Source organism: Tiliqua scincoides, chromosome 2, assembly GCF_035046505.1.
Source record: "Tiliqua scincoides isolate rTilSci1 chromosome 2, rTilSci1.hap2, whole genome shotgun sequence".
Classification (NCBI taxonomy): domain Eukaryota; kingdom Metazoa; phylum Chordata; class Lepidosauria; order Squamata; family Scincidae; genus Tiliqua; species Tiliqua scincoides.
Genome location: NC_089822.1, coordinates 133386894 through 133458982, shown reverse-complemented (window position 1 = coordinate 133458982; position 72089 = coordinate 133386894). Strand labels below are relative to the sequence as shown.

General features: G+C 47.1%; 2 protein-coding genes across 2 annotated transcripts in view; one reads left to right on the top strand and one right to left on the bottom strand.

Moving 5' to 3' along the window:
• Positions 1 to 24575: 24575 nt before the first annotated feature.
• Positions 24576 to 50019, bottom strand: WNT1 (Wnt family member 1). Its single transcript, XM_066614303.1, has 4 exons — positions 49919 to 50019; positions 43698 to 43951; positions 37918 to 38183; positions 24576 to 25064 (listed from the first exon to the last, which is right to left on the bottom strand). Exons 1-4 carry the CDS (start codon positions 50017 to 50019, stop codon positions 24576 to 24578), a joined length of 1110 nt encoding a protein of 369 aa, XP_066470400.1.
• A 15144-nt stretch (positions 50020 to 65163) lies between these two features.
• The window catches only part of WNT10B (Wnt family member 10B), a 13983-nt gene continuing 7057 nt past the window's right edge, over positions 65164 to 72089 (top strand). Inside the window, exons 1-2 of the mRNA XM_066616595.1 lie at positions 65164 to 65228; positions 68674 to 68936. Of these exons, the coding sequence (XP_066472692.1) occupies positions 65164 to 65228; positions 68674 to 68936 (328 nt within the window). The remainder of the gene's footprint in view (positions 65229 to 68673; positions 68937 to 72089) is intronic.

Sequence of the window (72089 nt, the reverse complement as noted above, 5' to 3'; positions counted from 1 at the left end):
TTGGAGTGATTACTTGTTGTAATCTACTTGTAATATGAATGTGATTTTATGCAACCTTGTGGGGGCAGGGGGAATACATCTTTTGTCATTTAAAAAAAATCTGGAGGATAGATGGCAGAGTGTAGAAGAAGACTTTGTGGGCAGCCCGTGGGATAGAGTAGTGGTCTTCAATGTGTCTTCAATGTGTTGTGGTTGTCATGACTCCAATCAATCAATCAATCAATCAATCAATCAATCAATCAAACAAACAAACAAACAAACAAACAAACAAACAAACAATGAGACAGGGGACCCACCGTTGATCCCGTCCCCTCCCAGGACACTGCCCACTCCTGCCCTTGTGGCCACCCACTTCCTGCCCCCCCGTAACTCTCTCCCAGCAGTGTTCACTCTAACCAAATATTCTTACTAGAGAGAGCAGAAAAAGTTACCATGAAGCCTGGCACTAGTGAGAACTATTTTAGCACATTTGCTAAGAACCTGAGCAAGAGTGGGACACCATCTCCTGGTACCTGAAGGGATACACCAGATGCCTCCTCTTCTACCTGGTGGTGCTCTATCCAGTGACCTTCCACTTTTTTCATTCCCATAAGTTGCTGGGACCCCACAACAGATGCTTCGTTGCCCTGTTGGGGTTACAACCCAAGGTTGATGAATACTGGGATAGAGCAATCTCCCTCAACTTTCTAGCACCACTGGGAGGGTCCTGTAGAGATAGCAAAGTGTACCCAGACCACCACCACTACTCAGAATAGAAACCGTTTCCAGAAATCTTTCCTGACAAGATACATACCCAGCACCATAAAAGGAGCATGAAATAATGGGAAACAGATGACATGGGAAAATTGTGGAAGAGAACTACGTAGGTAATAGGAGTGAATGAATGCATAGGTGGTCAGAAGGTCATGCATGATTTCAGTGTTCTTTTGCTGGCTTTAGCAATATTTAAGATGCATTTCGCAAGGAGGATGCAGATGGGTGTACAAGTGTATGTGATGTGAGTACTGTATATAGATAAGGCTTGGACATAAGTTTGTATATTTGCAAACATTTGGGTAGGTATACATAGGTCACAAGTGTAACAATAAGGATGTTGGATGGGTGAAATAATAGTTGGAGCCCAGCCCGATGACTCTTTGCTGTCTTTGAGCTCAATGAGACATTTGAAAGGTCAAATAAGATGTTCACAGGAATGTGTGTTGTTCAGGAGGCAAGATTCCAACTGGAGATACCTCTTTTTTTACAAAACCCCGCACATCCCTGCAAGACCACAGTGCATGGAGAGGGAGAGGTTCCCACTTTCCTTATATGATGCTCTCTTGCTAAAAACTGACCCCTCAATTACTATTTGCCCCCAAAGTGACTATTGCTGCAAATAGCTGCTTTGAAGACTAATATCAAACTGGTGAGGAGGTTGTCAGGAAAAGGTCTTTGGGATGAAAGGGTTAAGCCCTCCCACATCCCAGAGTCGCCCATGACTGTTTTTTTGTGTTTAAACAGAAAAAGCACCTTTTAGTATAAGCACACATCTTCAGACCAAGTTGCAACAAACGTCTAGCTTGGTCCCTGTTCTAAAGAAAGTGCACACATCATGTAACAGATGAGTATTGTGCTCATTTTCAAGGGGAAAGGGAAAGATGTGCAGCAAATTGCCACGTGATTGCTGTCCTGAAGACTGAGACATCATAATGAAGGTTGGTGTGCACGTCAGGAAACAATTACATTTTCCACAATCAGCCCCTGGCTGCAGCCACTTTCAAGAGGGCCGCAATCACACAAGGCCTGTCAAACATCCATTAAACCCACTAAAGCTCGAAGCTCTAGTGATTATAACATGTAGAAGTTCATGGGCCTGTGTATGTGTGTGTCAGCAGGGTGTGAGCATCCCTGACAGCGTGCAGGGGTGGGGAATGAGGGAGGTGGATTTGTGTGTGAGTGTAGGGCTGTCTACATGTGCATGATGAAAAAGCATGGTTGGGAATGTGTGTTTCCAGCATGCATGTTAACACAGAAGCGCATGTCAGTCCCCTTGGACTGAACATTGTGGCCTTCCCTCACACTCCCTGCCCACATGCCGCAAATGCCACAGGTCCTGGCACAGCACAGACCACCCAGTAATTGGAAGAGAGGTGGGTGGGCAGGTTGCCCAGAGCCTCCCCCACCTAGGAAGCTTTTCCGTCATCCTCGTGGCTTTGGCACTGGGCTCGGCCTCGACCTCCCTGCTCACTGCAAAGTTGCAAGGGGAGGAAATCTAATGGGAGAAAGGGGTGTAGCCAGTTGGGACAGCTGGGTCTAGCCAAGGGCTCCACCTCAGGACTCTCTGGGCAGGCAGCCCTGCTATCTGTGGCTGGGTCACTGGGATTACAGGAAGTCTCTCCACCAGACCTTCTCGGTCGCCATAGTAACTGAGACATGTGCTACCTGACAGTGCTTGTTCCCTGCTCTGCAGCAGGGGAGGCCTGACCAAAGGTGCTTCAGTGAGAATGGCTGCTTGAGCTTCTAGGCAAACAGTGGTTCCTCCTCACACCAATTCAAGAATCTCCCTCTGATGGCTTCATGTCGAAACGAGGCATGGCTCCTTCTGCGGTCAGCAACTGTGTGGCCAGGAGGAGTTCAACAAATGCAATTTTTCTGGGATGGAGATTAAAAGCATCACCAGCTGAATTTGAATTTCTGCTGAATTTCTGCCTGCTATAAAGTTGTTGACCAGTACTGAGTCTGGAGAGAGGGGGAGTTGCAACCATAACTGGCATTGTGGTGAGCAGTAGAAGAAGGTCCCATTATCCCATTGAGGCAGTGGAGGCCATATTAGCTGTAGGTAGCAGGGATACAGTCCTGGCTCCAGTGCTCTAGAGCAGTGGTTCTCACACATGGTTAGTGGTTAGCACTGGGACCCACTTTTTAGAATAAGAATCTGTCAGGACCCACCGGAAGTGATGTCATGACCGGAAGTGACATCATCAAGCAAGAAAATGTTTAACCATCTTATCTATACTTACTCAGGAGTAAGTCCAATTGACTATCGTTGTTAAAAGAATATACAGGTGCAGCCTATTTATCCACAGATTTTTTATCTGTGGATTTGTCTCAACGAGAATGGGGTGGGGGTACTGAAAGTCACACACACCTTTGCCTCCTTTGCCCTTTGATGGCCTCCATTTCCAGGCAGCCCAAAACACTGCAAAAAGGCTCTGCCTCACCCAGGCAGGGAATAGCCCTGGAGCCCTGGAAGAGTTTCCCCTTTCGAAGGAACAGTAACATTCCTGGAGCCCCTGAGCCAGCAAAGAGGCTGAAGAGGGGGGCGGAAAACCCTGTGTAACCAGAACACACGTGCAGCAAGGTGAGCGTGCTCTCTCTCTCTCACGCACTTACACACACACACACACACACACACACACACACACACACACACACACACATGCGTGTGCGTATGTGTGCGGGGTGGGTGTGGTAGCAACAGAGGGGATTGCTTTAAAAAACCCAGGGAGTGTTTGCCAAATCCCCCCCCCCCATTGAGATGGTGCAGGCAATCACCCACACAAGCAAGCCTTCCCACCAAGCAAAGTATGAAATATAGCTTACGATCCTCTCCACACTTTCCTGGGACTCTGGGACCCCATTCCTGGGACCCCACTGACTACAATGGGGCTTACTTCTTAGTAGAAACGTATAGGACTGGACTCTGAAAAGCTCAGCATCCCACCTGTGAAAGAAGGTAAGCAGAGAGCCAGTCTACAAGTCCCAGAATGCTCTGGGGCAGAGGAGCTTCCATGATGGTGGCCAGGGAGGGCTGCAGGAGCAGCAGCAGGGAAGAGAAGGAGGAGAACCTGCAGCGCTGTTGGGAGGCCGCTTGGGACACAGAGGACAAGGCTTCCCAAGCAAGCTCACCATTCCAACTGTGAAAGAAGCAGGACAGCTGGCAACAGGAGGGCTGAGTACGGAGGGGAGGGGATTGATAACAGCTGCCTTAGTTTCCTTCCATCCAGAAGTGTCAGGCTGCAGCCTCTTTGCGTAACTCTATGGCATTTAGCACAACGCGTTTTTTGTTATTCGTGCCGAGTCATGGAACGGAACTAACGCAGATAAATAGGCTCCACCTGTACATAGTAGCTTGTTAAAAGTACAGTAACATTTCCCCAAATGTAGTCACATACCATGGTAGCATCAAGTGCAATACATTAAAAAATAAAATATTGAAATGAATGGGGACCCACCTGAAATTGGCTCACGACCCACCTAGTGGGTCCCAACCCATAGTTTGAGAAACACTGCTCTAGCAGACCCATTGCAAAACCATAAAGTATAAGGCACACATTCGAAATAATTTAACAGCAACTCGTTACCCCGTAAAACAGACTAATCACTTCTTTGTTTATATATAGAAGCTAGAGAGAGATAAAAATAATTATTATTCTGGATTAATAAATCTAATATATGTGAGATGCTCTGTGTGGAAGATTTCAGATTGTCAGCCAGAGAATATAGCCCTAACCCGCAATGGAGTATTTCCACCCTCTGAATCATGGAGACATGCCCCAAATAGACCATAGGCAGAGACTTCCTTGATCAATATAACCCAGAACATACAGGCAATATGGCAATCCCTGGAGTAAAATCTCTATAACCTTTATCATATAAAATAGAAAAATTTTATGGAACAGGTTGCCAAGCTTCTCAGAATGAACCACAGACAGGAGTTAAAAATAAGTGGAGACAAAAACTGGAGCTAGAACTCAGATAAAATTCTATTGTGGAGTTAGACCTAGAGATATGTGCATGGGACTGAGTTAGCAGAGGAGAGCCCAGATGAAACTCTTTCCCAGATGAATCAACCGTGTCAGTTGATTTTATTTATATGATTTATAACTGTCCTTTGATACACACATTCAACACAGTTGAGAACAAATTTAAATGTTCTGGTGATTAAATACTTACCCTCCACTCAAGTGTCAGAGAAAACATGAACTTTTCTGAGTGAATATGGAATAAGTGCCAGACAGGTCTCTTCTGGCAGGGAATTCCAGGGATGGGGCTATCAGAAAATGTCAACTGTCTAAGTGGGGGTGAGGGGCAGGAGGGAAGCAAGAGACGGGATGGACAAAGTAGGGGCCCACCAGCTGATCTCAAAAGCCCACTAGAGAAGTCATCTTTTCATACATGCTGGACCCAGACCATTATAAGGCCTTATAGATCATAACTAGCACCTTCAATTGTCCCTGGGCACACACTGGCAACCCATGTAGACTGCCAAGAACAGGAATAATATGTCTGTTCCATTGGACCCTTGGAAGAAGGCAAACCGACACATGTTGTATCAGCTGAAGCTTTCGAATAGTCTTCCAGGGCAGCCTTATCTGAGTTCTTCTGTTGAGTGATGCACCCTGATCACATATCAAGGGCACAGTGGTCATGTCCTTCTCAGCAACATGAAGGCCAGATAACTTGCTTTCTTAGAGCTGACTGTGTCAAGACGTTGAACTGCATGATGAGTTCTTGTGCTTGTTCAGCAACCCCACTTATACTCAGTGCAAGTAAGTGAAGCAAGCATCGCTGCAACTGTGCCTTCCTCATCAGGTGAGAGGAATGCATGATAACATGCAGGTACTAGACTAGCTTATTCAGGTTTCCTTCACATTGCCTATGAATTGCAGCTGCCTTTGCGTATGCTGGCATTTGCCAAAGAAGCTTGACATCAGAGAGTAGAGTTCCAGGGTTTGATTCAGACTTGGGATCTCCTGCCATTTAACCCAACATTTGGGTGGATATTCCCATTAAGAACAGTTTGAGAAAGAACAGTGACTGAGAAAGTAGTGCTTTCTATCAGACCACAGTCCTGTGCCATCATTTCAGTAGCTTTGAGCCCGCTGCCTAACTGTGCTCCTGTTAGTTCGAATCCCTTCCTAAATAAAAGAAGAGAAGGAGATCTAGATATCCTATTTGAAGAAGAGACATTCAAGGCAAATGTCTTTGTGTCCTGCCCCTGGTGAAAATGTTTGCCCCTCATCTGGTGAGAAAGGCCTAGGTCCAGAACTGGACTCTAGGGCTGCTTGCTTTTGGGTTTAAGCGGGGTTGCTGACCAAGCACAAGAACTCATCTTGTCATGCAGTTCAACCTCTTGACACAATCAGCTTAACACAGTCAACCATAAGCGGTAAGAAACCAAGTTACCTGGCCTTCATTTTGCTGAGAAAAGCCGGGAAACATCCCCATGCCATTCCTGTGCATCATCCTTCCCCTCCCGTCCCCAACCCAAACTATGTACTTGAAAACCTGAATACATTTTGGCATTTTGATCACAGAATTTCCCCTGACTACAGCATTTGAAGCTCATTTTTATTTTGTATTTTTGGTACAGGGAACATCTTGCCCAAGATGAACAGCCACTTCTTTTGCTGCAATGAGTCCTTAGCATGAGTAAGGCATCATCTCTACCCAGCATTTGGGGATGAGGTTTTGCTATAGTACACAGTGAGCTGACATGGAGCAACTGTTGCAAGCAGGAAAGATTCTGCTTTGGACTTCCTTGCAGACCCTCGGCAGCCTTGCATGGATGTTCCCACATCACTCACATATGGGTCTTTTAATGGTGGTTCCCAGTCAAGAATTCATGAACTTTTCAACACTGAGAGCATAAGAGAATAGCAGGTGCTAGCATACTTTGAAGGAATGGTTATCTTAATCCCAGCATGCACCTAAATATCCATCCATTCCACAACTACAGTACCAATGTATATGTCAAGGAGAGTTAAATGAAGAATTAGCAGATTATCTATCCATCTACCCATCTACCCAATGATAATTACCACTGAATATTGGTTTCCTTTCTGGATGGACACACAGGTTTGTGGGAAGCTGCCCACTCTCCCATGATGCCATGGAATTTTTCTCCCTGTGCAGGGTTGGGGAGGCTGAGCTCTCCCCGCATGGCAGCTTTGGTGGAGTGAATGCCGCATTGTCACGCCGGGCTGGAGTCACAGATAATTACCTCAATTAGTTACAATGGAAGAGTAATAAATACAGGCTTAGTGTCTTCTACCCCACTGGGTCTTCTCAGATTAATCCAGCCTGGTCGAGCAGCACTGAAAGACATGATGGACAATTCATTAAACTCCCCAAATGCCACACAACCTACCCATGAAGGTTTGTGTTAGACCCCTGGGGCTCAGCGCTTTGTCCCTAATTGTCTCTCCCAGGCATGGGCCACCTAACAGCCAGTAGGTGACGGGCTGAAGCGCCCGGGGATTAGGGGGGATGCTTGCCACGTTGCCTTGGTGAGCTGGCCAGTTGGGAGAGGAATGCCCCCGGGGAGGGTGGGGGGAAGTGGAGGGGCGTTCCGACAAGGTGGGGTACTTGCCAAACACAAAACCAGAGGCGCAAGGAGTTAATTAGAAGCCAGGCAAGGGGCCGCAGGCGGCGACGGCGAAATCACTTCCGAGGATTAATACGGGACAGGCTCAGCTAAAGCTGACGATGAATAATCTAGGAAGAGGAGTCCAACTCTTTCCCACACATGCCCCCTCCCCAGCTTGTACTGGTGAGCCTGATCCTAAACCCTTGTCTCCTAATGGGCCAAAGAGATAAATGACTGCATTAGAAACTGATACCAGGAATGATGGCCTGGCTCCTTTGGCCTTTGGACATTGGTTTAGTATGCATTCTCTCTGATGAAGAGTTCTGTGAAACTTGAAAGCTTGCATACTCCTCAGCTAATCTGGCCCAATAAGATTACATCACCTTGTTTGCATCTTCAGTTATCTGGGTTGGGACGGGTATAACAAGCAGTGTCTACTGTCAACTGAACAATTGACACAGGTATATGTCAATATACAGATGCATGTATAGACTCAACATCTTCCCCATCCCCAGCAATATGTCTCAGTGACTCTCAAATCTCCACCATAGATGGGGCCCAACTCAACCCTATGGCACCAAAGTGGAAAGTGAGGAAAAAGCACCATCTTGTTCTCTGCTGGAGAGCAAATTGAAAGGCCAGTGACTTGACCAAACCATGGTAGACATACCCAGTAGTCTTGATTCCCATTTCTTTTCTCAACAGCAGACATGATTCTCTCATTCAGATGACAGATGCACTTCTTTTTCTAGGCCTTTGTCCAGGATTCATCTTGACAACAGCTTGTCACAGGGTTTTATTCAATAACACAGTACACAACTGCTTCTGGGGTGAGGCTGTGCTACTACTTACCAGGCACGTAACATGATGAAAAATGAAATCTCGAGTGATGACAAGGTACACTCGCTGATTAAGTCAGATTCATTGTGACTGATAGTCATCAGGCAGAGCTGCTATCAGGCTTTTCAGAGTGCATGGCACTTCATAACTGCCTTGGAAAATGAGGCATCAACATGTCCATTAACTCTCTACTCCACTCTACACCCTGAATCACCATTATACTTCACATTCTCACTATTACAAATTTGGCAACACAAAACCAGATTCCGCTAGCTGACAATTATAACGCATTAAAAGACTTCTATGGCTGTAGATCATTGAATGCAGTGAAGGGCAGCATTCCCATTCACTAAGTACACTGCCTTCACACATAGTGGCATCTGGGTGGGAGCCACTTTCCTATAGCATTATCCCATGTGATTCCAGTATGTGTGTAAATACCATACCTACATAGGTGGGACCAATCACACAGCTCTTCCCCATCCAGATCAGCATCTGACCACCGATGAGGATTCACAGACTTTAGCGGAGACAGTTCATACACTCAGCAGATTAGTCATCAAGTGTTGACTAATCAAGCGATATATACATACATTTGTGAATCAGCCCCATGGTCAGTTTAGTCAATCAAGAGAACCAAGTGGTCAAACTGGTTCTGTAATGGCCAAAATGTCTTCATCTGTCCTGCCATGACTGTGGTCATGCCACAACCCCTTTCTGTCTTTTTTCAATGCCATATCTGATACATACCTGATGCTGGTAAGATGACAGCAAGAGCAATATCCTGGGTCTGTTTATGACACCAGTGAGATGTCAAAGCTAGCACACTATGCTTCACTTATATTTATTACATTTATATCCTGCCTTCCTTCCATCATGAAACTCAAGGCAACGTAACTGGTATTCTAAACTGATCACCCATTCAGTCACTGACCCAGATCCAGGCCTGCTTTGTTTCAGCAAAGTGGCTATACTGCAAGACCTCAGGTCATGCCCTGGAAATCATAGAGTTAGGCTTTAACTACTGAGACAACCAACAAATGAGCTGGACCAAATGCTACATTGAATACCAGATATTCTTCACAGCTGCCACACGCTGCATGGACATTTGTATTGAGCTGTCCAGTACAATTCCAAGATTTTGTTCCTAGCTTGTCACAGACAGATCAGACCCCATCACTGCATATTGGGATTTTTTGCCCCAATGTGCATCATTTTACATATACTGACATTGAACCACATATGCCATTTAGTTGCCCATTCACCTAGTTTGGGGAGGTCCTTTTGGCGAATGGTACTTCATAATTGGCTCTGATTTTTGCCTCCCCACCTTGAATAGTTTTGTGCCATCTACAAACTTGGCCACCTCACCGTTTACTGATAGCTCCAGATTATTTATCAACAGCTTTAAAAGTGCTGGTTCAAAAACAGAACTTTGTGGGACTCTGCTTCTTGCTGTCCTCCACTGTGAAAACTGTCCATTTATTTCTACTCTCTGTTTCCTCTTTTATAACCAGTTACCACTCCATAAAGGACCTATCCTCTTGTTCCTTGACTGAAAAGTTTTATCAAAAGTCTTTGATGTGGGGCTTTGTCAAAAGCTTTTTGAAAGTCCAGGTATATAATGTCAGCTGAATGGTCTCTATCCATATGCCTGTTGACTCTTCAGAGATTTGTAAAAGGTTAATGAGGCAGGACTCACTTTTGCAGAAACCATGCTGATTGTCCTTCAGAAAGGCTCATTCTTCTATATGCTTGATAATTTTATATTTTATTATGCTTTCCACCACTTTTCCGGGAACAGGCATTAAGCTGTCTGGCCTGTATTTTCCTGGATCCACCCGGATCCCTTTTTAGATATCAGTGTTGCATTGCATATCTTCCAGTTCTCTGGCTGGAAGCTGATTGAAAGGACAAGTTGCATATTTTTGTTAGCAAGCTAGGAAGTTCCCATATGAGTTTCTGAAGAACTCTTGGGTGGATGCTATCTGGACTGGACCTGCTGATTTGTTAATACGCTCCAGAACTTCATTCCTTCTATTTGTTTCAATTGTTCTGACTGTTTCCCCTAAGAAGGTCAGTTCAAGCACAGGTCCCTGCCTTTTGTCTTCGGTAGTGAAATCTTAACCTTAATACCAGGTTAATATCCCTTTTGTGGCTGTGGAGCCTTCTGATATCACAAAGGAAGTGAAGGAAGCAACCTGGTGGCAATTACCAGCAATTACAGTTTGCCAGGTAAGGGTCCAATCCTATCAAATTTTCCAGCCCCTCTGCAGCCGCAATGCAGTCCCAAGGTAAGGGAACAAATGTTCCCATACCTTAAGGAGGCCTCTGTGACTGCTGCCCCACCACAAGATGCAGCGCACACCCCATTGGCACAGCTGCACCAGCACTGGAAAATTGGATAGGATTGGGCTCTAAGGCTTGTATATATAGTACATATATGCCCCAAAGGCAGGCAACTTTATTCACGAAGGGCATATATATCCATTACTTATAGGAATAATAATAGTAATATTTATATACAGTACCACTTTACAACAAAGGTTCACAAACATAAACATAGCAAAAGTTCCCTGTCCCTAAAAGGTTCGTAGTCTAAGAACAATGCAAAAGAGACACCAGCAAACAGTCTCTGGGAGGGATGATGCTGGGATGAAGTCAGTTGATCTTTGTCAGCTGAATATAAGAGGAGCACCACTTTAAAAAGTACCCCATAGCCCAGGTAGCAGAGGCCATGTACTCAGGTTGCTTCAGCTGATGCAGACTCCCCTGTTCACACAACTTATAGGGATTCTTCTGGTAGGCCAACATGGGCTGCTTCCACTTTCAGCCCAGAGGGGTCCTGGGCAAAAGGTACTGCTCGAAAAAGTGGCCTGCTAATAGAGATGAAGAAATGGAAAAGCCACCTACCAAATAACAAATAACACTTGAAATACCTGTATTATAATGTGCTGGGAGATGTTTGCAGTGCTGGTCATACAGCTCCAGTAATTATTGGCTCAGCTGCTTGTCAGCAATAGATATGCTGGGTATCAGGAGAGCCTCTGGTTGCAACTGGATGAGCTGCTCTATTCCTAAAAGTTGCTGCTTGCCATTGGCTGAGCTGCTCAGATCATGGAGAAGGCCAGGAAGAAGTGCCTGACAAGGCATAAACCAGACAAGGACCCAGAGAGTACAACAGGCCAAGGCAAATGAGGTAGACTAGGAAGGGAGGATTGGAATGTGGTGTGGTGCAGAAGAATGAGAAGGCCACAGGGAGAAGTCCAAGAGGGGAGGAAACTGGATGAGAACAGTGGTGTCGCTATGGGGGCGCAGGGGTGTGTGGGCCACACCGGGTGACGCGCATGGGGGGTGATGCGCACTGGGGGGGTGATGCACTAAAATCGCGGTGGTTAGGATTAACCCCATCATATTATATACCGTTGGATGTGGAATTTCGAGTGGAATGTAATGCAAATCCAGAGTGAAATATCTCCTTTCTATCAAAAGTTATGGCCAAAAACCTGGAGAACAAAAAATGCATGGATCCCTATGGAAAGTGAAAGTGAGCCGTATCGTGCGTTTACTCATGAGTAGGTGAACATGCCTTAGTCTGTCGGAAAGGGCAGGCTGAGAGGAATCCAAGACACCAGAATGGTCCTGATCCAATGAATGCAGCCCCCAAAAACACCTGAGAAGGAAGTCCCTCCCTCCACGCAGATGAGCCCTACGGAAAGAGAAACTAAGCCTCACGATCGTGTTTACTTGCGAGTAAGCAAACATGCCTTGGCTGGTGTGGAAGATCAGGTGAAGAAGAGTACAAGGCTACCAGAATGGTCCTGATCCTATGCACCTGCAGCTAAACAAGTGCTCCAGAAGGCAGCCTCCCCCCCCCCCCCCACTAAAAATGATCAAAACAGAGGCTTCAGCTGATAAGGTGAACCTTTTTGAAACTTGCAAAGCCCGGTGGATCCTGACAGTGATCTGGTTTAAATAGAAGTTCTTAAATTGAACTGGACACTGGGAAGGGTTGAAAACCTTACTGGTTTTGGAGGAGGGGTGTTATTGCAGGCAGGCTACTGAGGAAATTCACTTGGTGGAACAGGGCTGGCTTCTGCTTATTTAATTATTTGTTTTACTTTAATTATTTATACTTATTTATTTTAATTTGCCTGATGATGTCACTTCCACCATGACATCACTTCTGGTGGGTCTTGGGCAGATTGTCATTCTAAAAAGTGGGTCCCAGTGCTAAAAGTTTGAGAACTACTGCAATAAGGTGTTAGTAAGTTGACACCCTGGGGTGTGTGCGTGTGTGTGACACCACTAGTGACTAAAATCACAGTTTGGAGGAATAATACCATCATGTTATATATCAATCAATGCGTCATTTCATGCAGAATGTGTTCTATCTTTGTTCTATCAAAAGGTACAGCCAAAAAACCAGTGGGGGCAGAGTGATGGTACATCACCATACCCACCACCTGGAGTATTGCCACGCCCACTGCATGAGGGGTGACATGCTGGCATTCCGCACCGGGTGATGCGAACCCTAGTGACACCACTGGATGAGAAGGTGGGCCAAGAAGGAAGGCACACGTGGGCAGGTACTGCAGTGGTGAAGCAGGCTCAAGCTCATCTAGTGCTCTAAATTAGTATGCTATGACTATATTTTGGGCTGCAGGCTTCTGATAGATTATAGGCTGAAATATTGTTTCACATTCCCCACACTGACAAAGTCAGCTTTCTTATGAGGGAGTGTTGAGGCCTTTCGTCTTTTATACAGTAACTGCTTACAAATATACAGGATGAGCAGGGGAAAACAGGCAAGCACCCAGTGTACAGGAGAACCCCATATCCACACATTCAGTATCTGCTGTTTCAGTTATCCACGGTTTACCATGGTCCAAAAATATTAAATGGAAAATTTCAGAAATAAATGATTCATATGTTTCAAATTGGGCACCATTCTGAGTAAGATGATAAAACATTCCTGCTCCAGCACACTTGTGATTCATCTCTCTTTGTCCTCGTTACTCACATGGGCCCATGTTTTGCGTCCATTTAGCCTCCAGCGTTCTCGCATTCATTGCCACATTATTGCACTGTTGTGAAAATAACTTTATCATTGGTATGTATGTAACAACTGATATATAGGGTTTGCTACCACCTGAGGTTTCAGGCACCTGCAGTAGGTTTTGGAACGGATCACCGTGGATATGGGGGGACTACTGTATTTTTAGGCAACGCCTGTTTTCTCAATGTAACCCACCTGCATTATCAACTGCTCTCACCTTCCGGAAGGATGATTTTTGCCAGCAAGCTGCAAAACATTTTGTTTCCTTCACTGATTGCGTCCAAACTGGCAAAACTCCTTCCAGCCCTCTCCTGAGCGGGTAGAGTGTTTGCAGCAGTATGCAGTTAGTAGCTGCCAGCTGTCAGAAGCAATCAATGCTCATTTATGTACATATCTTTTAGAATCAGGGAAAAAAATATTTACCTATCAGCTTGGCACACCATACCAGCACTCCCATTCTAGATCAGGCATTTTCAACCACTGTGCCATGGAACACTGGTGTGCCGTCGATGGTCTGCAGGTGTGCCGCAAGAGTTTGGAGGAGGATCATTTGTTAGTAGGGCTACTGGGAGATGTGAGCCCCTGCTTTCAGCGTGGTGTGCCTTGTCAATTGTCAAAAAACTGATGGTGTGCCTTAAAAATCGTAGTGCTTTGTCAGTGTGCCATGAGATGAAAGGAGCTGAAAATCACTGCTCTAGATAATAAAGATTTCAATATACCAAGCATATATGCACCATGCATGTAAGCATGTGCTAATAAACAATATCTTACAAAAGTACCTCATACAAGACACAAATTGCATACCTCTAAATGACAATTTTAAAAGATAGCATCTGTCCATAATGAAAGAAGGACTATGTGCAAAATAATAATATGATGAAATAATAATATGCATCTTCTAAAGTAGAATCTGTGACACAAAATCCAACCACTTGTTTCTATTGTTTATTTACAGGTTGGACTCATGCCCACCTATAGCAGCAGTTCATCTTGAGTGGCAGTGTTATCTCATTCAACTCACAAACTATGCTCTTTACAGGCCTTATAATTATCAATACCCACAGCCAGCAAAAACTCAGGAACACTCGTTTACCATTGTGATAGCTTCTTATATAATGTTACCCTAAATTCCTTTAAACTTGTGCAAGTTGCTTCTCAAGTTCCCTCTTGATTTTCTCTTCTAGCTATTAAGACCAGCAGATTGGGCCTCCTGAAAGTTTCCATGTTTAATTTTTGAAGGAAATTGTGAGATTCTAGTTCTCATCATTTTAGGAGGCTACCAGTGTTCACAGCTATAGGTAAATCAGGCCTTCTCTGTACAGATTCATTTCTGTGCTCAAAGTTTGGAGAAAGATCCCCACATATTACAGCCAGAATGAATTGTGAAAATTAAAGTGTATGCATTTTGCATAATATATTCTGAGAACAATTTGGATTTCCACAATGTGGGTTGTGTGGTGTACCGTGTCTTGAGCCTCTAGCTTCTGCCGAGTTAAATGGCAGCATAGGGTTAAATTTGTGAACGCAATTTAACAGACTGAAAAATTGGGAACTTTTTTTCTCCTTCCGGAATCATCTTTCCCCCCCTCCCCTTAACCAATCTCCTTCTCAACCAGAAAAGTGCAGTTTGTGGCTAAAGTATCCAGATGTTGCTCAGCTTCCCAGATGTGATGGGTCTTTCCATTCCAGGCGGGGCCAAGCGTGCTTCTTATAATGAAGCAAAGGGGGTGGGGGGATGAGTAGGTCTATTTTTAAAAACCCTCTGGGCTTATTTATAATTTGCACCAACCGTGTCTGAGTCTCGCAGCAGGGCGACTGTGCAGAAGGAGGAAGGACCCATTTGCCAAAAGATCTGAGATATTTCAGCAACCCCGCTGGAAAAGCTGCGTAGCCGAGTGACTTAGGAGAAAGTCATTATCTATATTCTTAACTCCCCACCACAGGAAAAAAGGCTATTTATTTTCCTGTCCAGGATTTCGTGATAGCTCCTGGCAGACAAAGGTGATACACTGGTTATTTCGAGCGCTTGTGATGCCTCTCTATTTCCAGGTTCTATTTTCTTTGGCTTCTCCAGTCCTATTTTACCGCAGGAGTGACTCGTTTGCACCTTGGCATGGAGGGGCCAGGGAAACTCAGCTTTTCCATGGTGGTATTTCTGGAAGCACATGGCAAGCGTTTGATACCCAAACACCCTAGATAAGGCTCACTGGTATGCTGGGTTTGCAACCTCTGAGTCACTAGAAAGGCAGAGACTTACTACCTTTTCCACTTTCCGTATTCTAGCATCACTGTTATTATGTGAATTACAGTTACCCGGTTCCTCAGCTTCATCATTTTTTTTTTTTTTACCATATTTATCCTCACAAACACCCCTGAGCATCCAGGTAGTCAGCTTATTGTCTTCTCTGCCACAGACAGACATTGCATGTGAAGGGCTGAGTTCTAGAGAGATATAAAGGAAAAAAGGTTGGCAGCTGCTCAGAACAAAATAGCTTGGCCTGCTCCTATGCTGTTAGCAGCAGCATGATTTGCAGTGACATTTTTCATGGAGATAAGCATATCACCTGCTTGTGTCTGGAGGCTCAATTGCACAGGAGCAGAGGTCTGTAAAAAAGTTGGCAGGTATAACTGGGAAATACAAGATAAGTTGGAGCCTAGCCTGTAGCTAGATGCATGTTATTAATGGAATGTGATGCATAATTATCATGAATGTGGCAGGACCACAGCATAATCAGTGGGCAAGTTATTCAATGATTTTCTTATTCAGCAACTGCATGCCCTTGAACATTTTATCAATGAAAATGGGGACACTCTTGGGTAATCGCAACATCCCCATTCCTAAAGCAAAGATGACTGCTTAAACTCCCTTACTCCATCTCTCCACATTGTTGAAGGTTCTCTGCCTACTGTGCTCATTTACTTTGCAGTAATAATAATAATAATACAGGTATTTCTATACCGCCTTTCTTGGTCCTCAGATTTCTCCTTAGACTTTATTCAAGGTGGTTTACATAGGCAGGCAGTTTAAATCCCCGTAGGGATTTTTACAATTTGAAAGAAGGTTTCTATCTTTCAAGAAACCACAACATTCAGATGTTTCTTTTTTGATCTGGTCGCACATTCTGGCCTCCATCCTCCCACACTCAGAGCAGATGGAATAACTCGGCTCAGCTTGTCAGCTGCTTCAAGGTCGCACGGTGCCGGTGGCCTCGAACTGGCGACTTTCGGATGTTATCTTCAGGCAAATGGAGACTCAACCCTCTAGACCAGACCTCCTGCCCAGTAGCCTGCCTTGCACTGATGTGAGAGCAATGGGGTATTTGCACTCTTAGTTAAAGATATACAAGACAGAAAAGCAAACTACGTTATCAAAATGAACTTCACTGGCTGTAGCATGTGAAATGTCTGGTTGCATATTTTCACACACCCATTCAGTTCAAACCTGTAGTTACCAACTCAGAAAAGTGAGAGATGATGTGTTCATTGAGGGTCAGTCCCAAGTAAGAGTGCAAAGGACTGCACCCAGTCCAATGCAGATTGATTCCAAAATGTACCAATGGATTCAAAAAGGCTTACTCCTAAATACCAGGGTATTTGAGGGACCGCCTCCTTCCCTACAATCCTGCCCATGCTCTTAGATCATCTGGGGGGGTCCCTTTTGACTGTGCCGCCACCAAGAGATGTGAGAGGGGCAGTGGCCAGGAAGAGGGCCTTCTTGGTGGTGGCCCCCGAACTTTGGAATACCCTCCCCTTAGAATTGAGAACTGCTCCCTTGTTGCTAATATTTCGGCGTGGACTGAAGACCTTTTTATTTCAAAAAGCTTTTAACTGTTGACAGGCTGGCTGGCTTTCCTTCTTCTTTTATATTAGTATCCAAGGGGTTTGTTTTAGATTTTTTAATTATTTGACAACTGTTTTTAATTATTTAATTATTGTTTTTAATTGTTAATTGTGTATTTTTAATTGTCGTAGGCCGCCTTGTGTGCCCATGGGGCAAAAAGGTGGGATATAAATCAATAATAATAATAATAATAATAATAATAATAATAATAATAATAATAATAATGTATGTGTGTAGAGCAGGGGTGTCCAAACATTTTGGCAGGAGGGCCACTTCATCTCTCTCACACTGTGTCGGGGGCCGGGAAAAAAAGAATTAATTTATATTTAAAATTTAAATAAATTTACATAAATGAACATGTTACAGATGGAACTTACATGAATGAATGAACGTCTTGCTGTAGCTCAAGGCCTATAAAAGGCCTTGCACAAAGCAAGGCCAGCCTTTCCTTTGCTGCCGCTGCTGCATCACAGACGTGCAACAACAAGTAGTAGAGGGAGCCTTCATCCCACAGCTCACGCGGGAGGTCAAACAGTCACTCTCACGCTACGAGCAGTTGCATCTGGCCAGTCCGGGCTCCAGCAAGTCTCCAGGGGGCCAGAGGCTCATTGCAGACTGGGGGCTCCCTGCGGGCTGGATTGGGAGTCCCTGAGGGCCTCAAGTGGCCCCCGGGCCGGGATTTGAGCACCCCTGGTGTAGAGGACTGCAGCCCTAATGCACAGAAGGCAGGATTGTACCTGCAGTTCAGTCAGAAATGTCTGGAGACTTGGTGTGTGTGTGTGTGTGTGTGTGTGTGTGTGTGAACTTGAAGAATGTCAACTCTAAAAACAGAAATTTAAAAAGCCATCTCATACCCCCCCCTCCAGCACCATGTTGCTGTGGGTCCTAGAGAAAAGACTATCCCTTGGCCCGCCCACCCCCATGGCTGCTACGACCTCTGGATATTAGGACAGAACCCTGATGCTGCCCTTGCCTTCCCCAAAGGCAAGATAGGAACAGAAATTTAGAGATAGGGACCAGAGGGACTGTTCTTGGTAAACAGGGAAAGTTGGAGTGTGGACAGCTAGATTATGAACAAATGAGTGGGTCCTGGGAAAATTTTGATTTATGTTTGAAATACTTGCACTGGGACTCATTGGCATCCTTCAGCCTCAGAAGACTATGGTATCGCGCTCAAAGGAGTCTGATGTTGAGCCATCAAAGACTACAGTGCCCTTCGTGTCCTCATGTAAAGACCTGATGTTGCTGAGGACCCTGGGTGGACATCCGATCTTGGGGGTATTGCACTGGGGCTATTGCCATACAAACCCATTAGGCTGGAATTGCCATCCATTCATTTTTACAGGTAAACAGATAATACATTTGATGTTGCAATTTTATTCTAGGGTTTTTGGGGTTGTCCTCTTATTTTTATTTTATTTTATTGGGTGGTTACTTCCATACTAGGAAGTATGCTGAGGCATTACTTTTCTTAAATCAGCTGAAAGAGGAATTAAAATGTTCATTTCCCACATTTTATGTAGCACTATATTTTCAAGCAGTGCCTGTCCCTTTGGCCAAGGTCCTCCTATAATGTTTACTTCAAAAGTAAGGTCTGTTTGGCAAAGGTCCCTGGCATCTTGAATCTGAGGCTTCCTCATTGCTACTCATCCTCTTGCCTCTACTGTTTGCTGTTCAGTGCAGTTGACACAGGGCCCATGAGAGAAAGGTGCTGGGAGTAAATTGCTGGGCCCCGGAGTCAAAAAGGGGGCCCAGAAGGCAAAGGAGGGGGCCAAAAATTTTCCTGGAATCTTATATGTTCCAATCTCATTAGGGCCCATAAGAGAAGAGGGGTCGGCGGTACATTGTGCCTGCACCCAGCGTGAAAAAGGAGGCCTGGGAGCCAAAGGAGGGGAGCCAGAAATTTCATGGGATCTCCGAAAATGTTTGCATGTACTGTATTATGTGAAGGCTAGCATTCACATTTTGTGTACACCTACATAGTTTTATATATTATAATTCGTAGAAATTATGATCCAATTATCTTATGAAACTATGATCTAATGGAGAAGGGAAGGGCCCACCCCCCCAAAAAAAATCTTTGTAGCCCAAAAGGGACCCAAGATAAATTTGTACCCCCTGACAAAACTCCTCTCAGAGGCCCTGGGTTCAGGCAATGCTGGTTAGTTGCCCCTTAATTTACCAGTTCCTGTTTCCTGCAAAGAGAATGACAGCTAGTGGTTTTCTGCTTTCTTTATGTTCTTATCATGAAAAAGAACTCCATAGCATTAAAACAAATTTAAAACATAGGAAATCAGTAATTCAAGCCTTCCTCTGCCAGTGGGAACAGGATTCTACCAAGGGGTAATCCATTGCTAACACTTCACTGTGCTGAATAAGAAGCAACTAGCAGGAGGAAGGTTTTAATTTAAAGGACAGTAGCCCTGAAAACCCTTGATCATGCATTGCCTGTTTGCTGAAAGGTTGGTGCTGCAACTGCATTTTAATAGAACCAAAACACCACAAATCAGGTCTGGAAAATAACAGGAGGGCTACACTGGAAACATTGGACTGCAATACTCTGCAACAACATTGTCATCAGAATTCTCCAGATGACAGTGAGTGAACAAAGGATGACAATTCCAGGCTGAATGGCTACTGTGGAAACAGTTTGTGGTGAGTTGTTGTTTGGTTTGGTTTTTGCACTTAAGGATGCAATGTTTAGAGGCGGGAGACTTTTCGTTGCACCATGACATCAAGGTTGAGGGGCCCCAATGAATTCAATCAAAACATGCTTGCAGATAATGTTACTATTTAAGGCAAAGAAGCAGGGACCAATGAAAATGTCGGCAACTTGAATTCGGAAACATAACATGAGCTGGAGCTGAGGCTGCATCTAATTTGCTCATTTCAGTGCATGTCATGAACATAATTTGGAATCTCTCACTTAAAATCTTTTCCTTCATTATGTGAGGATGGGCTACCATCACACCGTTGTTGTTGGATCAGGGCCCACGTAGCATTAAGGATAAAATCTGTAGGCTTTTAAAAGCAGTCTGGAGAGATCCTAGATCTTTGTATGTAGACATCTTTTTTTTTATTTAATTTTTTGATCTGGTAGTTCCAGCTCCAACTGAGCTTGCTTTATGGTCACACTAAATGAAATGCTGGAGATCTGTGCAGCAGTGTCACTAAGGCTTGTGTCACCTGGTACGGGAGGTCAGTGTGTCATCCTCCATGATGGACCTCCTCCCATGCAGTGGGTGGGGCAATGCCCTGGGTGGTCGGCGTGGTAATGTACCATCGCCCCCCCACTGGTTTTTTGGCCTATACTTTTTGATAGAACACGGATATTTAAACACAGTTTCATTGTATTCTGCATAGAATTACACATTGATAGATATATAATATGATGGTATTATTCCTACAAACCGCAATTTTAGCAATTTTGGTCACTAGTGGTGTCACCCTCTAGAGCAGTGGTTCCCAAACTTTAGGAAACGGTAGACCACTGGGGCAAAAATTAGAATTGTTGGGGACCACATGCAATCCCCCACCCCCGCACACAAAAAATACATTTAAATTTGTAATACAGGTGACCCTCATTATCCACAGGGGTTCCATTGCCAGAACCCCTGCAGATAAGGAAAACTATGGGTATTCAAAACCTGTGGTTCCCTCCACCCGAACCTGATTGGAGCTGAGCTCCAATTGGTCTGGAGGCTGTGGGTGGGCTTAGCTGTGCTAACATCACCACTCAGCCACCCCCAAACTCAAACCTTGACATTAACTTTGGCTCTTCCCTCTCCTTTTCTTCCCATAGTTGCTCTGCCCCCATCAGATTGATTCTCCCTTTCAGTATTGCAAGCATTCAGCTCTTCCTCTCTGATCCCTTGCCAAATGTTCTAATTTGCGCTCCGGTCATCTCCTGCTTTGGCTACTGCAGCCCTCTTCTCTCTAACCTTCTTTGTGCCCACATTGCATTCCTGTTTTAAGCTGCAACAGAAAATGAGGAAACAAAAACTGTGGCTATTGCAAAAACCAGAAGGGTGAATGAAAGTGCCTCAGAAGCCTTCCTTACCTACTGAAGCAGTGCCCCCCTCACCCAAAGCACTGGACTTTCAGCACCATGTGGGTGGACAGGTCCCTGCCTGGCTGGAACTTCCACCTGAGATGCTGCTAAGGTGCAAGGGTGTCTTATCCTTAAGCACATGTACAACAAACAAAGACTAGCACAGGAAGCAAATATGATGAAACAAAAAGCAACAAGACTCACTGAATGCTAGAGTCATCCAATGAACCAATCCCTAGTCATTTTAGAATCATGCCTTGTGGAATATCTTCAATATACTGTATTTCCCATAGGTGAGATATTCTCAGGAGAAATAACAACCAGCACGAAGAATTGGAAAAGGAGTTTATGGGTACATAGGAATATAAGAAGCTGACTTGCATGGAGGACAGGTGTGCCAATCGATTTTGAAATGTTTCATCTGTGGCTTGTACTGCCGTTGAAATCTTGCAGCAGGTTCTTGGGTTACAGGATCAAGTAGACATCTTCATAGTCGATCCTGGATTTCCATGATCTAATTTTGCATTAATGTAAAGATTTCAGTGTAGCCAAAAGTACCATTGTGTGTATTGCTACAAGTGTATTATTTTAAACCAGCGTTTCTCAAAGTGTGCTTATCAGAGACCTGGGGCTCCTAGAGACCCTTTCAGGGGCTCCATGAGCACACAATAAGTGGTTCGCACCTGCCCCTTGCCTGGTTCACTTGCCTGTCCCTCCCTCCTCCTCTGTTTGTGATTTTTGTACTTCATTCCTCTTCTGTCCTGGCTCTTTGCTGGTATTCAGTATTGGGCTCAGCACTGCACCACTCAACACAAATGCCAGCACTCTGGGGTCCCCAAAATTCCACATATGTGCTGGGAGGGCTCCCCACGACTCCTTTTAGGAATCAAGGTCTCCAAAAACTGAAAAGTTTCAGAACCACTTTTTTAAGCAATGCAACATAGCGCTGAGGACTGTTCTCTAACGCAGTTTTCCAGAGGTGTGAAGGCTTTGAGCAACATAAATGAAAAGGATGCTGATTGCCTTGACTGAATTATATACATGGAGCTACCACAGCAGTGGAGCGTACGTTTTGCATACAAGGAGTGCTAAGTTCAGCCCCTAGTACAGTATTGTCATTCACAGACATATTACACAGTGCAGAAGGAAACACTTTCCCCCCAATCCTATCTGGAGATGCCAGGGATTGAGCCAGGGATCCTCTGCAGGCAAACAGGTGTGCCATCACTGAAGTGTGGTCCTTTCCCCAAGCACAGAGCAGCTTCATATGTGATATTTAAATAAAACAGCAGATGCTCTGATTTCAGGCTAAACAGTGACATTTTTCAAGGTCTTTCACCTGCCTAGCAATGCAAGGACTTGCCTAACCATAAGTTATAGCTTTGCTAATAAGCGCAATTCAAGTTTCTATTTCCATACACATTGTGACTCATTAATCATGCATCACGCTCCCCTGAGGATTATGGCCCAAAGGATATGGGCCCCTAGTGTCTGGAAGTTAACAGTTAGATGAATTCAGGCTGGAAGTATGATGCAACTTTTTAAGAGGGCAGGCAACATTGGAACAGATTAGCAGGGGAAGTGGTAAATTATCCAACACTTGGAGGCGTTAAGTGGAGTTTGGTGGCATTCCCAAAAGATATGTTGTCATTCAGCTGCAAATAATTGGGCTTAGTGTAAAGATTGCCAAGCAAAATTCCATGACCTGTGCTTGACGAAAGGTCAAATGAAATGTGAAGGTGTTCAAATCCATCTCAACAAATGTGCAAAGCAAATTCATGTTGCACAACAGAATATCAATGTAGTGTGACTTAGAATCGGGCACTGGCCTTCTTGTCTATGTCCCAGCATGGAGCAAATTCATTAAACTCAGTTGAATTGATAAAAATATATTCTTTATTCTTTTCTAGAATGCTGAAAACAAGATTCATGGTATTTTCCTTTTATACACACTCGCACTCATGCACACACACACACATTGTGGAAAACAAAATATCCTTATCAGACACATCAATCTAGGAGCGGGAACCTCGGGCCAGGCCTTGAAGCATATAAAACAGGCAACAATAAATATTTTTATTTACATACATATGCAAAATTATCTGCAATCCCAACCACTTCTTCAGTGCATATCACTTACAGAATTTTCCAAGTGAGCAGGTGAGAGTGTTGTGAAAGGAGGGGGGAAAAAGGTACAACTTACTTTCTAAGAACCCGTTTCCGGGCAAATGATCAAAGGCCAAAAGACTCATGACGCAAACACACAAACTACATTTGAGAATGTAAACACATGTAACAACATGTAAGGGGAGTGGCCTGCCTTCCTTTGAACTTCAACATATCAAGCTGCTGCATGACAGTGCTCTTGCACATAGCGGTCACACCCAGGCATGGAACCAAAGGCCCTGAGTACTACCTGAGCATCAAAGGGATGCAACTGACCAGGACATTCTCCTGCACAGCCCCCATCTCAAGAAGTAAATGTGCTCTTGTGCAGCTCTCTTTCGTTCTGATGAGGGTTACACAGGAGAACATTTCAGCCCGTGATGCCCAGATGGCTGTTTACATGTGAGTGATAAAAACCATGGCTCCACCAGATTGCTCAGACTAGATGCTCTATGAAACTAACACATTGGGCTGAGACGCATGTGCCCTGCGGGGCTGGGAATATAAAAACAGAAAATAGTAAATAAAAAGCATTCCCCCACAACACAAAGTAATAATATACAGTATCTCATCCACCAGGTAGGAAGTCCATTGAGGCAAGTACTTAATCTGTAAAATGTAAAGTGTTGGGTTGTGTGTCAAATGCGTGGAAGATACTCCCTCTGACCTGGAAGCTCCTGACCCCAAGCACATGTGGTGACCGGCTATGGTGATGGAAAGGCATTCTCACAAGCTCAGAAACATTCTGCCACTCCATCCACCCAGCAGGCATTGGAAACAAACAGTTCTAGCAAATGCTCGTGCAGTTAATAATAGCACAGATATGAACCCCAACAGTTCAAATAAAAGGTTTTGGGGTTCCATCTTGTCCAGACGAAGATGAAGATCAGAGGCAGATTAAACCCTGTACAAGAATCTCAACAAGCAGCTGACCTGAGGACTGCCTAGATGAGAGACAATCTGAACTCTTTGGGACCCAGGTCTTGTTAGTGTTCCCTTCTTCTGTCCTGGGCCTCTTGCAGCCTTGCCAACTGTGCTGAATCTCTGTGCAGGCTATGGACAGAATGGGGACCGGAGGGGGGAAGTGAGATAACAAGGCCGCCTCCTTTCTGGGCCAACAGAGGGTGCTGTGCTCTTGCGCACATAAGGAGAGAGAGAGAGAGATGGGGAGGGCAGGTTTGGCTGGGCTGCACAAGGATGTCCATACCTGAAGAGGACTGTTGTTTTTCTTCCCAGTGGGAGATGCGCTTTGCTTTTCCTGCCTTGCTCATAAGCACTCATGCAACACTTGCATGTTGGTGCAGTTCAAGCAGCTGACATGGCAGCACCAGTGGAATGTGCAGTTGCAGCGCTCGGTGACCCTCTGTGTCCGGGTCCGGTACCCCCTCCCGCAGCAGAGCAGCTCACAGCCATCCAGGGCAGGGGAAGAGCTGTTGCAGGAGCGGCCAGCTGTGCCCGCTGTGCCCGTCTTGCCACTGTAGGTGCAGAAGTTGGGCGATTTCTCAAAGTAGACCAGGTCATGGGGGGAAGGCGGTTTGTGGGCGGGGTTCTCGGGTTCCAGGTGGTGCAGCTCCACCCGGGAGGCCCGATTGCTGCCTTTGTTGCCATAAATGACCCGCGAGGCGCCATCAAAGCGGTCCTTGAGGAAGTCGCCCACAGTCCGGAAGGTGGGCAGCCGCATCCAGCAGGTCTTGACTGTGCAAGAACCTGACATCCCATGACACTTGCACTCCTGACGCATCTCAGTGAAGACAGTCTGAAAGACACACAGAGAAGTCAAGGCCTATTTGAAGTCAGAGTGGCACTTCTGCACAAACTGCTTGAGGCTGCCATCCTAGGGACACATATCCCTGGAAGCAAGCCCTGCTGAGCAGTAGGACTTGCTTCTAGAATACATATAAGGACTGCACTGTAAACGTGGCACTTGGGATTGTGCAGTTCCCACTGTGTGGTGAACACATGAAACTGCTGTTGTACTGGGTTCAACTTCTGCATCAGTCAAGAACTCCCTAGGTGGCCTTTGACACATCACTTTATGTGTGCTTCATCTTTCCCCCTCCACTATTAGAGAGATGTAGGGTGACCTAAGGGCAATGCATCTCTAAGGTAAGGGAACAAATATTCCCTTATTTTGAGGAGGCTTCCGTGAGTGACACCCAACTGCAGGATGCAGCACATGTCCCATTGGCACCGCTATGCCAGTGCTGGAAAGCACTGACACAAGGGGGTTAGGATTGTACCCGTAATGACCTACTTTGGAGGGTTGTTCTGAGGATTACCGAGTTGTATGTGAAATGCTCTGAATGTTCCAAAGCACTCTACCAATACGAATGATTCTTCATGATCCTGATTCCCACAGAGGAGCTTTTTCCAGTGTTCCCTTTCACAAGCCTAGCTGGAGTGCTTGGGCCTGGCTCTGTGCTGTCACTTCCCCAGAGTTCTGTGTGCTTCTTCTTTCCCTTCAACACCCTGCTGTGAACCCCTCCTACCAAGCCCATTTCTCTCCCCCCCCCCCACCCTTCATGCTAGTGGGAACTGTTCCCCTGGAGTTCTCTGCGCCCCCCTCCCACCCATGGAATGTGAATGTGTCTCTCCAAGCCCAGAGCTTTCCCTTCCAAAGGGGTTTTACTGCAATTAGAAGAATTGGAACCATTTCCTTCCAGATGTGTAGGAGCCCACATGGCAGCCGGGCTTGTGGTTCTGGGCTTGGCTAGCATGCAGAGGGTTTGCCTGCTGACAGGCTGCCTCTCTCTCTCTCTCTCTCTCTCTCTCTCACCATCCCACCCCACAGCCCACCTCTACTGCACTGCTCTTGCCACCCTCGTTGCCCATCCTCCAACCTATTTCTGCAGAGGAGCACACACTTCCCAATGCACATGTTCATACAGGCATAACATGCAAAAAGCACAATGTGTATTGCCATACAGAGGCCTACACAACCACACACCATGTGCCAAATATCTGTTTCACAAACCTGTTCATAAATGCCGACACCTTCCCATTAGGCAAGGCTGCAGATTTGGGGGCTGTGGTGTGGGAGGGCACAATTCACAGGGAAGTTCTCCTGTGCAAGAGACCCACTGACAAGAACCGGAGCTGCACAAGAGCACTGCTGCTCTCCTTGCACAGCTCCTGTCCCTTGCAGTTAGGGTAGCACAGTCCAGTAGACTGCACCCAGTATCCATTCGTGACATGGAAGGGATTTGTACTTTCTGCCAAGTAGATGGCTAGAACTAAACATCAACATGGTTGCAAAGCAGCTTTTGTACTGACGCCTGGGGGAAAGTGGACAGGAGCTGGGGCACATCCAGTCTGAGAGGAGTCATCATCGCATAGGGATGGCGGTGTAAATATTTTAGGTTCTCAAAGTGGGGGTCGAGTAGACTTTAGCGACGAGCAGAGCAAGAAACAAATGACAGGCAGTTAAAAAGATAGGTGTCACAGGAATAACTGCACCCAGTAAGGCATTTGAAGAGCTGTGTAATATACAGCCGTTTAATATGCTGATGCTAGAAGCATCCAAGCCACAGAAGGAGAACTGGAGTGTCTAGCACTCAAAGATAACAGAGGCAGTGGTCATCTCAGAAACCCAGTGAAACAGTGAAAATCAGTGGGGTGTGGTTATTGTCGCAGTCCACAAAATCTATGGAAAGGATAGGGAAGGTGATATACCATGGGATGTTGCTTTGTGTCAAAGGATTTAGAGAGCTTCCAAAGAATAAATTTCTTCACAAAAGCATGGTGGATAGAAATACCAAGTTCAAAGAGGTTCACAGTACTGAGGACATAGAGAGAGAGAGAGAGAGAGAGAGAGAGAGAGAGACTCTCTCTCTCTCTCTCTCTCTCACACACACACACACACACACACACACACCCCAACCAACCAACCAACCAACCAACCAAGGGTGAGCTTGCTATGGAAAAAGAAATCAGGGAGACAGTCAAAGGAGAATGTGTACTAATGCACTACTGAAACCACACTCCTATTGTATTTTCCAATCACAACAAAGAGACTGCATTTCTAGATGCAAAAAAGCAGCTGTGCTTTAGCACAGTTATAGCCAGATCCTATTGGCTTAGTATGATAGCAGGTTGCCTTCCACTGCCATAAATGCAGCTGCTGGAAAAGGTATGCCACTGCTAGGGCAGCAAGGAGATGGCAGCAGAAGCCGCCTGTGGCTCCCTGTATGCGGATGGCCTGCCTGGACCATACCAAGGTAAGAATGATTGCATGGGGGTGTTTCATGGGTGGGGATGGGGAGGAACAGAATGGGAACTGGGGCAGAGAGGGGTGTTTCGAGGGTGGGAAGGGGTTGGTTATTGGAGGCAACTCCACCAATATCCTATCCTCCTTCCCAACATTTATCCACCTCCCTGGGGTCCATTTAGACTTCCCCCTGCCAAGGAGTCAGTGCAGGTCTGAGTTGACCCATCAGGAATGTGGGGGTTTACTCTGAGGTAAGAGAAAAATGTTCCCTTACGTTGAGGAGGCCTCCGTCTCCCCACCGCAGGATGCAGCTCATGCACTGATTGTGGGGAGGTAAAATAGGATTGGGCAGATAGGCTGTAATCCTATACACACTTTCATAGGAGTAAACCGCATTGAACACAATTCTGAGTAGTCAGGCATAGGACAGTGCTGTTAGTCATGGAAAGAGATATTTTAAAACGGTGTCATTTATTTTACTCAGAGGTAAGCCCATTATGTTCAGTAAGACATAGGCTGTCATGTTATCTTAGTGGAAACAAACACCTCTAGTCATGGGTCTGACTGGAGGGGAGATGACCTTTGACTTAATCCTGAGTGGTCCCCTGAATTGAGTGCAAGTTGTGAGAGTTGTTGAGGTGTTCAGGATCAGTTTTTATACGGCTATCAAATTCAACATATATGTGAATGGAAAGTTGCCCAGAAAGTTCAACACGGTCACATTTAATTGCGAAACAAAAAAACCCCAAAAAACCAAAAAAAATCAAAACAAAAAGTTCTAAACAAGGGAGAAATTAAAGGATAAGTGAAAGGAAAAGTCAGTCATATCTTTTCAAGGCACTTAGAGGCTATTAAAGATACCATAATAGAAATTCACATGGAATGCATAACCCAGATTAGGAAAGCTACAAAGTAGCCCCAAAAGATGGTTAATGAGCAGAGTAAAGGCACTGAAAGGCTTCTGTTAAAAAGTGGAAGATTAGTCCAAATGGGGAAAATGAAAAAAGCACAAACTCTGCCCCCCCAAAATGTATGTTGAAAAGAAGACAAGCAAAAAAAAATAAATTGTGGAGCACACTGTGAAAAGTATAAAGGTATACAACAGAAATGTCTTTAATTAGATCAGTAGCAGGAAATTTATCAAGGAGATGGACCATTACACAACAAAGGATGCATGAAAGAGGACAGGAAGGTAGCAGAGAAGCTGAATACATCATTTACATCAATTTTCACTGTGGAAAGTTTTACACAAATATCCACAGCTGAACAACATTTCTGGAGGAGGGCATCTGAAGAACTATGTTCAAGAGATGGGCAGCCCAATATATCCTGCACCAGAACAGGCATGCCGACTGGCCTGTGCTGTATCTAGTACAGGGTAGGAGGTGGCTGCTGTGGAACTTGGAGAAAGGAGATTCATGTCCCCTTACTCCATGTTGTGTGGCAGCTGTCCCATGGGGCTACTCAGATCTGCACCAGCAAAATCAATGATGCACATCCGAGCAGCCTGGTGTAATGCCAGGCTGGCCGGGTTAAGATATGGTCTAGGTCACCGAGGCCAGTCCCACCCACCTCCAAGGCCCTGTCCACACACTGATCCGCCCTCCCTCTGCTTCCCTCTGCCCTGCCCCCAAATACCCCTATTAAGCTCTTCTGCCATCCTCCCCAATTCCCCTGCACCAGCCTGCCCAACTCCTGAGGTGGCATGTTCATGACACCTTGAAGACAGCGCAAGCCTAATAGGCCGGCCTATGTGCCGGTTAGGATTGCTCTCTAAGTTCAAGCCTGCTTGATGAAATAAAAATATGTAAAATATATCAAATATAAAACTGTTGATTTTCTAACAGAATTATACAACTTTTCACTAAAATCAGCCTCCTCACCGAAGTGTCCAAAAGTAGCCAACAAGATCAGTTTTTAAAAAGGGATCTGGGGATATTAGTCTATTAGACTAATATTAATTAGTCTATTAATATTAGTCTATCCTAGTCCATTAGACTAATATCCCAATAATTTACTAAGTTGTTTCTAATAAATTAGTGGCAATATCCATAAAAATAAGTTCCTGCATCACCAACCTTTTAGATTAAGTCTTGTAGGCTACAATCCTATACACACTTCTGGGTGGGTTAATCTATGTAATTTAAGAGGGTTTATTTCTGAGTAGACATGCTCAGGATTGTGCTGAAAGGGTGTCAACAATCACGTAGATAGAGGTGATCAAGCAGACATTATAGATTTGCACTTCCGAAAAGCTCTAGGGTCTTAATAAAGTCCCTCACCAAAGGATCCTGGCCAATCATAGCAGTCATAGGATAAGAAGATAGGTTATGAACTCACAAATGGTGAAAGAACAGGAAGAGGGGAGTAGGAATGAATGGAAAATTCTCCCAAATGAGGAGAGTAATGCAAGATTCCCCCAAGTTGTATAATGGACAACAAATACGGTTTCAAATAAGGGAGTATGAAGTAATATTATTGTTGTTATTATTAGAAGTGGTAATAGTAGCCATAGAATAATAACATAATAACAGAAGAAAATTCCGGCTGAATCAGGCCAAGCGTCCACTTAGTCCAGTATTCTGTTTCCCACAGTGGTTCATCAGGGAAACCAAATTCTTGGAAGCCAAATTCACAAGCAGGAGATTCAGGCATACTTCTGCTCTTGAATCCCAGCAGCTGGTATTCAGAGGCATACTGCTGCTGAATCTGCTGTTTGCACACTGATTAGTAGCCATCAGTAGACCTGTCCTCCATGAATTTGTCCAAGCCCCTTTTAAAGCCATCAAAGCTAGTGGCTATCACCACATCCTTGTAGTAAAAAATTCCACAAACTAATTATGGGCTATGTAAAGAAGCATCTTTTTTTTATCTGTCCTAAAGCCTGTGACAATCACAGCGCAATCCTAACTTGCACTGGAACAGGCAGGCTGGCAGGCCTGCACTGTATCCAGTGTAGTTTGGGGCTGGCTGAGGCTGAAGAAATTCCCCTTACCCAGGGGAGAGCCACAGTCCAATGAGTCTACTTGGATCTGCACCACTGGATGAGGTGACACAGATCCAAGCAGAATGGAGCAGCCTGGAGCTGCTCCACACCATCTGCGAATGGGGCTAGGATCCAGCAGAACTGCTGGATCCTGGCCCCGCCTCCCACTCCCCACCCACCTGCTCATAGTCCCACCTGCTGCCTCTCTTCCCCCGTCCTGAAATGCCTCCTCCCCGCCTCCTCCCCATCTTCCCTATGCCCCCCCCCGACCCCTGTGCTAGCTGAGCTCAGCCTGCATGGACTCATCTGCTGCCGCCACCATGGAAGCTAGTTCTAGCCTGCATGGCTAACTCAGAAGGAGGCACAAACATGCTTTACAGCACGTTTGAGACCCTCCCAGGCCGGTGCAAGGGACTTGTGCTGGCCGAGGGCATCTTTAGGATTGCACTCTCAGTCTCATTGGATGACTTCTAGTAGTGTGAGAGAGGGGAAAGAGCGGAGCAGTATCTCCACACCATGTTATAAGATTCAGTCATATCCCCCTTTAATTGCAGTTGTTCTAAGCTAAAAAGCCATGCCTCATAAGCAAGGTGGTAGATAGTTCAATGAAAATAGTTGATTCCAGGGCACGGCAGTGACAAAAAAAAGGCAAATTTCATGCTGGAGTTAGGAATAAAGAACCCTAATGAATCCCATTAGGAAAGGGATTGAGATAAGACTGCCAATATTACAGGTAGTCCCTGTCTTACATCCTGGTTCCATTCCAGAGGTTTGTCTGGAAGTTGGAACCAACGAAAGAACAGCACACTCACACCTGCGCAAAAGCACAAGGCCAGACAGCATCTGTGTGACAGTGGCATAACCAGGGGGGCAAGGGGGCAAATGCCCCAGGCGTTGCACTGGGGGGGACGGTGCTGCAACCTGCCGCTCTGGGTACGCCAAGAACCAGGCTGACAGTGGCTGCAGGAGCGCAGCCACTGTTGGCACAGTTCCATGTCACTCTGAGGGTCACCCCTCCCCCTTCTGCACCTTTTCCATTTTCACATATACACTGATGGAGTTTGAGCTGTCAATGATGAACCCAGAAAGAGCTCTTGGGGTGGCAGTAGATAGCTTATGAGGTCGCTCTGAGGGACACCTCTCCCCCCAATGTGCATCCCTTTACACATTCCCCCCCCATGTGCATCCCTTTACACATGTTGATATTGAACTGCATTCGCCACATGGTTGCCCATTCACCCAATCAGTAGAGATCCGTTTGAAACTCTTTACAATCTGGTTTTTATTACTCTGAGCACTCTGATGTCATCTGCAAACATGGCTACATCATTGTTTATCCCTAACTCCAGACCAACTTGTCTTTGTTGTACATCCATGGAAAATTTCCAATTAAATATATACCAAACTGAATATCACTATTGTCACTGTTCCCTATTGGTTCCCTATTGGGCCATCTGGTTCAACAAAACTCACACTGAGCACCCCATGGGATCAAGGCTAGGGTCACTTCCCCTCTGGGAGGCTCTGCCTGTTCTAGGGCACAGTCCTTTACAGCCCAATCCTATCCTGGGTGTATAGCAGTGGATATTGTGAGCTGCTGCTGTTGTAAGTCCAGTTATGGCAGTGGAAAAGATGTGCTGTCATCAGGCACTCTGGAGCCACTGGTGCAAATGGCCAGAGGCTCCACATGCTTGCCAACACCTTACCCAAGCCACACTGCTGTAGGTAAGGCAGCAGCGGGGACGGGTCATGGGTGGTTCTGGGGTGGGAAGGGGAAGATCTTGGCCTCAGCAGTGCACACCAGATCCTATCCCCCTTTCCCAGCGCAGAACTGCTCCCCAGCTCTCCTCAGATTTATTCCAGCAAAATAGCTGGCATGGGTCCAGAGAGACCGATTGATAGCTAGGTGGCAGAGAGGTAAGTATAAAATATTTTTACTTACCTCTTCTGGATCATCTGGTTGCCTCTCCCACCACAGCATGCAGTGTGTACCCCATTGGCAGCACTGCATGCTACGGCCTGGCAGGGGGTAGGACTGGGCAACCTGCGATTCTAGAACTTTTCTTTTTGTCCTGGCCTGAACATGAATTTACCCAGTGTACACGAGGGTAATTGAGCTAATCCTTTACTACAACACTTTCTCCTTTGGATGCCTCCCTGATTTCTTTCTCCAAGTGAACTCACCCACACCATTTTGGTCAAGAGGGTGATTGCATGTCCCAAGTACTACACTATTCTTTCTCTTTCAGAATGATCTATAACATTTTTAGCCTCAGGGAAGCTTTGGCACAAAGCAGATGCTCTCCAGGTACTGTTGATTTTTCCCTAGAGGTGAGTTCAAAATCTGCTCTGCAAATCTTTTGACGTTAAGCCCCAGCAGTTGGGTTCCATTGCAGCCTCTCGCATTTGTACTGTCTGGCTTGTCCCAAAACATTTCCCAGAGTCTAATAAATTCAAATTTCTCCCCTCAACACCACCACGCCAACTACACATTAAGACCGGCCTGCTCTGCATGTCTAGCTGGACCTGATATGGAACAGACAGCTTTTACAAAAATGCAACCCTGGAGGTCCTAGTCTTCAGCATCCTACCTAGCAACCTAAATTTGGCTTCTCAACGAGATTTCCCACTGGTGTTGATGTGCATCACAGCTATGGATTCCTCCCCAGCACCATCTACCAGTTATTCTAGAAAAACATGTGACATCTGCAACCTTCACACCCATCCAACATGTCACTACAAATCTCTCTATGTTCCTTCCACCTTCTACCCATACAGAATATCCTTGGCCTGCAAGGCTAAAGAGTCATCACCTAAGGAATGACCCTTCTCAAAGATTTTTCCTCACCCTTCTAAAAGATTGCTCCATCACCCTTCTAAAAGATTGTTCCTCATACTGATGTCCTCCTCCAAGATGCTCATTCTTTGTGACAGAGGCAGAACTATCAGCTTAGAAGTGGGATGCCTTAATCACATCCCTGAAAGTATTATCCACACATTTTTCCTGGCTTCTTCAGGTTGGCTTTCTCAACTTCAGCAGCATACTTGTCCCCTGAAAACCAGGGGCTCATTGTACTAGAGACATACCAGCAACCTATGCCCAACAGGCAGAAATTCATATATGTAGCACTCTGTGCGACACCCAGGGAAGTACCCATCCCTCTGCTAGCTTTCCACTTTCACAGCTAGTTCTGCTTATTTGTTTTGATTTTCTTTGAGGGTTTTAATGGCTTGTTTACTTAGAAAGCTTTTACTCTGCATTTTACTTCTGTATTTCTGTAGCCTTGAGGGCCCTTAAGCGGGGTACAAAGGTGGGGTATAAATCCCTTAGATAAATAAATAAAATATTTTGTTTTTGAGAACTTGGTTTTGAGGAGGAATGTTAATGCTCTGGCCTGCTCACTCTGCTGCTCAGCTCACACAGGCACTTAACTCACTTGTTGAGCTTAATGTTTTGTCACCAGTTTGTTTTGTCATTGGGCCTCCCTTGTGCTCATAGAACTGTAGCAATGTTGTTATTGCTGTTTCATATTGGGGCTGAACATCCCTACCTCACGTATACATAGAGGGGATTTGAAATGAGTGTTACTATCCAGAACATAAATTTTGGGGTGCTGATGGAAACACCTACTCAATATGTAGTGGCCACGAAAAAAAGAAAATTCCAGGCCTGGAATTTATGGGAGACTGAAAAATATAAAATGGTCACATCAAATGTCATTATGTATAAATTGATGGTGCAGCTGTACATGGTATATACAGTCCTGATCATCCCATTTCAAAGAGAATATTGTAAGGGGTGGACGAGGTGCAGGAAAGGAGTAACCTAAATGATCAAGGGGTTAGAGCACCAGCCTTATGAGAAAAGGCTGAAGCATAATCCCTGCTAACTGGGCAAAAAGGCACCTTGTAAAGTGGTGTCCTCTTAAATTTGGCAGGGGGAGAGCAACTGTCCTTTTCATTCCAGCATGATGTCTTTTCCTGATGACTGTAGCTGATGCTTCTTCTGCATCTCTTCCTACACTGTGCATCCTTTAGGGACAGGAAACCATTTATTAATTTATTTTGCTTTGCAAACTGCTTTGTGAACTACTTAGGGCCAAAACCTATCCAATTTTCCAGTGCAAGTGCAACTGCGCCATTGGGGTGTACACTGCATCCTGTGTTGGGGAGGCAGTCACAGCAGCTTCTTCAAGGTATGGGAACATTTGTTCCTTTATCTCAGGGCTGCATTGTGGCTGTACCGGTGCTAGAAAGTTGGATAGGATTGGGCCCTTATTGTTGAAAAGTGGTATATAAATCTTCTTCTTCTTCATATCATCATCATCATCAGAAGAAGAAGGATAGGATTGGGCCCTTATTGTTGAAAAGCGGTATATAAATCTTCTTCTTCTTCATATCATCATCATCATAAGAAGAAGAAGATAACCACAGCATTGTCTGTGCATAACCATCACCATCATCATCATCAATGTTGGAACAGCAAGAATCCTTCAAAGATATCTCTGTGATTCCTAGGATCTTGGCTAGTTCCCGGATTTTAGACTATAACCAGCCCAGCATAGGCTTGATTAAGTAGTAGTAGGCAACCTTCAGTCTCGAAAGACTATGGTATCGCGCTCTGAATGGTGGTTCTGGAACAGTGTCTAGTGTGGGCTTGATTAAGTATAATAATAGTAATAATGATAATGATAATAAAGGTGTGCACCGCTTAATAACCATTTAACATTGGACTGCATATATGAAGGTGGTCAAAGCACAATAAAGATGCTCTTAATGAGGCAATCACATCTACCATAGCCTGCAGCAGCGTGACTTTTTACACAACAGGGACGCTCTTAATGCAAAGAAGAGGTAGTCTATCTCAAGTAGCCTGTACAGCCAGCTAGTGTCTGGGAGGGAGTGTCTGTTTACACAACAAAGGCAACAGATTGGACTAAATGTTCACTTAATGACCTAATTGCATAACAACGGGGATAGGAGAAGGTATCCCTGTTGTTAAGAGGTGCACACCTATAATCGGCATCATCATCTTTTTTCTTAGATAAAAAGTTCCATTATTATTATTATTATTATTATTATTATTATTATTATTATTATTATTATTATTATAAACAAGAGACCTGACAGGTGGTCATAAAATTATGGAAGACGAAGAAAGACATTTTTCTCTGACAATAATTGGCCTCTGGATCACCCAAGGTTGTTGATTGGCAGTAGGTTCAAATTAATTTATGAGAATTTGTTCAGAGCATTAGGCAGCAGGTTCAGAATTAACTCACTTAATTAACTCAGAGGTTAACTGAGTTTTAAGCTGAATTAACTGAGAATTAACTCAAGGTTCAGAATTAATTCACTGCAGCAGGATACGATGATGGCCACTGCATTTCGATGGCTTTAAAAAGAGATTAGACAAATGCATGGAAAAGTGACCTATCCATAGCAAATAGCCATGCTAGCTAAATGCAGCCTCTTTGTGCAGAGGAAAGATGCCTCACAGTACAGGTTGCTTTGGGCAAAGTACCGAGGTGAGCTATTGCCTTCATGCCTGTTTGTGGGCTTCCTGCAGGCATTTGGCTAGCCATTATTGGAAAAAGGATACTGAACTCTATGGTCCTTTGATCTTCTCATGTTCTTATGTACACTTCAAAACGTCTTGTGCTAGTCCTAACACCTGCACGTATATAAGTATATTCTTCCCCCCAAACCATCCTTATCCAAGGGCTGGGCCCAACTATCCAGACCACCTCAGCAGCCACTTAAGTAACAATATGTTTAGGATGCTAGAAAAACAGCATGCAGTCCAAGACCTCCACCTTGCAATTCCTCAGAAAATGTTGCACATGCTTTTGTATATTATTTGAACTGAGACTTGCACCTCAGAGTTCTCTGCAATATTGCAAGGAATCCTGGAGCACACCTCAAAGACAGTGCACGCAACTCCTTGGCACAGTATAATGGACTGGACTTGATTTCTTTCCAGGGATCAACATACACTCATGCTAGTGCAAGCACATATGTGCTTCCAAAATGGCGTTCCATGTGCTTAGGCATCTAGTCATGCTGGCCACATGACCAGGGAAACTGTCTACGGCAGTGGTTCTCAAACTGGTGGGTCAGCAGGCTGCAGGAGGTGCGGGGAGCCCTGCGCAGCCCTGCACAGCGCTCCCCAAGGCTTGGAACGTTCACTAAAAGCGGGCGCAAAGCACTTCCATTTTTCAGGAGGTGCTTTGCGCCTGCTTTTACATAACATGCATGCAAAGCATCCCCCCTCGCCCCCTCTTAGCAACGCAATCCTGGGGATCGCATCATTACCCTAGCCCCTCCCCCGTAAGAACTTACTGAGGGAGTAAAGCTCCCTCAAAGTTTGAGAACCTCTGGTCTACAGACAAATGCCAGCTCTTTGGCTTAGAAATGGAGATCAGCACCGCCCCTACAGTCAAACACGACTAGGCTTAACACGGGGGGGGGGGGAACCTTTACCTTTAAGAACATATGTACACACACACACACACACACACACAGAGGTCTGAACTGCACTGTCATTTTTGTCTACTGAAATCAACATGCAGAGCTTGGCATGTGGAACCAATCTTACATATCCTTCTCATTTGCCCTGATACTATACCCCCTTCCTCTGTTATTTCCCTTTTGTCTATTCCAGATTGCAAGTCCCTCAAGGCAGGAACTCACCGCCCTTTATATTGAAAAGGAGCAGACTGATGGCGAAGTGCAAATAAATACAGAATATTAAGTGTTTGTCAAACCAGTCTGATCCGTTGGGCTCCACTGGCGAAACATGCACTCTACCTGCAGAGCTGCTGGGATCCAGGCAGGTGCTATTGGCATCATGCGCTCCAGTGCCACCAGCGATGAGGCTGCCAGTGCACACTGGCAATTGTGCACTTGCAGCTGTGCACGCAAGCTGGCGGTGAGGCAGAAGGTGTGGATCTGGCAGCAATGGCACATACCAGATCCTATCCCCTCCCTTTTGGACCTCTTGCCCCTTTCCTCGCCCAGACATATGCGACCAAAAGAGGTGGCATAAACTGAAAATATCTCCTGCAGGCTGCCCAAGTGCCCCACCACCATAGGATGCAGCGTGTGCCTTTTTAGTGTACGTGCATTGGTGTGGGAGGAATTTGATAGGATTGGGCCCTAAGATAGACTGAACCATGATCTAGTCTAGACTCATATTGAAACATTCGCAATACCAGTTCAGCAGGCCGAAATGCAGCAAACATCAACCTCCCCCCCACCTTCATTCAAATGAATGAAATGTAAATTCATTTCACATTTTAGCAGATAGAAAACAGTCATGCAAATGACATCACCCTGATCCAACCCATACCCAACCCCATACACAGTGACACCTTTCCCCACACTTCCTGTTCCACATGTTCTCGGACTTCTTACCAGACGTCCGGCTTCGTTGTTGTGCAAATTCATCAGAAAACGCAGGTCTCGTCCCTTCTCATTGGAATCGACAAACTCTCGTCCGAAGACCCTGCCGAAGTCGACATTATCACTGCAGCCACCCCAGTGCCAGTCTGGACCTCCTGGGCCCCGTCGCCGGTAGTCACAAGTACACGATTCTATGGAGCCTTCAGAGCACGAGCGGGCCACAGAGTGCGTGACACCAGCACTAGTGATCGCAAAGATGAAAGCAGTCTCCCTGCACCCTGGGGAATGAGTAGATGTCAGAGCATAGTACTGAAGTTCACAGCTGACCCTGTGCAATACTAATGTCACAGCAATATGAATATCAAGGTTAACAGTACAATAGGCTATTCAGAAGTCAATCCTACTTTGTTCAGTGGGGTTTACTCCTACGTAAGTGTGCACAGAAATGCAGCCACGTTCATCTTTGCCGATCTATTTAACATGACTACAAATATTTGTGACCAGGGCATGAAAAAAGAAGCAGGAGAATGGGCTTAGTGGCTTGGCCTGTGAACTCCAGCCAGAGTGAAATTGCAGAAAGCAGCATTACATGGTACATCCTAGCCCCAAGCAATGATCTTTCACCATCTCCAGAAGGCAATCCCGCACTGTGGCCCAGTTCAGTGGTTATGAACATGAGCTGGTAGGAGGATCCTCCGGCTTGCACTCTGCCCTTCCCCTTCAAGCAGAAGGAGAGGAGGCGGAAAGTTTCCTTTTGTGGTTCATAATATAAACTTCCATTTCCTGTTTCATCCAGACTCAGGAAATGGCAGCTTGTTCAAACCACAGTTAGTTAGCAGACCAGAATATCAAATGAATATCTGATTGGTAGAAACAGGAAACTGCAGTTTGTTACAAAACTGCACCTGGAAGTTTTTGGTCTCTTTCACTTGTGCACAAAAGAGAGGGGGGAATGTGCAAGACTGCAGCTTATGCTTCCCTGGGATTACAACAACAGACCATGTTACCTGGGAACTGAGCCATTATCCCTATTTCTGTCCTCTCATTCCCTGTGATATGTCATCAGGTCTGGCTCTGGTTGTAGCTGTGGCTTCTTATATGCGCATGCCCCTGGATCTTGCCACCCCCAAATTTATTTATTTATTTATTAGGTTTGTATTCCGCCTTTCTCCCTAAAGGGCAGCCAAGGCGGCTAACAATCAATTTAAAATACAAAGTAAGATAGAAATAAACATTAAAAATAAAAAAATAAAAACAATTAAGATAGCAAATAAAATAATAAAAGTTATTTCCCTACTGTGAGCTCCTTTCCCTATCACTTGCTGCCTGTTGATTGGTGCATAACTGCTTAGCAAGTCATCTGTCAGGGATGCTCTGATTGAAGGGTTGTGGGGCTGTTGCTAGGGTCTTTGTGGCAGCAGCATTCCTAGAGGGGGGACACAGTGCTAGGTGTTTCAGGGTGCCAGGTAAGCTGCCCCTTCCTCGCACTGTAAGAGCCTTTCTGGAGGTGTCTCCTCCACTTTGCTCTCATTGCCCGGAATGGCTCCAACAGAGAGGGGGAGGGGCAGCTTTCAGGGTGCCTTAAGGCACCCTGCACAACTTAGTGCTGTGCCTCCTCTAGGAATACTACTGCTCTGTAGGGTTGGTTATTACTGCTAGTTGCTACAAGTGCTGTCCCGTTGTTGAGATAACTGTTAAGTTGCTGCTGAGAGTTTAGTACACAAGGACTTGCTTAACCCATTTTTGCCCAGCCCACAGCTGTGCACATTTTACTCCTGTCACATATATGCAATGTTGGGCAGAAAACCCTAGTGCAGCAGCAGCCGTCTCACCTAGATCTATACCATACAATCCTTACTCTGCAGGTTCCTTTGACAGGATACAGAAGAGCAGAGCAGGGGCTGCTGGTCTCACCCCTCTCCTGGGCTGGTTCCTCCCCCACCCTGTTCCTCCCACTCCCCACCTCCCAGAAAATACTCACCACAGGCCTGTGCTGCGGGAGTACTGGCCAGCCCTCCATGTGGCACTGAGGCTCAGCACTGAGTGGCGCTGGTCCAGCACTGGTAGCCCCTCCTCTCCAGGTGCCGCGGACATGACTTATGGTACATTTGCGACACCCAGCACCAGCACCAACACTCAGTGTCACTGCTAAGGGTTAATCGGATTGGGCCTTAAGGGTCCAATCCTATTCAACTCTCCAGCATTGATGCAGTTGCAATGCAACCTCGAGGTAAGGGGGCAGATGTAACCTTGAGGAGGCCTCTGTGACTGCCCCCCATTGCAGGATGCAGTGCACGTCCTGTTGGCACAGCTGTACCAGTCCTGGAAAGCTGAATAGGATCGGGCCCTAAATGCTGCAGCCTTTAAAAAAAGAACTCTATAATCCTTTGGCAGGGAGGGGAGGAGAGAGTAAGACGAGGCGCACTCGAGTAGCAGAGCCTGAGAGTTGTGGGAAAGGAATGTCCTTCCTTCTCATATGAGGGAAAATAATAATAACTGACTATAAAAACTAAAATTATACATGACACCTGATGTACAAATCCCAGCTGTGAATGTCTGCGGTTTATGCTGTTCTGTGTTTATGGTGCTGATCTCACAAGTAAACTTTTTACATACAAGGACTGTGGTTGCAATCCTATTCACACTTTCCTGGGAGTATGCTCCATTGATTATAATGGGACATACTTCTGATTAGACAAGGATAGGATTGGGTTTAGTGTCTTCAAACTATGACCTCCAGAACTATACAAGTCAGTCTCATTCTCACACACAAATACAGTACATGAAATCACTGTGGCAGTAGCTGCTTCCTAATCAACATTGAGACAGAGAAGTGACCTATGACAACATAGTGAGGTTCCAGTCTGAAAGATGCCTTTTTGGAAACCCTGGGCCAGGGTTGTTCTGAAGATAAAATGGGGGTTGCATGTGAGTGAGTGTAAGATTATTGGAGAGATGGTGGGATAAAAGCATAACTAATAACAACCAAAAATTGTCACCTATCACAATTTGTCCTGGCAACTCAAAAAATATCATATCACTCTCCAAGGTATTATACTGATTGACAATATTTGATATATGGCACATGTTGGGACCCAAAGGGGCCCATAAAGCAGCTTACAAGAAAGGTTACAAATGATAAAGCAACAGGAAGTTGCACTTGGAGCAAGTGTGCCTCTCTTCCCACTCTACCATCCAGCCCCACTCTTGTCTGAAAGCACATGATACAGCTCCCTTTCTAAAGCTAAGCAAGTCAGTGTAGGTCAGGTTGGGCTGGGGTACCACCTAGGAGTCCCATGTGAGACACCTTGGGTTCTGCAAAGGAAAAAAGGCTGGGTGGAAGTAAAAAAAAAAATGCAGTCACAGCTTGACATTTGTTGTTTAATGGGCTTGTCCCACCTCTTGAAAGCTTCCTGATGCTAAGAGAAAAGCAGAGGGTCAGAGCAGAGCCAGGGTTCAAGCATGCTGAAAGCCACAAGCTCCTTGCCCCCACACTTTCCATATAAAGATGGCAATGCTGGGCACACTTCCGCTGCTTAAATCCCAGTGAAATCAGCAGATCAACTGTATGCAAGACTACTGTGATAGCAGTTTCCTCTTTTAGAACTGTGAGACCAGGTTACAAAATTATCTTTTTTTTTTTCCTGAAGCAACACTGAAATGACACAAATGCATCTCATCCACATCTCAACACATTTCCCACAAGCAGGCCTTCAGTTCCCAGCCCAAACAAAAATGGCTGGAGAGGGGCACCTTGAGACAGAAGACTCAAAAAGCCAGAGCAGGATCTGAAGGCACCTTATACAACAACCTCGCAGATGCCAAGCTGGTCTGGTCAGGACAGTGCAGGAATGGGAGCCTGCCTGAAAACCTTGAGCTTCATGAGGGTGAAAAGATGGGACAAATGTAAGAAATCAGGATCTGTTTACCTTCTGCTTAGAAAAAGAAGAAGCAGATTCAATGTTATTTATTACGTTTGTTTTTTTTCCAGGGAGTTCAGAGCGGCTTCTCTAGTGCTCTCAGACAGTCTCAGAGAATGACTAGGCTGCAATTTGCTTAGCTTCCTTCACAGCTCAGCATGATGGGCCCTCAGAACATTCCCTGGGCCCTGGTGCTTTTGGCAAATGGGCACTTTTCCCTATTTTTTATTTTTAAAAACAGGTTTTAATGTTGATGGTGGAGAGAGGAAAAGTGGACAGGAAAGGAGGTGGCATGAGACAACTTTGCATTTATACAAAAGCTTGTATTTCCTGGCTGAGGTACACACTATTGCAGGGGTGAACAGACATTACTTAAATTTTTTCACTAGAACCCTGAGACCTACCAGCTGGAGCCAGGTGCAGCTCAGGGGGATGAAGACTCACTTTAGAATTAAGGAATGAGCTGCCTCTGAGCACATCCTCAGCATAGGAATGAATATGTGTCCATTGATAGGAATGAGCTAACAATCCTTCCACAGGAAAAAACAACAACACACCACTCCTTGTTTTTCCCCAAGTTCCCTTTCTTTCAACAGCCTGTTTTGGAGGGGAGAGGCCTTTTTGTTCTCGATCAACAACTGGGAGTCAGAACTCTTTGCCAACTGACTGCAAATTCCCCAGGGGCTTACCGGTAGATCCAGAGTGACCTTCTGCCTGCCTCCACACTGCTGCATCCCCAAAAATAAAAATTGGGGTGGAGAATGTAAATGACACACCATGGCATGCAATGCAGCCCATACCACCTCCTGCCACTGGTTTGTACAGTGGGTTGTGTAGAACGTTTGCTGGCTTAGATGCAGCAGACTTTTGCCTAGATTAATGGCTGCTGAGAGCAAATAGGAACATGGCCAGTGATTCCATCAATCAAGGGAAGAAAGGTGATAGTTTGGGGAAGTGGTTCTCAAACTGGTGGGTCACATCCTACCAGCCTGAGAACAAATGTTGTTGTGCTCTTGTGGGGAAAGGGGGAAGACAATGATGTGATCCCAAGGATCACACCACTGGGGGGACCTGGGGCTTTTTTTTTTTTTTTTTTTAACATACCTGAGTTCCTGCCAGGGGGTGCAGGGAGTGATCGCAACCAGGAAGTGGGTTGCAATCACATTTTGTCACTGCCTAGGACAGGGGTGTCAATCATAAGGCCCCCTGGAAGCTTTTTATCTGGCCCTGCTGAGGTGTTACAGCTGAAATGGCAGCCCACATGAACATTGGGCTTTCCCATATCTTGAAATATGATCAAGATTTGCGTACTTTCTCTTCTGTCATTTGCAGTTAATGAGTTTCTATATGAGAACAGGGTCTGATTTCTGGCCATTAGCTGCTTAATAATGTCACTTTCCGCTTAATGACATCACTTCCAGCCCTCAGCTGGAGCCCTGAATGCTAACTTTGGCCCTCTGTATGAAACGAATTTGACACCCCTGGTCTAGGAGGTGCAGGAAGCCTTGCAGAGGGCTCTGCCATCATCCTCCCGGGACACTGGCAGGGACTCAGGTATGTTTAAAAAAAAAAAAAAGCCCCAGGTTCCCCACAGCAGCACAATCCTGGGGATTGTGTTGCTGTTCTCCACCCCACCCCCACAAAGACTTACCCTGGTCCTCCCTGAGAGAGTTTGAGAACCAGTGGTTTAGGGTGTTTAGGGATGTTAGCTAACTAGTCATGTCCAGGAAAGTGAGGTTCCTCATTCTCCTGCTCTATTGCCTGAACAAGAGCAAAGTTGTCTTAGGTGCACTAGATCTGTCCTAGAGAAGTGAAGGGCTTCCCATCCCAGCACCTGCACTGCCTTTCCTCCTCCTCCTGTACTCTCCTTACCCCGGTTGACAATCTTGCCAAAAATGTTGGGCCCGGGTGTGGTGGGGCAATTCCAGCGGCGGTTGCGGAACTGCCACTTGCACTCCTTGATGGCGCTCTGCAGGCCACTGCTGATGCTGTGAAGGATGCCTGGGTTCTGACGGATGAGCTTGCGCTGCTTGCGGCTCAGCAGCTGGAGGGACGGGTCCAGCACCAACTGCACGTTCTTGGAGTCAGTCAGCAGGTTGGTAGATGAGGCCACGTTAATGATTCCCCTGTGGGCAGAGAATGGCAGCGGCTTGAGACCCTGGCAGAGACTGAAACAATTCATAGACATTTCCAATGTGGCAACACATGTTTTTAGATGAGAAATGTAAAAGTCTACATTCTTGCTTTGGCAGACATATGTCAAAGTTTGAACGTGAGTGATTTTGACTTGTGGGCATGACTTGATTGTTTTGACAGGCCTCAAATAGGAAACCTTGTTAGCTATAATTGGTCAAATACTGACTGTTGTGGCATTTCAGCAATTGATTGCTGTCCTACTGCCTTTGTATGTCAACTATCAAACGTGGCCCAGTATGAAATACAGTACTTTTGCAAGCCAATGTGGAATACCAATTGTTATACCCCTCTTGAATTCATGACCAATGGAAAAACAGTATCAGTGATTGGGCACCTGACAGCACCTGTTTATCCTACCTGCATAGCCATTCATCATGATCAGTTAAGACCAGTTTTATAAAAAGTTTCCTTGGCCCCAACAGCATGCTAGGGAGCACTTATGGATGACATGGTGATATTGAGTGTGTGATCATTCCTGTCTGTGAGACATGGAATCCTCATTCTCCAGGCATTCATGCTGCAACTTCCTATGAGAAGATGGGATAACTATCTTTAGACTATGTCAAGTTCAAGAAAGAGTGTCCCCATAGAAGGGGATACGGCAAGAAAAGGCACCAGTGAGCAAGGGAGTTTTGCACAAGAGTCACTTTCGAGTACTAGATAGGATCCTTCTGGTTAATTTCAGCCTCCTCAACCACTGGCTTATTATAGGGGTCCCTAAACTACAGCGGGGGGGGGGTCACATTCGTCCCAGCAACTGAGTCTGCTGAGCCTAGTGTCATTATAATTTCATGCCCCTCACTCCTTCCTCAGCTCCCCTCACTCCCTCCTGCACCACATATCTTTTTCCTCTTGATGGATGAAACAACTACCAGGCTAGGTTGTTCTTGCTAAGATCCCAACTGCTTGAGAGGGACAGAGAAAGCGAGCAGCCCTGAAGTTTTAAACAGAGCAAGTATGGCAAATCTTTTATTTTTCTATTGTGCAAATGTTTATACATCTACATACTGTAATTGACTGCTCTGGCCAGTGGCATCACTAGGAGTGTGTGGGCCACATCACGTGATGCGCATGGGGGTGTGTGTGTGACACCACTACTCACCAAAATTTTTTAAATCTTGGTGTTTTCAAATAATACCATCATGTTATATATCAGTCGATGCATAATTTCATGCAGAATGCAATGAAACAGTGTTGAAATATCTCTATTCTATCAAAAGTTATAGCCAAAAAACCAGTGGGGGCAGGGCAATCGTTTATTACCACACCCACTGCCCAGGGTGTTGCTCCACCCACAGAATGAGAGGAAGTCTATCATAGGGGTGACACACTGGCCTCCGAAACCATGTGACACAAACCCTAGTGATGCCACTGGCTTCATCCCACCATAAGAACAAGATTAAGTGACATGGCCCTGGAAGTGGCAAGTTTAACAACCCCGGTTTAGTGCTACGACTGCAGGAGGCTCCACTTAACTAATACAGGTTGATTGATCTCTCCCTGTCCATGAGTTGGTTTAATTTTCTAAGTCCATTGAAGCTATTGACCATCACCCTATCTTGTGGCGGTGTATTCCACAAGTCTATTACACTGTATAGGAAGAAATACTTCCTCTTGTCAGTCCGAGCTTCCAGCCAATCAATGGCTTTGGGCAACTCCAAGTTTCCTTTATTACAAGACAGAGCAAAAGTTCTCTCTCCACATATCATGATTTTACAAACCTCTATTCTGCAGCATAGCAAATCACAATGCCACCAAAATTACAGTAGTAGCAGAAATACAAATAGCCAATAATAATGTCTCTTATATTTAAGGGCCAATCTACACATCACATCCTGTCCAAGGATGGAGAAGTCTGCCCACAGCACCAGTAGGAGAACTTCTTCACACAGTGGCTACAGCACACAGGACTGCTTCCCACCTGAATTCTGCACATCACCTGGAGAGTCTCCATAGCTGCAGCACCAAACCTTAGTGTGTATAGCCAGGGTCCCTGTGATGAAGAAGCACTCTTCCTTGTATGTGTGCTGTGTGCACAGGGAGGGGAATCTGCAAGGTGTCGCAGCACCCTCACTGTGAGAAAGAAAACACTTCCACAAAAGGCTCACACTGCCGTCTTGTTCTCTGTCTCACAAACCTTCAGAAGACCCCTGGGCAAACCCTACTTATTTAAGGAAGCAGAGGCTGACAGGTTGATCTGGTGCCAACTGCGAACACACCCAGAGGCTGCCAACCTCTTGCTCTCAGTGCTGATTGTTTTAAGCAGTTTTATATTGTTGCTCTAAAAGTATACAGTAGGTTAAAGACTGAAGGGGCCTGTATTTGTACTTAAAGGTGGGGCAAACACAAAAGGAAATAAACTGAGCAGGATTGTAAAGTGCTACTGGCTCTACATGTCCAAGGCTTCTGATTATAAATTGTCCATTCCATTTTTGGACGCATTGTCTATTCCATTTTCTGTTGCTCTGCCAATGCTGTTCTGTGATTTACATGACAGTGATACCTAGATACCTACCTACCTACCTACACACACTATACTTTCCTGATGAGTCAGAGCCCCAAAACATCATTCTGACATAGTCCCGTCACCTCAACAGCTAGAAAAGTAGATATTAGGCGGAATGGCAGGGCCATTGGATCCTGGACAACAGTGTCTCATCCAGTGTTGGACATTTGTGTCCATTTTGCACCATGGACATTTGTGCCCCAATATATGCATATTTATATTAGATGTGCTGTTTTATTTTTAAAGCACAAAGGTAGGGTTAGGGCTGAGATAAGAGGCTTAGGACATATAACATGGGGTTTGTTGCCAGTTATAGTGGGATACAAGTGACCGGGACATACACACACACACACACACACACACACACACACACACACACACACACACACAGCTGCAAATGTCCAGGAATGCCAATGATCAAGATGCATTGAACCAGGACACAATTGTCCAGGATGTGAATGCCCTAGCTTTAGGAGGACATGGGCCTGCATTATCCTGAGCCAGGTCACCAGCTCAGTATGGTTCACATCTAGCTTGGTGTTCTCTACACTACCTGAGGCCTTCAGCATGCACTTCACTACTGACCTACAACCCCAGGCCTTGAGTTTGATTCTTGTCTCCCTAGAGCTGGAGCTGGGGGAGCAGATGATCACTGATGTCGTTCCAGATGGATGTGGTTCTTCCAGGCTACCCAGAAAACTCTGTGTGCCCAGAATGCCACTGATGATTAGACACATCTGAGATGGAACATTTTCACTCCTGTCAATATCTGGGGCACAACATTTCCCTCTTCTAGAGACCATTCTAGCACAGAGCAAGTCAAAACACATGTGGGGATGCGGAAGTTCTGCTGCAGCTTCAGAGTTGGATTTGGCAGAGGAGGCAATTTCCAGTTACAGCCAGGGACAAGCATCTATGCTTGCAGAATGTAAACTTCACCTACTTGTATTGTTAAAGACACTTGGGCCTCTCTGACTCACCCCCCTGACTCAGTCATGGAGGTATCAAAATTATGAAGGTACTTTCCAGTGAGCTGGAGCCCTAACATTTGGTGCACACATATTACCTAAGACATTCCAATCAGCAGAATAATCTGAAAAGGGGTGCATTTGTACATTTCTTTCTCCCCCAACTAGGGGGCTCCAACAAATGCTTAAGGTACAGTGGCTGCAATCCTACCCACGCTTCTCTGTGAGTAAGTCTCAAGCTTACTTATGGGTAGGCATGCATAGTCAGGTTGCTGCTGTGTCAGGTAGCAATCCTAACCACATTTACCTGGGAGTAAGACCCATTGACCATAATGGGACTTACTTCTGAGTAGACATGCCGAGGATTGGGCTGTTAGTCATTCCACTCAGAAAACTGGAGTCTCTAAAAATTTTGAAACTCTAGAAATTTGAAAGAGGCCAATTGCACATCTCTCCTTTGAAATGGAAGGCAAGGAGTGAATCTTCAAATGGTGAAAGTAAAATCCAGACATATGCACACCCCAGAAGCAGAAATCTGGTATAGCCCACTGATTACAAGTAAAGGCTTTGAATGAGACATGTTTGCCTCAAATGATCCAGACTTGAATGATGAAGGCTGCAATCCTAACCACATTTTCCTGAGAGTAAGCCCCATTGCACAAAATAGGACTTACTTCTGAGTAGACCTGGTTAGGATTGTGCCCCAAGTTTCCTTCATAAGAGAGAGCCAGCACAGAACAAGTCAAACTTCAAGTGGACTGGGATTTTCGAGTGTGGACAAGTTGTTTCATTCGCGCCTTTGGAAAATATTGGGGCTCCAAGCAACCTAGGTGACTTGTGCCACTGGCTAGATCATACATCCAATGACCGGTAAACAGAAAGCCAGAGCTGATGTTACAGATTAAAGTTTGGGGCCTATTCAAGCACGAGACATAAAATAATACTTGCTCCAATCAGGTGTGTCATGCGAATGCCAACTTCCCTTTGACCAGAAGACTCATGGACATCCCAAATGCTTCTGTGCCGCTTTCTCTGCTACAGGACAGTGATCTGCACCCATGCATAAAAACTGCAAGAGAAAGGCGCAGGAGCAACCAAAACCTCAGGTGCGCACATGCTTTCCAGACTGCATCTAATCCCATCTCAGGAGCCATGGCCTGGAGCAGGTTCCCATCTGCAAGGTGGGAATGAAAAGGACCTTCCACACAGGGAGAAAATGACCTTCCTCTCATTGATGCTTCCAGGGTTGAGGATGGACGATTGACAGATATTGTCATTTGTCTCCAGGTAGGGGCAGACTACAGGGGAAGATTTTTTTTCAGGGAAAGCAGAAGTAGACTAAACAGTAGACATTCTACCACAATCAACAAATAGGGAGTGATCAACAGCAACAGGAGACATGTTCCTCTCTGCTGTTGAAGATCTCAGCGCATCTCCATGCCTGTTGGGTCTCTGTTTCCACCAGCAGCAGCAGCACGCTTGTCTCCAGGAAAGGGATGATATCCCCTGGAGAGGCTGGGCGGGCATCGCAACCAGGACTCCAGCGGTCCTTGCCTGGGCGAGAGTTGGAGGCAGAGAGTGCCCGGGCAGATCAGTCCAGACCTGGCCCTGCCTCTTCTCCCACGAGGGCGCCTCTGCCCATCAGCAGCCCGACGCCCCGCCGCTCCCCCTCGACGAAACGGACGGGCAAGGCGGCGGGCCCGGGGACAGACCGCGTCCGGCTGGCTGGCAGAGAGTGCGATGCGCCCCCTCTGAGCGCGCGCTGGCATCCACCCACCCCGGCGCTCGGCTCAGCTCCGCCAGCACCCCGCGCGGGGCGGGGGCGCAGGTTCCCGCGGGGAAGCTGGGCCGCAGCCCAATCCTATGCACGTCTACTCACAAGTAGCCCCCTCGCGGTCAGTGGGGCTTGCTCCCAGGAAAGTGTGCGTAGGATTGCAGCCTGTGAGCCCCATCCTATGAATGTCTACTCAGAAGTCAGTCCCATTATAATCCATGGGCTTTACTCCCAGTAAAGTGTGGATGCTATTGCAGCCTTAGAGCCCAAGCCTATGCAGTAAGCCCCATTAGAGTCAATGGAGCTTTCTCCCAGGAAAGTGTGCATAGGATTTCAGCCATAGAGCCCAAGACTATGCCTGTCTGCTCAGAGGTAAATCCCATTAGAGTCCATGGGGCTTGCTCCCAGGAAAGTGTGCATAAAATCGCAGCCTGTGAGTCCAATCCTATGCCTGACATTATAGCCAATGGGGCTGGCTTCCAGGAAAGTCCATAGGCTTGAAGCCTGTGAGCCCCATCCTACGCCCGTCTACTCAGAAGTAAGCCCCACGACTTGCTCCCAGGACTGCAGCCGGAGGCGGCTTTGACACCGGCACGCGCGCGCCCCGCTTGGCTTGGAAAGACGGTCGGGCTCCGCGGAGCGCACTTACCACCACCGGCCGCTGTTGTTCACTGCCAGCGTGTTGGAAAGCGTGGAGGCGGCCAGCACCCACAAGGTCTTCAAGCCCAGCATCAACGCCACGGGGCTCATCGCTCCTCCTGCCCGGCCTGCCTGCTCGGCGGAACGGCGAGGAGGGACTGGGCGGGCGGCGAGGGGGCCGTCCGCGCCGTCTGTCTGCCCAGCTGCGCCCGGGGAGGGTCCTCACGTGCGCCGGAGGTCCCGGGAGCCGGAGCCTGCGGAAGGACAGCGCTGCCGGAGCCCGGTGCCCTGCGGCTGGAGAGTCAGGGAGCCGCCCGAGGGGGAGCCGCGCGCGGGCGTCCTGCTAGCTGGGGGCCCCTCGGAGCATGTCTGAGGCGAGCCCCTGCCCGGGGCCGGCTTCTTATAGGGGCTGCCGGGAGCAGGGTCGCCATGGAGTGCGCCCTCCGGCTGGCAGGACCGCGCGTCGTGCGCGCCCGCGAACAATGCGCCCGGAGGCGCATCAGGGACGGGGGGGGCGCAGCGCCTCTGGACCGGCCGCTCCCCTCGCCGCGGATCACATGCCAGGAGGCCCCGGGACACCCCGCGGGAGGAGGGGGGCCGGCCGCGGGGGACCGCCCGTCACTCGACGCCCCCACCCCAGCCCGGGACGGGGCCGCGGCCGGGCGTCCGCTCCGAGGGCGCTCTCGCTGCCGCCGGCGCTCATGGCCCGGGCGGAGGGGGCGGGCGGGCCTGCAGGAGCCGCCCGGGGATCGCCCCTGGGCAGCCGCATCTCCGCGGGGCTCCTCCAGTAGCCGCGCTTGGCCGCCGAGGCTCTGCGGTGGCTTCGTTCCCCCGCTGGCTGCCGCGGGCCAGACGTCATCCCCTGGCAGCGCTCGGGCTCGGCCTGGAGAGCGTTCCCCAGCGCCTCCTTTCATCCCGCGGCGGCGGCGGGCAGAGGGCAGCGGCACGGAGCGAGCCACATGGAGCGAATTAAGCGCCCCGCTCCGCTCCCGCGGCGCCCTGCCAGCCAGCCAGCCTGGCACGGGGACGCTGCCGCCCGGAGGGGCAGAAGCGCGGGCCTCCCCAGCTGCACTGACAGCACTGCGCTCACATGGACGCCTCCAGGCACCCCCCAGATGGCTCACACTTCGTCCCGATCAACGACTAGGCTGTGGCTGCAATCCTAGCCACACTTACCTGGGAGTAAGCCCCATTGACTATAATGGAACTTACCATACCTCTGAGTAGACATGCATAGAATTGGGCTCTGAGGCTGTTATTCTATCCAAACTGGGAGCGAGCTCCATTGACTATAATGGGACTTACTTCTGAGCAGACATGCATAGGATTGGGCTCTGACAAGCCTGGATGGCGCAAAGCTCTGCACACCACCTGCCTAAAGGGGCTACAAGTTCATGTGTGCATCATTGTATGTATGGAATATATACAGCCAAAAGAATGAAGCAGTTTCCACCTGGAAAGTTCTGTGCAATCTGAAAGCTCCCTACCATGAACAGGAATGCTCTTCAATATGAAGAAATGGGTTATGTCAGAATGCCAGATGCAAGGGAGGGCACCAGGATGAGGTCTCTTGTTATCTGGTGTGCTCCCTGGGGCATTTGGTGGGCCGCTGTGAGATACAGGAAGCTGGACTAGATGGGCCTATGGCCTGATCCAGTGGGGCTGTTCTTATGTAATAACACATGTCACTGATAGTGTATCCATCATTCCCTGGAACCAGGGTTAGACCTACTCTGGTTACCCATCCATCTCTATTCCCCCCCCCCCCACACACACACACACATCCATCACTTCACCCTTATCCATCTTTCTGGACATACAGACAGATTCACACATCTGTGCCACATTTGATTGTGGCAGCATCAAGCTACAATGTTCACATGTGAATGAGCCAACTTTCGTCTTGCTTCAGAAATGATGCTTTTCAATAAAGTCGGTTCATACATCCAGCTGCCAGTCATCAAGCGTCCAGTGATCAGGTGCAGAAAAATACAAATATTGTTCATGGATGTGTGAAGCAAACCTTAGTGACAGGAAACTGAACATGTGAACTGACTCCACGACAAACATGTGAACTGCCTGTTGAGGGCAACATGGAAGCATCATCTGTAGTGTGGATTTGTTACAGTTCATTCACACACCATACAAGTTAGCCTTGGTTTTGCAATCACTGAGTGATGAGCATGCATGAACAAGGCCTGTATCTCCCACAGTAAGCATGTGCCACTTCTCATTTCTGTGTGTCCATTCTCTTCTGGAACCAATAAAATCATATTCCAAAAGATGGAATTCAGTCTGCAGAAGTTGTTGGAACCCCACTGTGCTTGGGGGCTTCACCTATTCTATGTTCTTCTTCAACTAGTCATTTCTACAGGGCTTTGACCAATCAGTGTGTTTGACAACCCATATTTAATTCATCCCACAACAGTCCTGCGAGGCAGGTTTCCAGTATCCCACTTAGACATGGGCAATGGAGATCAAAAGAAAGCTGCTTGCCTTAGGCCAGCGTGGAGGAGCAGAGTGTAAGCCAGGCCTTAATCCAACAAACCAACTATGGGGAAATAGCAGGGAAAAATCAAATCTAAGGTTGTGGATACCTGAGACGAGGAACATAGACAAGCAGATCTCATAGGGGCAATTATCCACTGGGAAGTTCTACAACTGAAGTTCTACCCACTTCAGTGAGTCTTCTGGAACAGAACTTGGTGGATTGTGTGTGATTGATGCAGGCACCATGTGGCTGACAACACATGACATGCACATGTGCACCACAAAGTTCCCAATGCCTTTCTTAAAGGAATAGCAGCTGGGTTGGTAGCATTGCTTGAAGAAGCAGGGACCCGTTTGCATAACCCTACCCTGATCACCTTTCTTCCATGGCAACTTCCCTGCACCCAGCTGCATGGCTGGTTCGCCAAGCCACATTCGTCATAGGGCTGCAAAGAAATAGCATTCATTGGGGCTGGAGGTTTCAGCCATGTGGCAATTTGTATCAAGATTTCTTCCGCTAATGTCAGTGGCAAAAATTCCCTTGTGTGTATGTAGTATTTGACCACAGAGATGAGGCTTTTTTGGTCTCTGCAATTTAAGTGTTTCCTCTGCAAGAGATGAACAGACAAGCAAATAGACGTTATTACAAACATATCCTCCAGGCCTAAGGACTGACTCTAGTGGGTTCCCACCGGCCACCTCCAACCCCTCCTTTAGTTTAAAAAGGCATCAATCTAGTTCTGTCTTTAACTAGACAACCTCCAAACCAGCACTGAATATGGAACATTGGCACCTAATGGGGTGAAGATATACATGGATCCCCAATCCAAAAGTCTGCTTAAAATTAAACCAACAAAAACTCCTCAAGTAAGGAAATTATGACACTTGTGTGATTGTTCAACAGGTTAGGGTCCAGAGCAAAGACAAAAACTGAAAATAGTCGATAAGCGGAACCCAGTCTTTTTTTAGTTTCCAAATGCAAATAACAAATGCAAAACCTGAGAGGCAACTGCTGGAAAAGACCCAACAGCTTTCCTTTTCACACTTTCTTTGCTTAAGGGAAGGGTCAAAAGAGCGGATTGTCAAAAAATGGTCTGTTAAAAAGCGGGGTTGCCTGCATAATAAATACTTGACCATTCTGAAAGTAGATTCAAAAACACAGAAGTTCCATTGATCTCAGAAAAATTCTAGCTAGGGCCCAACTGATATGCCAATATGTGAAGGCCATATGGAAAATGCTGCTAATCCATTTAAGTACCGGTGTGCACCACTTAATGACAGGGATATGTTCTCTGATCCCCGCTGTTATGCAATTAGGTTGTTAAGCGAACATTCAGCAGAATCTAGTGCCTTTGTTGTGTCAACAGACACTCCCTGCCAGACACTAGCTGACTGCACAGGCTACTGGAGACCGATTGCATTGAACCTCTTTGTTGTGTTAACGGACACTCTACTGCAGGCTGTGGGAGAACTGACTGCCTCATTAAGAGCTTGTTTGTTGTGCCTTATTGTGCACCATCATATATGCAGTCAGTCATATATGCGGTCCGTCGCTAAGCGAAAGGTTGTTGAACAGTGCGTGCCTGTATTCAATATTTCACTTAGGCACATTGGGCTGCAATCCTATACACACTTTCCTGGGAAAAAGACCCACTGAACACAATAGAACTTACTTCCGAGTATACATCCATAGGAATGTGCTCTTGGCCACATACTATACTTTGTCCTTTATATGTACAGCCTGCATCACTCTAATGCTGTACACATCAAGAGCCAGCATATGTCGTAGTTCACATGGACTATGTATATGAGTCAGCACTCTCCCTATAGCTTACACCAGGGTAATGTATTGTGCCTAAGGAACCCACCATCCCCTAACACCATTACTTAGGGGCAGGTACTGTATAGGACAAAAAAAATGCACACACCCTGCCTGGAAGGCTTCAATCCTGCACACTGTCAGGTAGTGGCATCACAAGTTTGTGTCACCCAGTGCAGGAGGCCAGCATGTCATCTCTATTATTATTATTATTATTATTAACAGTAATTACATACTGCTTTTCTTTTTTATTTTCTGTTAGTTTTATTTTTAAAGATCAAAGATTAAAACATACAAACTCGGTAAATTAGAAATACAAATTAGAAATAGATGAAAATAAAAATTAAAAAAATTATAAAGAAAAAACATACTGAGAGTTGTGTGGCAGGGGTGGAGTTCTCAATCTACATTTCTTTGTTCTACAAAATCACATAACGTATTGGTATTATATCTTAAACAGTGTGATAATTAATCTAAAATGCATTTTCAACATGGACGTCCTGCGTGCGAAGGGGAAAATGGGTCAAATGAACTATGGATTTGATGAGTAGACAATGGATATATAACTTTTTTTCTCTTTTTTCTTTATTTACTGCTTTTCAACTAAAAGTCCAGGAGTGTAACCCTCGGGACTCAGGTATTTCTCTTCAGTTGGTGGCATGGCATGGTCTGGAGACGGTGCACTGTCTTTGGACAGCTCTCGCCAGAGGCAAAGGATGCTGCTGTCCGTTGCAAATAACGGCAGTTTTGTAGAGGAGCTGGGGACAGTTCTAATATTCCTCAACAATCCAGTGGTGAGGGAGCTCACCATTTGTAGGCTGCCCCGGTTCCAATCTGGCTGGATGGGATTCCAAGGCACATGTATGTTGAGATCTTGTGTGGAGCACCCGCTTTTGACCTCCAGCCATGACCTCCTACCCATCCAGACTGTGTCACCTCATATGGCCCAGGAAGAGGAACCCGAAAGAGATGTGCTCCATGAGGCGTTAACCAGAATTTTTCTTCTTCTCTACAAATTCTTGAAGTGACAGTCAGTCTTGCAAGCAAGCAAGTTGAAGAAGAAAAAAGCAAAACAAGCAATTGACATCTTTAAAAAGTTAAAAGCAGTAGTTTATACTGTATTTGTTTAATACAAGAATTTATCACTTAAATAAACAGTACAAAAACTTTTTAAAAGACAACTAAAAGTTCACAAAGCACGTTACAGAGAAAAATCAAATAAGTAATGGCTCCCTGTCCCAAAAGGGCCACAATCTAAAAAGATGCAAAAGAACACCAGCAGACAGCCACTAGAAAAGACACTGTTGGGGTGAGGAGGACCAGTTACTCTCCCGTTGCTAAACAAGAGGGGTACCTACCTCCTCCCATGCAATGGGTGGATAAAAGCCCAGGTGGTGGGCATGGTGATGTACGATTGCCCCTCCCCTGCTGGTTTTTTTGCTATAACTTTTGGTATAATAGAGTTATTTCAACACTATGTTTCATTGCATTCTGCATGAAATTATGCATCAATTGATACATAACATGATGGTATTACTCGAAAATACCAAGATTTTAAAAATTTGGGCCAGTAGTGGAGTCACACACCCCCATGCACATCACCCAGTTCAGCCTGCACCCCCCTAGTGACACCACTGCTGTCAGGCTGCCTCAATCCTTTGAAGGCCATGGGAGCTAAGCGGCCTCACTGCGCCTAAGCCTGCAGCCTTATAATCTACATTATACAGAAAAGTCAGGGAAGGATAGAGAAGTCAGTGGCTTGACAATAAGCAGACAGGAAGAAGTGGCAATAAGGAAAAGAGATGAGCAGCTTGAAGAAACCAAGTGAAGAAATCTGGAATATGCCTTTTTCTATTATTTGTTTGGGGGGGGGAGGAGAAATAAATAAGACATCACTCTTTTCTTTATGCACTTCTAGCTAGAGTCCTCTAAACCAGGGGTATCCAAAGTTTTTGGTAGGAGGGCCACATCATCTCTCTGACACTGTGTCAGGGGCCGGGGAAAAAAAGAATTAATTTTCATTTAAAATTTGAATAAATTTACATACATTTACATAAATGAATATATTAAAGATGAAGTTATATGAATGAGTGAAGGTCTTGCAATAGCTCAAGGCCTATAAAAGGTCTTGCACAAAGCAAGGCTGGCCTTTCCTTTGCTGCTGCTGCTGCATCACAGATGTGAAACAGCAAGCAGTGGAGGAAGCCCTCATCCCACAGCTCACAAAAGAGGTCAAACAGTGGCCCTCACGGTGAGAGCATTGTGTTGGGCCAGTGCGGGCTCCAATAAATCTCTGCAGAGCCAGACGCTCATTGGAGACTGGGGGGTCCCTGAGGGCCGCATTGAAAGGCCTCGAGGGCCGCATGTGGCCCCAGGGCCGGGGTTTGGGCACCCCTGCTCTAAACTTTAAAGGCAATGAAAATCCATGCCTGGATTATTTGCTGTTCGGTTTCTTTATTTGGATTTAGAACCTGTCATATCCCAAGGGCTCAGAGCAAATTTCATAGGCATTTTCATTGGGACTGTTTGCACAAATACGATCGCTTCCAGAATGCATTTCCCCTCCCTTAATGTCATATGCAGTAGAAGAATATGACCCAGAGGTCTGAAAGCACTGAATGCAGGTCTGGACCAGTGACTTGCTTAGATGGGAGACTACCTGAAATTATACATAAACTGCTCAGAGGAAGAGAGGAGCTTAAATGAAATTAATCGTAATTAATAAAAAGCTTATTAATTCAAGAAAAATAGAGCTGACATCTCCTTGGGGACTCTCTATCACACATCTTTTTAAAAACCATTCTTGGTAATATCTTGACTCATTTGAATGAATATGCTGTTTCTCCTTTGTCACAATTCAAATATCCCTCTTCTAGCCATGGTGAATGACATACTTTAGAGGCAGGCACATGTGAGGAGCCATGGAATCTTGATTACTTCTCCTCATTCCAAATCCTTAGCAGCTTCGCAAGAATGGCCAGGAAATGCTTTGCCTTAGAACCGAGAGTTGCAACACCCTGTGTTGTCACACACTGGCTGCGGACGTGATGCAGCCCACATTTTAGTAAATGTTCAGGAGTGCTCAAATTAGATGTAATGGATGCCCGGAGCCTACAACCCAAATAAAAGACCCTTGCCCTGTCTGCTTAAGGGCCAATTGGTTCAAACATGACTACACCACACATTCTCCTTTGTGAACTTTTAAGTGTGGATCTGTGTACATTTTCTGTGTGTACATTTTCTGTGTACATTCTGTGTGTACATTTTCCTCTATGGAGAACTCGTGCAAGGAAGCGCCCTACAGGTAGACCACAGCTGCGATACAAGGACATCTGCAAGAGGGATCTGAAGGCCTTAGGAGTGGACCTCAACAAGTGGGAAAACCTGGCCTCTGAGCGGCCCGCTTGGAGGCAGGCTGTGCAGCATGGCCTTTCCCAGTTTGAAGAGACACTTGGCCAACAGTCTGAGGCAAAGAGGCAAAGAAGGAAGGCCCATAGCCAGGGAGACAGACCAGGGACAGACTGCACTTGCTCCCGGTGTGGAAGGGATTGTCACTCCCGAATTGGCCTTTTCAGCCACACTAAATGCTGTTCCAGAACTACCATTCAGAGCGCAATACCATAGTCTTTCGAGACTGAAGATTGCCTACTGGGAAGTGTGGATCTTCCTTCCTGACCATGTAGGTGATACTGTGACCACTTTCAAATTCTTCCTCAAAAACCCATGCTTTCCACCTATCCCTATTTCCATTGTAACCAGGCCTGCATGTATCTCCTTTTGCTCATTTAATGCTTTGGGATCATCGACTCTTCTCCCTCCCTCTATTGTCTTCTGTACTGCCCGTTTTGTAATGTAAGCTCCTTGCAGACAGAGACCAGTCTTTTAGTAATGTCAATACAAAACACTGTGGACACTGAAGGTGCTGTATAAACAAAACCAAGCAACTTCCAAACTATAAAACCTGACATGAGGATAGATTCCTTTCAAATTCAAAGCGCAGAGTCTACCCCTGATGTTGTCTAAACAGCACCAAAAACATCTTCTTCAGGGCTGAAGCTGACCTCTGCCTCTTAGGATCCCTCATTCAGAAGGACAGTAACAGGCAGCTTTTCTAGAGAGCAGGATAGAAACAGACTCAAAAGAGCCTGCTTGCCTGGCTACCTTTCCCTGCCAATGAAATTGACATGTGTTCAATGCTGGTGGTGGCCAGCAGGGGCTGTTGCAGGATTGGTTATTCTTGCATATGATTATACTGCACAGCCGATTCTTTGGCTGGGCAGGGAACATAGCAGCGTCCACTGCCGCCTTGCAGTTATCTGCACCTGCACAGGAATGCTGTCAGGACTGGAATGTCTCTTCAAAGTTGCTTTCTGTGGGGGCTATGGGGGTTGAGAAAGGGAGTGTTTAACCCCTTCTCTGCCTGTATTCCCCCACCCACAACACACAACTCTTCCCACCATGAGATTTTTAAAGCCTTCACAAATCAAGAGTGCCTCAGGAAACTCTGGGGTCCCCTGATCAGTCTCCTACCATTCTGCCTGCTTCATCCTGTGGCAGCCTGGGGAAGGGAGCAGCAGTGGAGCCCTGCCTGGTTCCAGAGCAAGGGATGGGGCAGTGAGCCAGATGCTCTGTTTGCTGCAGGCAGGGGAGGGGAACCAATGGGCTGGGGAAGGGGAGCCAATCGCTGTTCCTGAGTGGCAGCTGGAACCCCCTGGGAAAGCTTTTTTCTACACAACCGGAAACTACCTCCCCAATTAATTCATTGGTGTTTATTCATAACCCATAGGATATCCAAAGGACTTAGGGCAGCTCACTGTAACTGTACTTTTAAGCCCCCTTCCCTGTAGTGCTTCTACAGATGCTTCTGTAGAGCCCAAACTTTTGAACTTGATCAGTAAATGATGGAAGGGAAAGGGTTAAGCACCCTCATCCTTCCTCCCCACCATTACTACAATCATATTCTCAGTCACCACCCCCCATTTCAAGCGGGGGGGGGGGGGACTGTCTGGTCTGCTTGGGCCCTGGGGTTTTCATTAATCACTTGCCCAATCTTAGGCACCAAAATCAGCATGGCTCATCCTTGGAGTTGCTTTTCGGCTGCCCTGAGGAGATGACATGAAGATGCAGAAGGAGCGAGCATTGGAGCCTGACTGATCAGCAGCCCTGGAGGGGAACCTGAGTAGCAAGCCAAAAAGTGGTGTTTAATGGATGGCCCTCCTGTCTTAACTTGGGTCTTATGGCCAGAGATGAAGGAGGAAAGTGTGTGGGATGACGCAGATGAAAAAAACTGACGCCTCCAAACCACACACAACAGCTGCCACGCAACCAAGGTGGAAACAAGCACAGGCATCTGCAACAGGAGATCAAGACACACAGTAAACATCCCAAAGTATCTCTGAGACATACTTGAGTTCACAAGATAACTGAAATACCCACTTGGTATGAAAGACAGACAAGAGTTTTGGAAACTTGAAGACCCCACTGAGAGAGTGCACTTCTTTAGCAATGGTTTCAAAGGTGGATGCTGATCACCCCTGGTTTGGGTGCAAAATCCCTGGGGGGAAAATGAGGGCAATGAATCACTCGATGGGACAATGGGACTACTGCCTGTGTTTCAAAGCTGTCTATAAGCATGAAGAGATGCAACAATTGTTGTCTCATCACACAATCACCAAGGTAGGAAGACCTTTAAAGAAAATCTGAGGTGGCTTGGATGGAAAATAACTTCATCCAAAAAATAATAACTATATTTTCCACCTGTAAGCACTCAGGATTCTCCTGAAGCAAGCAGTTGATACACTTCATATGAGAGAGTGAAGAAAAAAAAAGACACAACAAAAAGGGGCAGAATACAACCAGGTACCTTCACCACACCAATGGTACCATCATAGCTACATTTCCCACTGATTTCAGTGGGACTGAAGCTGAATCAGTGCATGTAGCAGAATGAAGTAGTAGAGTCCGAAGATGGCAGCATGGACTGTACCAATTCAGACTGCAGGTCAGGGTCCTGTTTTCAAATGTTCACCCACGTAAACCAAAGCCCTGCAAGTAAAAAATGAGCAGATTAGAAAGGAAGGTTCTAGAGCAACCATTTTCCACTACTGTGCTGGAACACACTGGTGTGCCGCGACACACTGGTGTGCTGCAAATGGTCTGCAGGTGTACCGCGGAAGTTTGGGGGAGAGTCATTTATTATTTGGGCCATTGGAGAATGTGAGCCCTCCACCAACAGGTTGGTGTGCCTTGTCAATGGTCAAAAAAATGATGGTGTGCCTTGACAATTTTAGTACCTTGTCAGTGTGCCGTGAGACGAAGAAGGTTGAAAATCACTGCACTATAGGCTGCAACCGATGCTCCATTGATATGACTGCATCAGCTCTGGAAAGTTGAACAGGATTAGGCCCTTGCAGGGCCAGAGCGCTAAACCTGGGAGAGAGAGTTCCAAGAGCAGGGGTTTGTGCCATGGCATCGCTCCCAAAAAGACCTTGGGAGAAAAAGCCCAACTGGCATTCATTGGTGCAGAGGGTGGCACCTTTGCTAGGGAGGGATTTCAGCGGAAGGCTTCCATGTAGACACCAAAGCACTCAACCCCGGCCCTCCGAGGCACCTGCTGCTAAAACAAGCACACACCCGTCCGCCGCCTGCCTGCACGTACTCAGCTTTTCCGGAACAAAAACACACAAGAAAGGAAAAAGCCGAGAGGTTTCCCGGCTGATGGTAGTACTCGTCCACTAGTGGGGGGGGAGGCACTCTGTACACTCTCAGAGGCACTCTGCACCCCCGATCCCCGGGCTTTGCAAACGAGCTCCCTGCTGGAGAAAGCCTGGCAACAATTCCGGGCTGAACATTCCACTCGCAACCCCACTGCACCCTCCCCGAGCAAAGGCAGGGACTCCCGCGCGTTGGCTCCTTTCCAGCCTCCCGCTCAGCTTCTTCTGACCCTCTCCAGACCTCAGTTCCTCCCAAAGATGGAAATGGAAGCCGAGAGGGAGCAGACCTGGCGCCCCCGAAGAAAGGGATAGCCCGCCATCCACTCCCACCCTCCGCCTCACCTTCCCCTCTGACTCATGCGTAATCGTCCCCCGCAGCCAAGATAAACGGGTGGAGAGAAGGGCGGACGCGGCGGGAGGAAGGAACCGCTGCGAGCTGTGCAATTGAGCCTGCAATCCTACCCACTTTCCTGGGAGTAAACCCATTGACTATAATGGGACTTACTTCTAGGTAGACAGGCAGAGGATTGGTCTCTGGGGCTGCAATCCTACCTACACTTTCCTGGGAGTAAGCTCCATTGACTATAATGGGACTTACTTCTGAGTAGACAGGCAGAGGATCGGGCTGTCAGCCTAGCTCCGCCTCTGGAAGCCTCCGTCGGGAAGGTCCCGGGGAGCGCGCAGAGGCAAAGCCCACCGGGCCTGCTGCAGATCAGTCGAGCCCGCCCTGCCTGGAAAGTCCCACTTGTGCTGCTGGCGAGGCGGCTTTGCTTTCGCGCCAGCTTGGCTGGGCTGCGCACAGGGTGGGGGGGCGACCCCCAGCGGACTAGGAACTTGAACGACCCTGTGGTGGAAGAAAGTAAGTGAGCAGGGAGGCCACCGGCTTGGTGGGCTGGCAAAACGTGAGCCCGCCGCTGGCTCAACCCATCCACACAGCGCCAAACGGCTCCTGTTTCTCTCGAAGGTGGCTTGGCTCGCTTGCTTGAGCCACCTGAAGTTGCAGGCCACCTTCTAAGCAGCGCGCGCGCTCAGCCGGTGCCAAAACACGACGTGTGATAAGCCCATCTGGGTGGGTCAAGGAGGATCATACATTGTGGGGGAGGGGAAAGCAAGGGGCAGTAAACCAGACTGCCGATGCATCCCAGTTCCTGCCTGTAAGTGCACACCGGGCTCCTCCACTCTGCAGCACGTGCAAAGCTGACCTGGAGTGGTGCATGCTTTGTGCAACTTATTAACTGTGTAACTTCTATACTCCGCAATAAATGCATGGACAAGCCTAAGCACAGAGGAGGCAATGTGCAGGCGGGCTGTGCAAAGCCGCCCGCTCGCCCGTGCAGCGCCCAGTGTCCGCTCTTTGCATTCAATGCAAACCAGGCCAAGCACACGTGCTCTTTGCAAGACGGCGCTCCAAACCCTGCATGGGATCTGGGCTTCTGCTGCCCGACAGGAAGTGCCATGCGGGTTTTTTGGCGCCTGTTTCGCACGGTGCTGGAGCTCCAGCTTCTGCCCAAACAGAGGCACTTGCTGGGTCTCCCTGTCCACGTGTCACCTGCGGGGAAGACATTCTCCAGATGCTCCTTGGCCCGTTCTGTCCAGGAACACTTTCATTCTAGACAAAGTGATGCTGTGGGTGGGCGCCGGGGGGCGGGTAGGGGAAGGATCTTTCAGAAAGTTTGGACAGTCGAGTGGAGTGGGACATCCACTAAAATGGAGTTAGGACAGACAAAAGAAAATATTTCTTTACCCAGCGTGTAGTTAATCTGTGGAACTCCTTGCCACAGGATGTTGTGGTGGCATCTGGCCTGGATGCCTTTAAAAGGGGACTGGACAAATTTCAGGAGGAAAAGCCCATCACAGGTTACCAGCCATGCTGAGTACGTGCAACCTCCTGGCTTTAGAAGTAGGCTACCTCAGAAGGCCAGATGCGAGGGAGGACACCAGGAGGCAGGTCTCTTGTTGTCTTGTGTGCTCCCTGAGGCATCTGGTGGGCCAATAGGAGATCCAGGAAGCTGGACTAGATGAGCTTTTGGACTGATCCAGCCGCGCCCTTCTTATTTCCAGGCCAACTGACCCTGCTTCTAACCCTTTGGATGACTCGGTGGGGCCAACGAGCATGATGCCTTTCTTTGGCGCCGTCTGTGTGCACGGCGCTGCACATGCAATGGGATGCCAGGTCCCTCCAGGGGCTTGCCAGCCAAAAGTGCCTGAAGGGAGGCAACCGAGGACAGAGAGGGAAGTGGGATCTGCAATAAATGCGGGAAGGGGGGCACATCGTGACGTTTGTATTTACGACTCCCTCTGGGTGAGGGAGGCTTCCCATTTCCACCGCACCCCAGCTTTGGTTCCTGTCCTGATCTGGGGCATTAAGGGCTGCAGACAGAACACTGGCTGGCCAGCAGCAGCACCTCGACCTTCTGGTGCTGTTCACCTTGCAGCGGGCTCCTTTCGGGAGGTCCACCTGCTCCAGGGGGGTGGGAAATATGGGTCCTGATGGAGGGTGGGGAAGGGGAGCACGGTGCTGGGACGCCCCAGGCGGGAGAAACTGGAAAGGAAAGGGGGAGTGGAAGAGGCCTGACGCCCAGGAGGAGAGACGGCGCGGATCGTCTGGACGCAAAGCGAGCAGGACGAGGGAGCGAGGTTAGAGCCCAATCCTGTGCATGTCTACTCAGAAGTAAACCCCAATGGGGCTTCCGCCCAGGTTAATGTGGACAGGGTGGCAGCCTTAGAGCCCAATCCTGTGCATGTCTACTCAGAAGTAAACCCCTATGGGGCTTACGCCCAGGTAAATGTGGACAGGGTAGCAGCCTTAGAGCCCAATCCCATGCATGTCTTCTCCCAAGTAAGTTCCATTTGAGTCATCGGGGCTTCCTCCCAGGTAAGTGTGGCTAGGACTGCAGTCTTAGAGAGAGAGAAAAAGAGGCAGCGAAGGAAAAGGATCGGGCAGGCAGACGTGCGAGAGAGCTCTAGGGATCCAGGGCTTCAGGCTCCTTGCTGGCAGTGGGCAGGCAGGGGGGTCTCTTGGTCCGAGTGGTGGGAGAAAGGAGGGGGCCAGCGGCTTTCCGCTTGCAGCGAACGGAGGAGTTGAGCGCACCCGTGGGACCCACGGCGGGCTAGCGTGCACGCCCGTGGGTGTGGGCACTGGAGCCGCACCCGAACTGAACAGCTGCATCCCGGCTCCGGCTGCCCCCGGACGGGGAGTGGAAAGCCTCGCCCAGGCGCGGCGGAGAGCAGCGAGAGCGGCAGAGGAAGGCCGAAGGGGCGGGCAGGTAGATGAGGGCGCCCGGAGGGGAGGGGACCCCCAGCCGCGACGGTGAGCTCGGGCAGGGGCTGGGGAAGGAGAGAAGCCCTGCCGGGTAGAGGGGGCCGACAGCCGCACACCATCCATTCCGTGGGAGCAGAGATTTGGGGAGAGGGACCGGTGGGACCCGCGGGAGGGTCCCTGAGCCGCCTTCAGATGTGGGCAGGAGTGGGGATCTGTGGAGCCAGGAAGAGGCGGAAGGAGGCTCCGAGCTAGTGCTGCCCTTCGACGTGGAGCACAAGCCCGTGTTGGTTTACTCGGAAGTAAGTCCCACTGCCTGCCTTCAGTGGTGCTTATCCTCAGGTAAGTGCGCATAGGATTGCACCTTTAAAGAGCTGCCAACCCTGCCAGATCCCCTGTGCCTTGAATAGCACCACAGGCAGAGATTCAGCAAGCAATGCTTTCCCCATTGCCCCGTCTCCAGGATGAGGGTGTTGCATCTGTTGAATTTCTACCTGCCGCCCCAATGTTAAAAGCATAGGAGCGCTGCCAAAAAAAAGAAAAGAAAAAGTTGCCGGTCTTGTTCAAAAAACCCCTTTGAACAGTGTGTGCGGTTTTTGTTTCTGGAACCAGATTACATTTCCAGTTTGGGAAGGTGTTGATATCTAGATGGCAAATGGGATTGGTGGCAGAAGGAGGTGGGGGGGGGAGTGCTGAAGGCTACAGCTTCTTGGTCTCAGCAGTTGAAGCTTGATCAGGAGGAAATCAGCTTGATTGGGATGAGTGAGGGAGCTGCTGTCAGGAGGGTGACACTCCTGCTGGGAAAAGGTTATTGACTTGCCTCCCCACCTCACCCCCACTCACGAGCCTTCTCTTGTTCCAGAACCTCCACCCCACCCCTCACCCCCGTGCATCTCGAGCAGGGACATGAGGGAGAGAGCACCAGCAAACCAGAGCAGAGAGCAGCCCACTGCGCATCACACCCAGAGCTCAGGATGGCACCAAGGAGCCCCCATGTGAATACTTGCCTCTTTGCTGCCTGCCTGTGTCTCTGGAGAGGGTAAGTGATCTGGTGAAGGGGGGGCTGGACTTTGGAGTCACTATCCTTGATGGAGGTGGTATGGGACATGCTACAAAGAGGAGGGTGTTGTGATGATCAGATGATGACAGTCTTGGCATCTGTCTGCCCAGCTGGCATTGTCAACACATCTACATGACTGCATCACCGTCCCCACATAGCCAGCAATGTGCTGAGAACAGCTTGCGCAGCTGTAGCCGCTGCCTAGCTAGCTCTATGGCATGTTGACAAGTATGCAGAAGATTCCAGAATTTCGAGGAGGGACTTGTAGGGCATATTTCTCAAGTTCACGTGAATGTGCCCCATGTGCCCGCAGCACATTGGCAAGGCTTGCCAATACACCATCAAGCTGGCTAAAGAGTCCAGGGAACGGTTGGGCTCTTTGCATGCCTATGGGTGGAGCTGGAATTGTGAGCAATTATGTAAGCAACCCAGGATGGTCATTACTCCAGTTTAATATCCACAGCAAATATCTTGTGTTGTTATATGCAAGTAGATGTTCGCTGTTGCTAAGAGTGATACCCACATTGGCAGGACTCAGTGGTGTAGCAGAGCTGCACTTCATCATTCAGGGGGTAGTCAGGCACATTCACTCCCTATCTCTGCCATTCAAGGCCAGACTAGGGGAGGGACTGTAGCTCAGTGTTGATACACATGTTTTGCATACACATGTTTTGCATGCTGTAGGTCAGGGGTCTCCAAACCTTTTGGTCAGAGGGCCGCATGAAATATCTGATGCAGTGCTGAGGGCTGGAAAAAATTTTAAACGTAAAATTTAAATAAATAAGAGATGGAATTTAGATGAATGAATAAATGAATAAGTGGGCTCATTCACTCAGCCTCTCCAGCCCTCAGAACACTCTCCAGATGCAATCACAGCACAGCTCTGGTCCTGTTCAGTCGAGTGGGCCAGAGGCTTTCAGGGAACAAGAGGCTGGCCAATAGAGGCTCGCTGCAGGCCGCATCTGGCCCCTGGGCCAGGGTTTGGAGACCTCTGCTGTAGGTCACAGGTTCAATCCGTGGCATTTCCAGCTAAACGATCTTAGCTTAACAGGGCTGGGAAAGCTCTCTACTTCAGATGGACCCTGAAGAGCTGTCACTGCCATCCAAAGCAGACAATATAGATAGAGCAGTACTTGGGAGAGCTACTTCTACACCTGTTCTCTTGTAGACATTTTCACTCACCATAGGTGATCAGGCAAGCGGCTAATTAAAAGCCTTTGGTAGAGGGTGCTGTGGAAGGTCTTTTGTAATGTGTTGATATGTCTTATTTTTTTATATTGTTGTGAGCTGCGTTGATCATTTTGATGAAAAGGCAGGATAGGCACTATTTTAATAAAAGTAATACATAAAATGGAAACGTATTTATGGGCCCAAAAATGCTTGCAGGATTTTCTTCCCCTGTGGGGTTAGTGCCATTTGGGCTTTGTCATTTAGTGCCAATGGGCTTTGTCCCATTTTCATGGGGCTAAATGCTTTGGAGATTCCTCATCTTTGTGAAGAATCAAGGAGTTGTAGCACTTTGGAGATTGATTTATACTGGATTTTACAAACAATAGCCCACTTCATCCGATGTATAAAGCAGGCGGAGGGTCTCTTCACTGAGAGCAGTGCGTTCACACGAACACACCTGTATATGTACATAGTGTGTGTTTACGTGTGTCAGCAACACACCTCGCCCCTTGGGAGGTGTGCCACTGGCATGTTATATAACATGTGAGATAGCTTTGTACATTTCTGGAGCAATCCTGGAGAAAGCAGCAGCCATGTCCCTACTACAGGTAGGAAAATCACCCTGAGAGATCTCTGAGGAAGATGGCTATAAGCTGTGAATTAGCCACAACAAGTCAGTTAGTCACTAAAATGCAACAGCCCTTCTTACCTTGTTGCTGATATCAACCAAGAAGAGATTCACATGATCACAAATGGTTCTTCTGCTTGTAGTGAACTGAGAGTAGGTTGCACCTACAAACTGTTTCTTCTCTCAAATCTACGTTCAGACAATAAGCAGGTATGTCCATTGCCTAAAGGATTGCTTGGTCTTGTGAACGAGCCTTAATGTAGCTGCTCCACTTCAGGAAATGTTCTCCATAGGTTTGTTGGGGAAAATGCTTGTTCACTAAGATATTTTGCTAGAAGTTGGTGTGGTGGTGGAAGGAGGGTTGACCACAGTGTTAGTATGGTGTCATCACTAGAGCTGTACAGTAGTTGTTGTAAGGTAGGTCCCATATCCACCAGGTGCTTGGGATAGTGGCCCCTTCTCATCAGGAAACGTGACTGTCTTTTCTCCATCGACATGTCTGTGTTTGCTATGGCCCAGGTTATTCCTGCTCCTCCCTCTGTATCTACAGAAACACCGTGCCTTAGATCTGAAAGGGGTTTTGCTTTTGTCATGGGAACATCCCCCAGTCCAACACACCCCTCTTTGGGTGTTGAGCTGCAGGGTGATGCTTTTGATCTTCAGCCTTGCTTTTATCTGGTGCCAGTGGGGGGGGAGCAGGCAGGGAATTTCCCCTTAGAAACTCACCCACCCAGGTGCAGAGAGCTCCCTCAGGGAATGGAGCTGAGCTGGATGGCCACAAAGGCTTTGCAGAACCCTGCACATGTGTGTGAGAAATGTATTAGACCCAGCTCTGTGTGGGGAGTGGAGTTGAGGAGGTTAAAAATGCATATGTAGGACTGGGTTCCTAGTCACCTTCACCCCTCTGAAAATGGAGTGAAGATTTTCACCTGGAGGGAGAAAAATATGTAAACAATTCCACTTCATTCCCAGTTCTAGGATGGAAGGGAAGTCAATGGATAAGGTGAAGAGCTCCTTTGGCTGTATGTGGTTCATGTCAATTCTGCTTTTCATATGTGGCATTATAGGTCACCAAATGCAATGAAAATGTATAGGAAGGGTAAGGATTTGTCAAATGTGGGTGTCTGGGATAGATACAAATATGGTGGTGCCCCCAAATTGTGGGCTGTTCACAGAGTCAGAATGCACACAAACCCTTCCTGCTGTCAGAACTATCCTGTAGTTGGTAAAAGACGCATGGGGTCTGCAACCCATGGCAATTTTCTGCTGGGTCAGACAAGTTGCCGTATGATTAGTTCTGCCAGTGACCAGTTTTTCAAGTAATGGTAGTGGATTTTGTCTAGCAGGGCATAGCATGATGTGTTCATTTTACCCAGAGGAGCCCAGACTCCTGTTGGGGGTTTTCATCCCTTGCTATTATTGTGAGCTATTTACAAATTCTCATAAGCTGCCTTGAGAGCATCCTTTGAAACAGAAAGTTAGGATATGAAATGCTGAAACAAACCAACCTAAGTTTATTCCTGATCTGGTGTCAGGCTGAAAGCAGCTTGCTAGTGCCTGCAGTTTTTCCTCTCCACCTTTGCTTCCAAGGTCAAGGTCCCATTATCTTTCTCTGTCCTCTTACAGAACCCTGGGCCATGACTTCCTAGGGTCAAAGGCAGCCGCTGAATCTCCTCTTACTCCCAACACTGTGTGCATGACCCTGCCCTGGCTGAGCCGGCGCCAACTCGGACTCTGCACCCGCAGCCCCGAAGCAATGGCGTCAGCACTGCAAGGCGTCCACCTTGCTATCCACGAGTGCCAGCATCAGCTGCAAGGGAGGCGTTGGGATTGCTCCAGCCTGGGCAGTGGGAGCACTATGCTGCTGAACAGTGCCATTTTGAAGAGAGGTGAGGAGATGGTTGCAGAGGGTCCTGTGGGTGAGATTCTCTTAGCTGTGCTTGGGCAGCAGAATCGGAACTCGCATTTTCTCCTTGTTATCCTTGTGCTGATATCCTCCCTTTTCTCCTTCCTTTGTGCTCACTCTTGGATCTAAATTTAGATTGTAAGCTCACTGAGGCAGAGTCCTGTCTTTTGTTTAAGCAACCCTTAGAGAGCTTCTGCACTCTTGTTGTTGTGGAACATTGAAACAGCATCTCTCAACAAGGGTGTGCTCCAGATCATTGGGCATTTAGAAGACACAACTTGCTAGTGACTTCCTGGAACAGCACATTTAAGGGGTACCAGCTGTAAAGTAGGCCTAAGTACAAGGAGAGCCAGGGGCTGGGGGCACCTAAAAAAAGTGGCAAGTAGGCTCTAGTGTGTGCAACTGCCACTCGATTCACCTCTTCCCACCCTCAACACACACCCCCCACACAGTTCCTCCCCTGAGGGACTGCCACAAGTTGCTCACTCACCCGCTTACCTGAATAGGCAAGAGATCAAATGCAGTGTAATGACAGTCAGGAACGGCACCTGCCACCACCACCACCATCCCTTTTAAGTCTGTAGAGCAGCCAGTGCTACTAGTCACTATGGCTGGCTTCTTGGGCAGGTGGGCAATGGCAGTGGAAGGCTGCCGCCTTATCTCCCTGTGCAGCAGATAGGAAAGGGAAGATATCTGTTGATTTATTGAAAACGTTCACATCCTTCTCTTCTATCCCATCAAAGGGTCTGTAAGGGCAGTGAACATATTCAAAACTATCTTACATGCAAATAAAAACATGTGGCATTTAAACAGCAACCTATCAAACACCTAGATGGGGCAAGCCCCCTGGAGGTTATCTTGCCAAGAACCGCCCCCCTGCCTTGGAGCCAACCCTGAGTCCTGTCTGTTGTTGCTTGTACATGCCCCCCCCAGCGCATGTGAGCTCTGTCTCTCTCTCTCTGCTCGTCTTCCTTCTCCCCCAGGCATCTTTCCCAGGCTGCATAGCAGATATGGCCAACACCTGACCCTCGAGGCAACTTGGCAAGGAGCTCCTTTCTCTGCTGTTTAGATCTCCTTTGTCTGATACAGCTTTGAAGGAGGAGCTGGTTCCAAATTTAAACCCAGGATCAAAGCAAGGCCCCTGGGAAGAGCAGAGCTGGAGAAAGCTGCAGCCCAAACACCTGGGCTGAGCTGTTGCTGGATAGGCAGTCAGCTTGGTGGGGCTCATCCCAATTCATAGGGGAAGGTGGGAAATGTGGGTCAGTGAGGCTTTGACTGACCAGGGAACAAAGGAAGCATGCAGGTTGACACTGATGGCTATTTGGAAAATATGTGTTTGGGCTATTGATCTGAGGCAGGTAGATGAGTAGGAAAGCACTAGGTCAGTTCAGAGGGGTCCTGGGCACTTACTGAGGGGTACCGTGTTTCCCCTACCCCAAAAATAAGACCTAGGGTGTTTTTTGAGAATTGCTGAAATATAAGACCTACCCAGAAAATTAGACATAGTGGTGATCAGGGCCGGGGGGGCGGGGCGGCGGGAGGAGTTCTCAGCAGGGCGGATGGACAACATGACTGGGAACGCTGCACTCCCTCGCGCCACATAGAAAGCGCCTGCTGTGCTGCCTTGGGCAGAGGACACTGAGGAGGAGCTGGCGGGAAGCAGCAAGCAAGGCAACCCTGCCTACTGGGCTCTGAGGCTCTCTGCATGTTCCAGGGAGTAAAATAGAGCCTGAGATCCTGGGTCAACTTATACCTGGGTCAATGCAGTGAATTAAGCAGAATCCTCTTGAGAGCTTCTGGGAAGCTTATGGAGGCTCAGCAGCTGTCTGGTGGAGTGGGGGGGCCTGGAAATGGGCTGAGAAGCAGGAAGCAGGTGGAGAAAAAGGAGAATTTTTACCAGTAACTATGGTATTCAGAGGCAGCCATTTTAGCCTCTTCTTCAGACAGGAAGAGAAGTGAAGGCGCTTCTGTATGGGCTGCTGCTATGAAAGTGCAGCACATATTCCTCACAATTCCCATAAGCCCCTTTGTCTCCCTTCCAGTTTGGAGAAGAAGGGAAATGCCTCCTTTTCTTTTGCTGCTGCTTCAGAACATTCCTGGCAGGTCATTTGCAAAGAATTCGCGTACTCCCCCCCCCCCCCGATTAGGGGACTGGTTTTTAAAACCCCAGGATGTGATCCTCCTTTCCATCTGAAACAAGGTCCCAGGCTGCAATGCACCCTTGCTTAAGACTAACACCATGGAAAGCAGGGGGTCTGCTTCTGAGTAAAGAGGGTTGCAACTGTGCGCAGCTCAGTCCTTGCTGCTTGTCTCCCTGCTGTGAACTGAACTGCACACTGCCAATTACATGTTTTATGTTGCATGTTATATGTGGAGCCTCTGGCTTAACACACCAGGCACCTTAAAGAAAGATTTGATTGATGGTTCTACTGGTATGTTGTTTACAGGCACTTACTCTGACAGTGTTTACACAAATGTTGTGAAGACCAGAATTTTAAAAGTTAATGAACAAAAATGCATTTTAAGATCTTTTATTGTATTTTTAATAGATTAGAAACTGTACAGTTTTTAGGTAACAATTATTTTTCAGGATCTGACTTCAGGTAAAATCAGACAAAATTATAGTCAGACACCTCCCTAAGTTAAACCCCCGACTTATCCAAGGGTCATAGAAAATTCCATGATTTGGGGCTCAAAACCTGCCCTCAACTTATCTGTGAGATCAGCTTATGGGCAAAATCTGCGGTAAGTCCCATTAACTATAAAGGGACTGACTTCTGAGTAGACAGGCCGGCCGGCATCCTAAGTCAAACCATCAGTCAGTCCATTTGGCTCAAGATTATCTGCTCTGACACAGGTTAGAGTGGGGGCTCAGCAAAATGTTTGAGGTTCTAGTGTGAGAGCTTCAGTACTGTGTACATAAAACGGAATCTTTGCCTCTCCCAGAGACTAGCAAAATCAATAAGGGCGCAATCCTAACCCCTTATGTCAGTGCTTTCTAGCACTGGCATAGCAGTGCCAATGGGACATGTGCTGCATCCTGCAGAGGTCACTCACAGAGGCCTCCTCAAAGTAAGGGAATGTTTGTTTCCTTACCTCAGAGCTGCATTGCCCTTAAGTCAGTACTGGAAAGCAC

Coding starts and splice junctions, on each gene's coding strand:
- WNT1 (XM_066614303.1), bottom strand. CDS start 50,019: ATGAGCCCCGTGGCGTTGATGCTGGGCTTGAAGACCTTGTGGGTGCTG. Junction 43,952..49,918: donor AACAACAGCGGCCGGTGGTG/GTAAGTGCGCTC, acceptor CTCTGCCCACAG/GGGAATCATTAACGTGGCCT. Junction 38,184..43,697: donor TGGCAAGATTGTCAACCGGG/GTAAGGAGAGTA, acceptor CTCATTCCCCAG/GGTGCAGGGAGACTGCTTTC.